At 38.0% G+C, this 72,089-nt stretch overlaps 3 protein-coding genes across 3 annotated transcripts in view; all 3 read right to left on the bottom strand.

The window, feature by feature from the left end:
• Window positions 1–4,952: 4,952 nt before the first annotated feature.
• Window positions 4,953–26,947, bottom strand: LOC148203515 (uncharacterized). Its single transcript, XM_088107629.1, has 2 exons — window positions 26,587–26,947; window positions 4,953–5,053 (listed from the first exon to the last, which is right to left on the bottom strand). The coding sequence occupies exons 1-2, from the start codon at window positions 26,945–26,947 to the stop codon at window positions 4,953–4,955; spliced, it is 462 nt and encodes a 153-aa protein (XP_087963755.1).
• An 895-nt stretch (window positions 26,948–27,842) lies between these two features.
• On the bottom strand, window positions 27,843–57,699 carry LOC124834713 (uncharacterized). Its single transcript, XM_088107630.1, has 5 exons — window positions 56,874–57,699; window positions 29,174–29,601; window positions 28,605–29,062; window positions 28,003–28,105; window positions 27,843–27,929 (listed from the first exon to the last, which is right to left on the bottom strand). Exons 1-5 carry the CDS (start codon window positions 57,697–57,699, stop codon window positions 27,843–27,845), a joined length of 1,902 nt encoding a protein of 633 aa, XP_087963756.1.
• Window positions 57,700–70,882: 13,183 nt separating this feature from the next.
• LOC148203516 (uncharacterized) overlaps window positions 70,883–72,089 on the bottom strand; it is a 1,619-nt gene continuing 412 nt past the window's right edge. The window contains exons 1-2 of the mRNA XM_088107929.1: window positions 71,966–72,089; window positions 70,883–71,422 (exon numbers count right to left, since the gene is read on the bottom strand). The exon at window positions 71,966–72,089 is cut by the window's right edge and continues 412 nt beyond it. Of these exons, the coding sequence (XP_087964055.1) occupies window positions 70,999–71,422; window positions 71,966–72,089 (548 nt within the window). The 3' untranslated portion in view covers window positions 70,883–70,998. The remainder of the gene's footprint in view (window positions 71,423–71,965) is intronic.

A 72,089-nucleotide genomic window follows, 5' to 3' on the forward strand; every position in this document is an offset into this window, starting at 1 on the left:
AAATTCCATATATGAGAGCTTCAAAAGATTACATTGATTCCCCAACAAACATACAAGGTTTAGTTCATCATATTCATGGTGAACCTAGATGAACAATAATGAAAGAATGAAAGATAAAACCCTAGAAAGGTGAAGAGGTAGCCTGAGCATCCAAGATCCTCCTTCAAAGGGGTGGAAGAGAGAGTGTTTGCTTTGTTTCTGCCAAAGATACAAAACCCTAAGACATCTAGGTCTTTAAATAGGACATAAAAATAATAGAAAACGTGTCCAAGCCCAAACAGATCATAAAATCGCAGAAAACTGGCCCAAAACTCGTATGGTTGACTTTTTCTGTATTCTGGTTGACTGGTTGACTTTTTGGTTGACTGGTTGACTTTTCTGGTTGACTGGTTGACTTTTCTGGTTTCTGGTTGACTTTTCTGATTCCATCTCTCTCCTTCTTCACTTCTTTCACTAAATTCACCTTAAAACCTACACAAAAACACTGAAATCAAGCATAAACCTGTCCAGCTCTCTTATTTCTGAAAATATGGATAAAAGCATGATTTCAAGCTAGTTTCTAAGTGTAAAGGTTGCTTTTTGTGTCAATTTTAAGCATGAAAATAACAGTTTTTCAACTGTTATCAAGCAGTTGTCTAAGTGTGGGGGTGTGATAACACTCTAGATTTACATATTTTTCTTTGTTAAAAATCATTTCTTAGATTTCTTTAGTTTTTAATTTCTTAGAATTAGGCTAGTTTTATGTTTTTTTCTTAATTCTTTAGTTTTATAAAATTCTAGTTAAAAATAGGTTTTTAGATGTAGTTTTTAGTTTTTGTTAATTAGTAGGAAAATAATTTTTGTTTAGAAAATCTTTAATAAAAATCTTTCTTTTTAATTGTTAGATTTTTTTTCTTTTCTTTAATTTGGTATTGTTTTTTTATGCAGAGTGGGCTGGTCATTTGAAATTGGGCTGCAGCCTTGGAATGATTGAAGCTGATTGGGCCTCTGAAATAGCACTGGGGCGCTTGTGAGGCTACAACATTTTGATAATTGATGTTGTGCATTTTGGAGGCTGGCAGATTTATTGAAAAGCAATTGGGCCACGATAATGCTTGGATGATTCAATTTGAAAGTGACCGCTGGTAGGATTGGGTTGAAGAGGACTAGCTGCAACTTAAGTGGAACGACGCCGTCTTGATGCGTCTTGGCAGCAGCTCAACTCGCACTCATGCTTCATTTGGAAAATGGGAAAAACAAGCTGGAGCATTTGAAGAAACAAACACCCATGAGCTAGGGCTTGGAGAGAATGCGAGAAAGAGAGAAGATGAAGTCACGACCATACTCTGCAAAGAAGCTGACCGTGGAGAAAGAAAGCTGACCGGAGCTGCCCATTATAGAGGATCGAATGGCTGGAAACACAAGCTCGAAGCAAATGAAGAGTGGCCGCTGGATCAAGAGCAGGAAGCGTCGTCAAGAAGGTTCCCTCTTATATTTTTTCTTTGCTTTTTCTTTTCGTTCTCCAACCCTATATAAAGGGGTTTTTCACCATGTAAATGGAGATATAGAGAACACTTCTTCATACACTTTAGACACTTTCAGTTTACAGTTCTAAGCTCTGTAGATTAGGGTTCTTTTCCGCTTTCTATAGAGTAGGTTTCGATTCTCTTTGCTTTTGGAATGCACAGTCGCGGTGGTGACAGCCCGTGGTGTCTTTGATTGCGAGTTTGTTCAGTACCTTTTCTTATACGCTCTTGTTAATAATACGTTCTTTCTTGATGTTCTATTTGTAAAGTGTTCTATGATTCTGTTATTTTGATTTTTGTGTGTTCTTGTGTTTCTTGTTTTACATTGAAAATGATTTGGATTCTGTCACTCTGCATTCTATAATTTCTTTTGGAATTATACGACCCCAAGGTGGGCGTAAATGAACGAGATGTCTTCTCGAGACAGAAAGGAGTTCAATCAATGAAAAAATATTTTCATTCATGTTGTTTTAGTTGTTGTTAATTAGTGTGAGTTAGGAATAGGCTCAATTGTGTTTCATTTGCTGATTTGGCTAAAAATCATTAAAATTGAATTGAATATGTTTTGTTTTGGGAAATCAATTGATTGTTATTCATTTTAAGTTCAATACTAGAACTTGAGACCCCAAGGTGGGCAATTTATGAACAGGATGTCTGTCTTTATAATAATAAGTCAATTGATATGCCAATTCAAGCAAATTTAGTTCAGTTTTGTGACTTTTATCCAACAACTTTGTCCTGATTAGTAGTTTAGGTTATGTTCTGTTCGTAATGATTAGATTTGGTTCTGATTCATGAGTTATTCACTCGATTCTTTGCTTTTAATCATTAGTTTTAGGTTTCTTATTGAATTTTCTTTACTGTAGATTTTACAATTCTATTTGCAACATTTACTTTCTTTACTATTCATATTCATTTGGCTTTTAGGATTTTTGTTTAGCTTTTAAATTTCCAATTTGAGTTGCTTGTTTACAGTTTTAGTTCTAGGTAATTTTATTTGCATGTAATTATCATAGTAGTTTAATTTCTGTTTCTGTTTAGGTAGTTTAGAGTTCCGTTTTCATTTCTTTTCCCCACCTTGCTTTAGTAGTTATTAGTAGTAAATAATTACAAGAATTAACTTTACACTCTGAAGCTTAATCATAGTTGAGTCCTTGGATTGATCCTTGGTTATCCCTTTACTACATTAGTGGGGAAACTGAGTTTGTTGGCTTTGATGCGACTAAAAGCGAGTTTAACAGTGGCCTTATTCTTTTATATTCACTTTTTCTTCCTCTTGGATCAAACTCAAATCTGCAATAAACATCAAATATATTTTCAATTAATATCAATCCAAGAAAGAACTTTTCTATAAAAACAAGGAAATAAGGACTTCTAATATTTTGTTTTGTAGTCTTTGTAAATTTTAGAAGTCGAAATTCACTTTTGTCTTGAGTTATTTCTTTCCTTAAATATAAGAATAACTCAAGATATGAATTGTCATATTTTGAAAAGGTTTGCATGGAATATGAGATGACAATTTGTTTGAAAGAGAAGTTAAAAATTGAAAAATAATCAATTATTGGAAAAGAAGTAAAGATTTGGAAACCTTCCCTTTTAGGTTCCATGGTCTTTGAAAGAATAGGATTTGTCATCAGTAACAATTTCTCCTTTTCTTTCTTCTCTCTTTCTTGCCTTTCTCTCTTTTCTTCTTCTTTTCTCTCTTCTTCTATTCTTTCATCTTCTTCTTCTTCCTTTTCTTCTTCTCTTCTTCTTCTCTCTTCTTCTCTTCTTAATTCCTCTCTTCTTCTCTCTTCTCTTTTCTCTATTTCTTCTCTCTCTCTTCTCTTCTTCTTTCTTTTCTTTTCTCTCAATCTCTCTTTCTCTTTTCTTATCCTTGATCTCTTTAAGTCTTGCCCCAAATTCTAATTCTCTACGAAGAAACTCATGATCATTTAAACGCTCAAGAAATAATTTTCCATCATCAATGCAATCCCTAATTACTTCTAGGTTTCTTTTAATGCTTGAAGGCGCAAAATTTCTTCTCATGCAAGCTTTTAAATCTTGCCAATCACGTATGGATGACTTTCTACCTTTCCTAACATGATATTGTCTTTCATTCCACCACTCTCTTGCATGCACTTCTAACTTAGAGAGATATATACTAAGAACATAATATTCACTCTCTTCATAAAACCAAGGATTTATTTTATCAATTTCTTTTTCCCAAGCTAGGTATGTTAATGCACCTATGTCTTTACCAAAGGATGGAAGATTCCTAGCTTGTTTAAACATTTCATCAACATTATCTAACCTAGAAGACCTATATGAACTATAAGAAGACATCTTTGTTTTTTTAAAAGTTTTCTTAATCTAAAGGGTTCAAAAGTTTCACTTAGACAAGTCCCAGGTAAGAGAGGTGAGCTAAAGAGCTGCTTAAATACCAAGTCTTGCCTTGCCAGAAATGTCTTAGGCTACTAACTAATTACCCCTTAAACTAAAAGCACCTTTAGAAACAAAGTACACAACTCAAACAATCACAAACAATTAAGCACAATTAAAAGACTAAACTCTCGGACTCTAATGTGAAAAGAGTTAGAGTTTAATCCCTTTTAGCCTAATCACCCCTAAACGTGAACACAAAATCAAACAAACAAAACACTTAAGAAATCAGCGGACTCTAATGACCCCTACGAGATACACAAATCAAGTCAATATTAAAGTTTATTCCTATGGTGAAGCTTGTAGCTTTGGCTAACAAGACACATTCAACTGTCTAGCTATGCTAAAAAAAATCAAAGCAATCAAGAAATGTTGCCAAGAGTTGGAAAGAGCACCAAGGACTCTTCCAAAGAACTTGAACTTTATAAAAGGCCCTTTTACAAAACAAAAGCTAAAGCTAATAGTGGGCTAACACAAGCCTATTACAAACAATTTGAACAAATCAAATACAAAAACAAACTATGCTACGATCTTGGTCCACTTCTTTCGGCTTTGGTGCTCAACTTTGGCTTCTGCTATCAATTCTCTTGGTCTCTCCTGATCAGTTTCCTACAAAGGCAAATGCACAGATCTTCAATCAAAATTTCCTTAGCTAAAATAGATTACACAAGGTGATGTGTATATATATGGCAGTAAGCACTTCCCTTTTCTTGGTCTTGTGCCCTTGATGCAGTTACAAAGAAAATGTCTTCTGCTCTCTAGGAATAAACTGCAAGAAAATCACACCCAATTCAGCAAATCACAACATCCAACAAATTGCAAGCTATAACACAAACTGTTTAAACAAACAGAAGCAATATAGCTAAGCAACTTCCCTAATTAATGTTATTTCTAGTTGTTGGTTTTAGTGAACTTTGTTGTAGGTTCTTCCTTGTGCTCAACTAATCAGCAAATTCATTCTTCACTTGTAGACATCCTACACTACATTCTTGTAACTGATGCACTAGCTATATGACACCAATTAAATCAGATTTGCACAGCTACACCAAAAACAGTAGATATACCACATGATACAATGCAGGGAAAATGAAGAATAAATTGATTCACAATTATATGACCAGTATAACCTGTATAGCAAATCAGTGAGTTAAACTGGTCAGAATCAATGGACCAAACTGGTGACAACAAGACAACCAAGGAAACAAAAACACGATGGACGAGCGTCCAAGGAAATGACGAAGGTGCGTGTCGCGAGCTCCTTCGAAGCTTCCTCCAGAGATAAACGTAGCGGAAAGTAAACGAAGCTCTAGATTGAGAGCTGACTCGAAGGAAAACTACTAAACTATGAACAGACTCAAGAAAACCCTAAGATCCAAGGATTAAACGGTGGAGATGAAGGAAAACAGAAAAGGTTGAGGAAACCCTAGCGAAAGCCATAGATTGAAGAACTGTTCGGTGAAGATGAGGTTTCATGGCCGAAAAGGATGAAGGGAGGGAGAAGACGAGGTAGAATGTGGCTTACAATCGGTGAAAATGGGGGGAAACGACAGATCTGAGGATGGAGAATGGATGAAGACGAGGAAGAGCTCTTACGGAAGAAGAATCTCTTTCTGATTCGCGAGAGAAAACGCGACTGATATGGAATGAAGGAGCTGACGCGTGCCTACTGAGGCGCGCCACACAGAGGAAGTGGATTGGTGTAGAAGCGACGTCGTGGAGGAGAGAAATATGTGGAGCACCGTGGGAATGAAGGAAAATTAAAATGGAGAGAGTGTGCAAGGAAGGTGGCTAGAGGGAGTCTTTGGACTTTCTAGCATGTGACTTTCAAGAGAGAATGATTTCTGATTTCAGAAAATTCAATTCTCATTAAGCTCAAAAGTGTAAATACAAGAGAGGAGCTGGGTATTTATAGTAATCCATGCTCCTTAAGAGCTAAGCTATAAAAGGTAAAAAGAAAAACAAAAGGAGGACTACGTCAAATAGGATTCCATCAAAGCGTTCTGTCATTTCCTTAGAATTTTTTTCGAATCAATGGTGTTCGTATTTTGATACGATAGTGTGTTGAGTCTCTACGGAGACTGAGGTTTGAGTGTCACCCTTTCCTCGTGCGCGAGGACTAGAGAGGGTTGAATGTCTCACCCAATGACTTCGGCTCGTGTGAGTATAGTGCTCGGTGGGTGCGCCTAACCGAAGCTTTTTCTCGTAATTCCTTGAGGAGTCGGGGAGATAGGTCTGAAGTTGTGATGGAAGACGACTCGAATCGCCCTGTTTTGCGAAACAGGTTTGGTACGACAAAATTCAAGGAAACAACAAAAGCTCGTGTAAATGATTGGGTCGTGAGTTTAATATTGTGATGTATTGTAATATTGTGACTTTGATAGTCTGAGTGGTGATGATCTAAGTTATGAGTTGAATATTATGTTGTATTGTAAGGTTATGACTAGGATAATCTAAGTTATGATATTTTGATATTGAAATTATATGCTATGTTAGGTTATTTGTTACTCACCCTTTTCTTTTGTGGTTGTGGTTCCACCTACGACGATCGTACTTGTACGAGAGTAGATGGCGTTGCAGATGAGGCAGAGATGAAGTAACACGACGAGAGTTATGGGAAATACTATGATGGAAGACCATCTAAGACACACATTGGACCTCTTACTAGAGCCATGGCAAAGAGGATTCAAGAGGAAGAAGGATTACCTACCATTTTGCTTTTATGGAAGGTAATTTACATTGATTCTTTTTCCCATAATTAAAAGCACATTTTTCCTTGCTTTGTAGGATTAATAAAAACAGCTGCTAACATAAAGACTTGGGGGAAAAGCTTGTTGCCCAAGCTATCAAACAAAGGTGTGTTACATGTGTGCTGCTGGCCAAAACCACCAAAATAGAATTTGGCACTTTCCAACTTGCTGCCCAAAAAGAAGATGATTCTGGAAGAGGTAGTAAATCAAGAGGTATGATAGGGTTAAATCCATAAACAACCTCAAAAGGAGAAAGATTAGTAGTTTTGTGGACTACTCTATTATAAGCAAATTCAATGTGAGGTAGATGTTCATCCCAAGATTTGTTATTTCCTCTTAATATTACCCTTAATAATGTAGATAAAGATCTATTTACTACTTCAGTTTGCCCATCAGTTTGTGGGTGACATGTAGTAGAAAATAAAAGTTTAGTTCCAAGCTTTTCCCATAAAGTTTTCCAAAAATGGCTTAGAAACTTCACATCTCTATCAGACACTATAGTTTTGGGTAAGCCATGTGATAAGTTGTCGTTGAAGCTATCAAATTAGTACTACTTTTCAAGGCAACTTCAGTATTGCCAAGTAGTATCCAAGAAAGTAGATAGGGCTAAAGTAACCCTAAGTCGTCTCCCAACGAACACGGAATTGCTTTTGAATATCTAACTCTTATGCTATGCAATGCTTATGAATAAAAATGATGTTTGGAGAATGTTTAAAGAACAAATAATAAACTTAAAAACAATTATGATTAAATAGGCTAATTCCACTGCTTTTCCAAGATAGATTCGTCATCGGTTATTCACGGATAATTGTTCAATTGATTATTGTTTAAGTTTCAAATTAATTAAAGTACATTCTCAATTAATTTGAGGGCGATCATGCATTTAACCAAAGTAAATTCTCTATCAAATGCAAAACCTTTCTAGATTATTCACAATAAATTCAATCAAAGTACATTCTCAATCAAATTCTATTGTGTTTAATCATGTCTATTCTTAAATCTCCTAACCAAGTTAAAAGTTAATCAATCAAAGTAAATTCTCAATTGATTATAGTTGAAATTATTACTACCAACCAAAGTACATTCTCAATTGATAGTAAAAACCATTTAATCATATGAAAGTTCCTAAATTAAATCAAAGTAGATTCTCAATTTAAACCTAGAAACCCTAAAACTCATATAATCAATATGCATGTAGATTCAAACATATTATGATGCAAAAATCTTTGCTTTTAACAAGATAGAGAGATGAAAGACATAGAGAGAACAACTTAAATCTATAATCAAAGTAAACAATTGCATTAACTGAACATAACCTCAGAATCCGTCTTGGAATTACAGCAGAATAGCCCTAGATGCTTAGCTCTCCATGAATGGAGTTGAATACAAGATGAAAGAAAAGTGAGAGGAGTATGAGAGAATGAATGAAGTGAAGTCCCCTTTTCTGCCTTCCTTGGGTCTCTTTATATAGGCTTGATTGGGCTTGGACTTTGAATAGTTTGTTGATAAGATATTTTTTGTTGATATATTATATCTTTCAAATATTCATTAGATTAAATTAGTTTTAAAGAATATTTGATAGATATTAACTTAATTATCTTATATCCTATATCTTCCAAATAACTAAAAGATTTAGATAATGATAAAATTATTTGGAAGATATTTTCTGTTGATATTCCAAAATTAAATTCAACAACTGAATTTTATCTTTTAGATTTTCTGACTTTTCAAAATTGCATAAATACCCTGAAATTTCCTCTATCTGCACTTTTGCCCCTTCTGAATTTTCCAAATAAAATCTGATTTTGGGACTTCAATTGCCATTTGGACCAATAAAACTTATATTCTCAGCTACACAAATAATCATTAGAACATCCAAGAATAATTTATGCACTAAAACTCACTTTTTACATCTCTTTATTTCCCAAAACCCAACAATTCCAATCATCACAAATTCACTTAAAATCAACCATTTAAGCACAATTATCCCATCAAAAATTTGAATTTTAAAGCATAAATGTGGGCATAAATATGCACTCATCACCATGCAATCTCACTATTTCTTTAAAGAAGAGTCTAGAGATATAGCTAGCATCATCTACTTTGTGGCAGGGTATAAAATGAGCCATTTTACTAAAACGATCTACTACCACAAATATAGATCATACCCCCTTTGAGTTCTTGGCAATCCTAAGACAAAGTCCATACTTATGTCCTCCCAAGGGGTATTAGCTATAGGAAGAGGTGTATAGAATCCATGAGGCATAATTTTGGACTTGGCTTGTAAAAAGGCTATACATTTAGAACAATGGCTTTGAACATCTATTATCATGTGTGGCCAATAAAATTTACTTTTCAAAATGTTTAGAGTTTTGTCAACTCCATGATGACCCATGAGTCCTCCTCCATGACTCTCTTTGATAAGAAGTTTTCTAATGGATCCTTGGGGTATACAAAGTTTTCCTTTATTAAAAAGATACCCCTTAGAAAGATAGAATCCATCAAAAGGATTCTTAAGACATGATGAATAAGTGGATGCAAATGTTTCATCATTTTCATATAACTCTTTTATGTCATCAAATCCTAATATTTGGGATCCTAGGGTTATTAATAATGCATGTCTTTTAGATAAAGCATCCGCAACAACATTAGTACTCCCCTTTTTGTGTTTGATGACATAGGGAAATTGCTCAAGGTATTCCACCTACTTTGCATGTCTTTTGTTTAGCTTTGCTTGCCCTTTAATGTACTTGAGAGATTCATGGTCAGTGTGTATTATGAATTCTCTAGTTACCAAGTAATGCTCCCAAGTTTTTAAAGCTCTAATGAGGGCATACAACTCTTTGTCATAGGTAGGATAGTTCAAGGTAGACCCCCTAAGTTTTTCACTAAAGTAAGCTACGGGATGTCCTCCTTGTATTAAAACAGCCCCTATACCTACCCCAGATGCATCACATTCTAGTTCAAAGGCTTTGGAAAAATTAGGAAAAACTAGAATAGGTGCATGAGTTAACTTGTGTTTCAAAGTCTCAAAAGACAACTCTTGCTTATCACCCCAAAGAAAAGGCATATCTTTCTTGACTAGCTCATTTAAAGGAGCAGCTATGGTGGAGAAGTCTTTCACAAATCTTCTATAAAAACTTGCTAACCCGTGAAAACTTCTCACTTCTCCTACATTTTTAGGGGTTGGCCATTCTTGTATAGCCTTGATCTTCTCTGGATCAACATGTAAAACTTCTTTTCCAACTTTGAAACCAAGGAAAATCACACTTTCTTGACAAAAAGTACATTTGCCAAAGTTGGCAAAGAGATTATGTTCTCTAACAAGAAGCAAGACTTCTTTGACATGGTTAAGGTGCTCTTGAAGACTTTGACTATAAATTAAGATGTCATCAAAATAGACCACTACAAATCTTCCTATGCATTCCCTAAGGACATGATTCATTAATCTCATGAATGTACTTGGAGCATTGGTCAAGCCAAAGGGCATGACTAACCATTCATACAAACCAAACTTGGTCTTAAAAGCAGTTTTCCATTTATCTCCTTCATGAATTCTTATTTGATGGTATCCGCTTTTGAGATCAATTTTGGTGAAAAGATTTGCTCCATGTAATTCATCCAGCATATCATCTAGCCTAGGAATGGGGTGCCTATACTTGACAGTTATGTTGTTGATGGCCCTACAATCTGTACACATTCTCCAAGTTCCATCCTTTTTAGGGACCAACAACACAGGCACAACACAAGGACTTAGACTCTTTTGGATCCATCCTTTGTTCAATAATTCATTAACTTGTTTCTCTATTTCTTTTGTTTCCATGGGGTTGGTTCTATAGGCTAGCCTATTGGGTAGGCTTGCCCCAGGCACCAAATCTATTTGATGTTCTATTCCCCTCAAAGGTGGTAATCCACTTGGTACCTCTTTGGGAAATACATCATCAAATTCCTTTAAAAGTTTTTGCAACCCCTTTGGTAGAGAACCAAGTTCATGAGTGATTGAAACAAATGCCTCTGTGCAATAGAGAAGAAAATGAGGTTGTCCAAGAAAAAGATTTTTAGAAATGTTCAAAGTTTGAGGTTGGACAACTTCTTTATTTGAGGCATGAATTATGGTCTTCTCCTTTCTTTCTTTCCTACTTTTCTTTTCTCCATCCAACTTCTTTTTAAGAGTTATTTGGTCCTCTCTTACTTGTAAAGGTGTAAGAGGACACAAAATAATTTTCTTTCCCTTATGTTGAATGGTGATTTTGTTGGTGACTCCATCATGTAGAGCTTGCTTATCATATTGCCAAGGTCTTCCAAGTAATATGTGCCCAGCTTCCATTAGTACTATATCACAAACAATTTGATCTTCATATTTGCCAATGGAAATGGGTACTCTTACTTGTTCTTTAACTACTATTCCATCATCCTCTTTGATCCATTGAAGTTTGTAAGGTTTAGGATGAGGAGTAGTGGTTAAGCCAAGCTTCTCTACCATTCTAGAACTACAACAGTTGCAACAAGAGCCATTATCCACAATCATTGAACATGTTTTTTCCAAAACTTTGCATCTTGTATGGAATAGGTTCTCTCTTTGTGACTGTTCTAATTCTACACGTTTGCTTTCCAGGAGTCTCCTTACCATAAGTAAATCACCATCACAAGGTAAAGTTTCTTCTTCTTAAGAAGTGGATGTTTCAGACTCACTATATGAAGAACCCTCACTTTCACTCTCATGCTCAAGAATGTAAGTTGACCTTCTATTGCGGCACTCAGATGCATAGTGCCCTTTTTCCCCACATCTAAAGCACTTAGTCTCCTTACTTTTATGATCTCTTGAAGGTTCTTTGACTTTTTCTTTCCCCCCCTCTCTCTCTCTCTAAATTCTTCATACCTTAGCTTGGTTAGACTACCCTCCCTCTTGTACTCTTTCTTATGGTTGGAACTATGAGGGTAATCTTTCTTTGTGGAGCTTTTCCTCTTGAGTTGTTGCTCCACCCTCACACAAAGTTGGACTAACTCATTGAGATCATTGTAGGGTATAAGTTCAACCCTATCTCTTATGTCATAGTTGAGTCCACTTTGGAACCTAGCAATTGTTATCCTTGGTTCTTCTCTTATCCCAGCTCTCAACATGAGCAACTCCATTTTTTGCCTATACTCTTCAACACTCATGTTCCTTTGTTGGAGTTTATGGAGCTTATCCATTAACTCCCTATCATAGTAGGTTGGTACATGTCTTCTTCTCAAGGCAGTTCTCAGCTCATTCCAATACCTGATGGGAGGTAAGTGTCTTAGCCTATGATCCATGACCAAGGCTGTCCACCAAATTAAGGCATAGCCTTGAAAACTTAGAGAAGCCATGGTGACTCTCTTTTCATCATCTATTTGGTGGCACTCAAACAATTGCTCAACTTTCATTTCCCATTCTAGGTATTCTTCCACATCATTCTTTCCATGAAAGGAAGGAAGATAAATTTTTGGTTCTCTTGGATGGTGCTCTCTAACTCTATGATGTCTTCTAGGAGGCATTTGGTAGAGGTCATCATTGTGATGACTACTATATTGCTCAAGCTCACTAGGAGAAGATGATGATTCTTCTCTTCTCCTATAGGAAGATCTCTCTTTCTTTTTGTCTTGATTAATCAAAAGTTGACTAATCATGTCTTTGAGCTCACTAATCTTTCTATCCCTTTGTTCAAATTTTTGCTCAAATTCCTCCCTTAAAGAACTCTCACTATGGGGTTTCAAACTTCCTTGCACACTTGATTGACTCATTCTTGTCAAAGGAAAAGGTTTTCACAAAGTTTTCAAAATATTTGACAAGTAATGAGTGAAAAGATTTTCACAAGCTTTCTTTGTTTTTGGTGAAAAATTTCTAAAGAGATTCTAGAGGCAAAAGATGTTTCTAAGTAGCTCCCAGGAAGAAGAGGTGAGTCACAAATGGACAAGCTTAGAAACCAAGTTCTTCCTTAGCCAGAGTTTCCTTAGAGTTACCTTTTACCTTAGTTTCTAAGTAGAAATTCTTCAAATTCTTTTCAAATGTTATGAAATGAACCTAAAACCAAAGAAAGATTGACTAAATGCTATGCAATCCTATATACCACGGAAACTTAAAAAAAAAAACAAAAAGATTAAGCAAGAAATTAAAGAAAGCAATAAAGAAGCAAGAATGTAAATGCTAGACGGCCCTAAGTGAAAGTGCAAGTGACACTTGGAGCCCCTTGACACACTTCCACACTAAGAAAACGAAAATTAGACTATTACAATGTTCAATTGTGAGCTTGGAATTGCTTCAAGAGCATTTTTCCAAGTCACTTGGCTCAAAAACAGCAAAGAAAAAAAATACAATTTGAACAGCAAATTCCGTGATATTTGGTGTAAATAAACTTGAAATGAGGCCTAGAAGTAATGTGAGCTTTGTCTTCTTGCTGCTGCAAAAAGCTACTCAAAATGAAGGTGTGAGTTGCGTTTTTTACAGGTTTGAAATGCTGCTGTAACAGAGTTTTTCAGCTGCTGGACAGTGGTGTTTGGGATGCTGTTGAATCTTCCTTCTTGCTCCACTTTCAATTCTTAAACCACTTCCTAGAAGGCTACCAAAGTAGGAGTAGGTCTTTGGTGCTGGATGCCCTAAACAGCTTGCACACACTCCAAAACTCATTAGAAATCACACCACAGAGATTAAAAATATGCACCAAATTTATGCACACTGCACCAGTATAGGCTGCTGTATTGAACACTTTAGATGCCAAAAATAGACACAAACAATTGGAACAACACACAAATGAAAGTAGGTACACAAGAGGAACTTACCAAAGGCACTAGAATGGATGAAGAAAGCAAGAAAAATACAAGCACAGTTCAAAAATTATTCCAAATGCAAACTGTTTGATAATTTTCAGAAGTGTTTGATAAAATGCCCCAATGAATTTCAGATTTAGTGGTTTGGATTTTTCAGGGCATGTAATCTGGATTGGTTGGTTCTAACAACTTTTTAACACTTGATACTTCTTCTTTTGATCATGTATTTTCATTTTTAAACATTGAACCAATTTTTTTCACAATCCAGCAATGAATTTTACACTAAAATTACCAAAATAGTGGCTGAAAAAACAGAAACTGCATTAGAAAAATGAACTAAAATGGTGGTTTTGGAACCCAAATTGAGTGGCAGTGATTCAGCAACTTTGATGAATGTTCAAAAAACTTTTCTTGGTGATATTAAACATGTTTAAACTCTTAAATAGCTGAAACAATGATTAATATTCAGAATCACTAATCCACTTCCATTTTTAACTCAAAAATGATGGTTTAAATATCTAATCTGCATATAAATTCAATTTTGACCAAATGAGCAGTATTAACAACTTTCAAACATCCATTTAGACTTGCTCAAGCTTTCCAAAAGCACAAAAACAGCAGGATTCAAAAATCACTCTTGCTATAGCCAAATTATGCAGCAAAAACCATCAAATAATCAACCAATTTTAGTTTTTCATGGATTCAAAAACTGAACAGCAAAGGAAATGACTCTAAGAAGTGTAAAAACACAGATCTAAGCTAGATTTAATATGCTTAGCATGACCAAACTCAGATTAGACCAATTCAAGTATATTAGCACGGTGAAAAGCTAGAAGTTCAAGCTGAAATGGTGAATGGTTAAGGATTTTGAGCAACCACACTATGCATATTGCATTTTAGTGCTTGTTTTGGTTTGCTATACCTTAAGACACATTCAACAACATCACACAATGTTGTACCAAGCTCCATAATAAAAAGAAAACCATTGAAACAGTTTGAGAAATTTAGCACCAGATTTAAATTATGTATCATAATTCACAATGGAAAACAAATCAGATTTGCATTTTGATGCTTCAGCTTGTATAACCCAGGCTAGATCAAGTCCTCATTTCTTTATTTGGTATATATACAACTTTTTTAGCACTTGATAAAACGAAATAATCCAGTAGAAAAGAAAATTGAACAGAGACAGAAATAATACTGTAACAATAAATTGCACAAGACTTAAAACAATACAGTGATGCAGAATGAAGGCAGCGAAATTCTGAAATAGATGCAGAGAATGGTATGGTTTCGGTGAAGAATGGAGTGGGTTAGAACCTCTCAGCTCAGAGGGCCTTCTACTTTGGAAGGAAGCTAGAGATAAGGAGAAAGAAAGTGAAGAATTGGGTTGACTCAAGAGTAAAGGTAAGCTGGAATTTCATTTCTGCAGCAATTAAACTAAGCTCAAAAGTGTCTACAAAAGGAAGAGGTCTCCTATTTATAGGAAGATAAGAGCCTCAAATCTGAAATGAAATTCAATCCAAAAGCAAATGAAAAAGGCTCCAATTTGCTTCAGCTTCAAACATGCCTCATTCCAACTCAGCAGCACACGTGAAACAACACCAATTCTGAATTCTTATTCCAACTCATCAGCACACGTGAAACAACACCAATTCTGAATTCTTATTCCAACTCATCAGCACACGTGAAAGTTGGGCTAGCTAGTTTATGAGCTTTTTGATAGCTTTGGCAGCAAGCTTCTCCCTCCAAGTCTCTTTTTTCATGAGCTCAAATGCTACGCTGGCAGCTGCTCCCTCCAATTTTATTAATCCTACAAAGCAAAGAAAAAAAATGTGCTTTTAATTATGGGAAGAAGGATTAATGTAAATTACCTTCCATAGAAGCAAAATGGTAGGTGATCCTTCTTCCTCTTGAATCCTCTTTGCCATGGCTCTAGTAAGAGGTCCAATGTGTGTCTTAGATGGTCTTCCATCACCAGAGCTTTTGTTGATTGAATGTTATTGCTTTGGAAGCATGATTGATTTTGCCTAAGTTTCCATGATTAAACGTCTTGCTTGTTTGTTACTGATAACAGTTGAAAAACTGTTATTTTCATGCTTAAAATTGATATTAAAAGCAACCTTTAACACTCAGAAACTAGCTTGAAATCATGCTTTTGGTTATATTTTCAGAAATAAGAGAGCTGGACAGGTTTATGCTTGATTTCAGTGTTTTATGCATGTTTTAAGGTGAATTTAGTGAAAGAAGTTAAGAAGGATAGAAATGGAATCAGAAAAGACATCAAAAAGTACAAAAGGAGAAGTCGAAATTACCGCTCAGGCAATCACGGTGGATCCGCTGAGGGGTGAAAAAGCCGCTGAGGGGAAGAAAACAACTCACGCACTTACCGCTGAGCGACACTATTTTGGGCTTGGGCCTAATTTTCTGTATATTTTAGAATAATATATAAGCTTTAGGATGTCCTAGGGTTTGTATCTTTGGGAGAGACGAAGCAAACACTCTCTTTTCCACCCTTTGAAGGAAGATCTTTGATGCTCAGGCTACCTCCTCATCTTTCTAGGGTTCTATCTTTCATTCTTTCATTATTGTTCATCTAGTTTCACCATGAATATGGTGAACTAAACCTTGTATTGTTGTTGGGGAATCAATGTAGTCTTGTGAAACTCTCATATATGGAATTTGTTTTAACATCATATTTTTAAGACTTATGCTTTCTTTCATCATTAGTTAGGGTTTTTCCTCTTTGCTTAAAGCTTGCTTTGTTTAAATCATTCATTGCCATGATTATTGATTTTGTCGATATGGGAACGTACGGGGAAATCTAGATCCGGGGAATTTCTCCCAATAGCATATTGGTTGCCGTTAAGCTTCTGCACTTAAGAATTAATTACTTGGAATGCTAGGAATTGTATGAACTCGTAATTAAGGATAGGCCTTCTTGCAAGGTGATTTAGAGAGTGGCATTAACATTGATGAAAAGAATGATGAATTCCTAAAGTATATGAGAGTGGATAAGATGAAATTGATAACCCCAACAACATACTCATCCATCTAATTCATTGAAGTGTTTGTATTATGCTTTTCCATTGATCAAATTCATGCATACATATTTAATTACTGTCTTTTGCATTTAAACCTACAATCAATTTGTTCTTAAGTCTTAAATAATCAACAAATCATATAACTAACTAGGTCGTGAGTCCTTTGGAAGAACGATACTTGGTCTTACCGAGTTTTATTACTTGATACGATTTGGTCACACTTGCCGATTGTTAAACAAGTTTGTGGCGCCGTTTTTTGGTGCTCATAAATTTGTCATCAGTTACACATGATCAAGGCCATGTTTTCTTCTCCCTTGTAAGCCATTGCCAATATGTGAACCCAACAAAGAACAATGTTTTTCTCTAACCTTTGAACCTTGAGCCTAAATTTGAAATTTGAAAAAACCCTTTTCGAAATCCTTGCCTTGAGTTGAGTAGAGTATGTTTATGTAGTAATGGAGAATGATTCAAGTTTGGGGTTGTGAGAAATCGGAAAGAACTCTGTGGAAATATTTAAAGAACATTAAGCAAAAGAAAAAGAAAAGTGAAGAAAAGAAGGAAAAGAAAAGGTTAAGCAATGCAACTAAAGTTGAGAATGAGTTCAAGATTGGTTTCTCACATAAAAAGGAGAAAAAGAGATTAATGTTGTATAATGAAGTAAATTGTTTCACTCTCTTAACTTAAGGAATTTTGTTGTCTAGAAAAACTAATTTTCTTTTTAGCCCGACCATGTTACAAGCATAGAAAAAGTCCTTGTGATGATAACTTGCTTGTGAGTATGTTTGATTTGTTTAAATGAAAGGCAAAGTTGATTCATGTGACATTGTGATGGTAGAGTGTAAGAGTGACACCTCACTACGTACCTTTGAGCTTGAGTTAAACACTATCCTGGGGTAAGGAATTGTTCCATGTACTTTATGATAACATTCTTGCTTGGTTGTCGATTATTCATGAGGTTTGTATCTCTTGTGTATGTCTTGATTATGTGAGCACCATATTTGGAGCTTGATTGGCTAAAGCATCATTATATCTTGACTAATCTTTCTATCATGAGGAGACATGAGTGATTTACTTGTCCTAGAGGAAAATGCTTTTTGATGTGCTTGACCATTCTAGTATGATTATTTTGTTTAAGCCAAGTTACATTTTGTTTAAGGACAAACAAAGTTTCTAGTTTAGGGTTGTGATAACGGTTGAATATACCGTTATCTGTGTTGCAATTTTGATACTAAATCAACCCTTTTTTACTTAAAAGTTTGCTTGAACTCATGTTTTTAATTTAGTTTTGTGAATAAGTGAGTAGAGGGTATAATTAATGATTTTATCACTAAATTCCCTTGATTTTGTTGGTTATTGGAATAATTTAAAAGAGGAATTAAAGTACCAAGGAGTTGGAATGCAGAAAAAGAGAAAAAGATGCAGTGCAAAAAAGCCACGCTGAAGTTGAGCGCCAGAAAGAGGCCTTAAGCGCCAGAAAGGGGCCCTGAGTGCCAGTTTCATGTATCGCTCAAAGTTTTGGTGCCCTTTTAGGGGCACTGAGCACCATTTTTCTTGCAAGCTCGCTTGAGCGCCCTAAGTAGCGGCGCTGAGCACTGACGACGTTGGCCCATGATCCAATTCAACTGTATATAAGGACTTGAACGTCCTAGAGGGAGTATTTTTTGACAGAAGAGACCCAAATTCAGATGTTTTTAATTCTCCGAAGGAAGAATTGGATGTGGAAGCTCTCCTTTTCAGTTTTTTGGGTTTATCTTTCATTCTCATTCCATTGTTCATCTAGTTTCTCCATGACAAGGGGGAACTAAATTTAATTTGTTGTTGGGGAAGATGTAACCTCTAAACTCTCATGTATTTGAGTTGATTCCAATTGATTTATGCTTCTTTCATTAATTGTTAAGGTTATTCTCCTTTTCTCTATGCTTGTTATGTTTAACTCAGTCATGGCATGATTATTGGTTTTCTTTGTTATGGACACATACGGAGAAACCTAGAATTGGGGAATTTCTCCCATGGGAACTATTGCCTAGACATAGGGATAGAACGCTTGGTTGTCCTAAGCTTCCGTTCGTAATGCAAAATTAATTATTAGGGAGAGAAGACATTGTAAACTTGTAATTAAGGATGGATTTTCTTCACCGAGATATCGGGTTTTAAGTACTTTAGAAAGTGACATTAACAATTAATAAAGAAGAAGAATTCATATATGCATGGGAGTGATTAGGTGAAATTTAAACCCCAAAACATCTTCATCTCATATTTTCAACATCATTCGCTTTTGCGTTTCTCTTCATTGATCAAAATTGCATTCATATTCAGTTTCTTGTTTTTGCATTTAAAACCCTAAATTGTTCTTCAAAGTCTTAATTTGTGGGGTAATCACATGACTGTCTAGTGTCGTGAGTCTATTGGGAAACGATACTTGGTCTTACCATTTATTATTACTTGATACGATTTGGTACACTTGCCGAGGTCTTAACAATATCATTGTTCAATTGATTATTGTTTAAGTTTAAAATTACTTAAATTACATTCTTAATTAATTTGAGGGCGATCATGCAGTTAACCAAAATAGATTCTCAATCAAATGCAAGACCTTTCTAGATTATTCACAATAAATTCAACCAAAGTACATTCTCAATCAAATTCTATTGTGTTTAACCATGTCTATTCTTAAATCTCCTAAGCAAATTAAAAGCTAATTAATCAAAGTAAATTCTCAATTAATTATAGTTGAAATTATTACCACCAATCAAAGTACTTCTCAATTGATAGCAAAAACTAGTTTAATCATATGAAAGTTCCTAAATTTGATCAAAGTAGATTCTCAACAAAACCTAGAAACCCTTGAACTCATACGATCAATATGCATGTAGATTCAAACACCAATGATGTAAAAATCATTGCTTTTAATATGATTGAGAGAGGAAAGACATAAAAAGAGAGCAACTCAAATCAATAATCAAAATAAACAATTGCATTAATTCAACTTAACCTCAAAATCCATAATGAAATTACAGTGGAATAGCCCTAGAAGTTAGCCCTCCATGGGTGGAGTTTGTTTTTTTTTTCCAATTGATTGAGAATGAAGAAGTGATTTGATGGGGGTAGGTAGTGTGCACGTGAATGTGACCTGCAAGCTGCTGGAAGAAAAGGGATTTGTTTTTGATTTATGAAAAGAGAAGCCAGTCATTTAAGAAGTAGTGGTGTGTTGAAACGGCATGAGAGAATGGTAGCAGCAAGGTGTCACGTTTGGTGCAGCACACGGTGCACTTTAATTGGATAAAAAATTGGTGCTGGATGTGTCAAGGGGCGTGCGCCAGCTGCCACACAAAAAGACATCTTTTATCACATTCATTTTTCCTGGGGAGAAGAGAAGCACAGTGGTGGTGATTCAATTCTCTTTCCATGTTGCTTTGAAGTGCTGCATATTTTTTTTACTTTTTGCTATTGAAAAGAGTGTTCATTCATTGTTGAAAAGAGAGCATGCTGTCACGGGGAGAAGAGACACACACGGCTGTAGTTTCATTTAATTTCCATTTGAAAAGCACATTTAATTTTCATTTTACTAGAAGCGGTGCACACACACTATTCCGTGAATTAATTGCACTTTAATGTGTCGTGCACTTTGGCATTTCGTTTATACCCAATGCATTTAAATTTGAATTGAAGTTTATTAGCTAAGTGTGTTTCTTTATTTACACTGCAATGAGCATTTTAATTATTAGCTAAACTTTGTTTCTTTTATTCCAGTGACTTTATGTTTCAATTGGTTAACATCTCTGTTTCTTTGAATTTTTATTCCAAGTTGTAATGTGCATTTCATTTTTAGTTTTAGTGTTGCATTTGAATAACACGCAAATTGTTTCTGGATATTTATCTGTCACAGTGCTCAGTTTAATATATTCATTAACTTTAATACTTTAAATAATATTCGGTTGTGTTTAATTTTCATTTTTAATGTAGTTCATTTCTAAGCACAAAAACACTTTCAAAACCCTCCCACTACGTGTTTGACCTAAGACTCGAACCACATTTGGTCCTTGAGAGACAACCTAGGAGTCACTTCCTAGCACTGTACTGCATTCTTTTATGCACAACTTTTGTGAGAGGTGCGACCCTCTCATCAATAAGCCATGAATATGAGTATTGCAAACGCGAACCATTGAAATTAATTTAAAACGTTCGTAGACATTAATAAAAACAAGACCTGTGTTGAATTAAATGAAAAGTCTAATGCAAAAGTGTCGGAACCGTAACAGCGTGTTGTTTTTCCCAAAGTAAATAAATCACTGCATGCCTTTTTAAAAGAAATGAAATGAAAATCCATCACCGCATCCTCCAAAGCTCTCATCCCTTTTCCGTGTCCTTCTTTTATCAAAAAGAATACCAACGTGGCAGCAGCAGCTTGGAGACTTTCTTCCATCCATCACCATGCTTCACTTCTTCCACTTATGAAAGCATTGTGCCACCTCCCTACCTAACGTGTTGCTGCATTTGCTCAAGCACATTCTCAATCACCGTGCCTTCTTCCAAAGCGTCACACCACTCTCCTCTCTCCCAAGATGTGACAATGCTAATTCCACAAAACAAAATGAAAAGGAAAACTTTGAAACACTCAATCACGTGCACCTTGCATTCAACGAAAAACACAAAAGCCAATGCTCATCATTCCAATCTCAATACAATAAAATAAAATCTGCTCTCCCTCTCCGCGTGCTTCCTAAACGTGACACAAGGTGCTTCTCCAAAGTTGGTCAGCGCATGTGCTTCCTGCTACCATTCTCCCAAGCCGAGACAACACACCACTTCTTCATTCCAAGCTAGCACCGTGTGCCTCCATGTGCCATGAATCAGCCCTTCATCTCTATGCTGGACGTGTTGTTCTCAACAATATTCAACCGCCCATTCGATTAGAACATCAATCAACAATGCAATAAAATAATGAAAATGCAATGAGGATTCAGCCAAAAACAAAAGTCAGCTCTTCATTCCATTCGTTCCCCATCCACAAAAGAAAGTGTTTTTCACCCCCAAACTCAAAAGACCGAGAGCGTAAGAAAATGTGTGTGGCCAGTGGCGGCTGGACAAGGGTCGTGTGTCACCTTTTTTAATAAGGGTAGGGTCCACACAAAAAATTAAAAACCCTAACCTAAAAGGCATATGTCCTACAAATGATATTTTTTTACAAAATTGCCCCTAAAAGGGTCCAAAACACCTAATTCTAATTAAGGGCTTCTAGAAAACGAAATTACAACTTTAATTAGAATCTAAATGACTAAATGTTGAGCCTTTGAGTGTGTCACTCCATATCCCAATGCTCCAGATGATGTTTCCACAACTTCCCTGCAACCAGAAATGCACTTAATCAGCTCAGAAAACCCAAATTAGCACAATTACGAATTTCCGACCAAATTAAGCAGAATTCGGAAAACGGGGAAATGACAGACAATTAAACACAATTCCCTGGTTTATTTAAGTGCAATAAACTAAATATAGTTCAAGAAATAATGACTCATCAGTCTTATACCTAGCGCTCGTAATAAGTGGCGCTCGGTCTTACACCTAGCGTCCGTACTAATTAGTGTTCGGTCTTATACCTAGCGCTCGTAATGAGTAGTGTTCGGTCATACACCGGACGCTCATACTTGTCTTTAATTATTAAGCTTGTTGAAATAGCGTTCGTCCAACTTCAGTAATATTTTCCTTTACCATGTTCGGTCATTTACTGGCATTGGATTTCCGTATGTGAACTATTCTAAATATAATTTCTTAACATCTTGATTAGTCTTTTTTTATTGGATCCGGCCTGAGCCCTCCATATTTGACTTATTCCTTAAGTATTGGTTTGAACTCAAGAGAGTTAGTTCATTCAACTGACTCACGTGGTAAATACCGTTCGTCACATATTGCACTAGTTTACTTAGTTCATTTCTTAAAACCAAAAGTAACTCTCTTAGTCTTATTCTGTTCTGAATGGGAAAATTGTCATTCTTATCATTCGTCCTCGTTCTAAAGGGGTCTGAAATTTCGGTATTTTATACTCTTAGAGCAAATGATGAATTTAAACGTATTGGAAATTAAAGAGAAAATTGAGAAAAGTGATAGTGAAAGATGGAAACGAGATTCAGTATGAATAAAATTATGTGAAGTTGAACGAGCGTTCCGAGGAGGAACGACTCATGTATTGAATATTTGAAATTTGTAAAGTATGACTGTGGGCATGCTAATGCTGGTAGTTCATCCTGATGTTCCGTGAGTACTCGTCCTCACGTAGAGGAGGGTAGGTCATGTGTGGGAACGGCAGGAGGTCCTAGTCCTTAGGGGTACTTTGAATAGGGCTAACCTCGGGTGACAACTGTTGAGGGTATCCCAGTTACTACATCACCCGGGTGCAAGAACGCCTGTAGCTACACAGATTCATACAGTCCGGACGGTCCGTCTAGTGATAGCTTTCATATAGTTATATGTGTTGAACTACTCTTTTGTTGTTGGAATGTTTAATTTTTATGTTGATGTATGAATTAAATTATATAAGCTTACCCTGTGTTTTCTTGTGTTGTCTCGTACTTGTACGTCCGTCTTGTCATTGCAATGATCATCCGTGTGGATGTGAGCAGAAGGAGAAGCATTGTTGGAAGACGTGATTGAAGAGGAGAATCTGGTGGACGTTGAAGTTAAGGCCGAACCTTAGGTCGTTCGGTAGTATTAGATGTTAGTTGTTTTGTAAGCGATCGTTCGGTATTTGGTTTTGTAAAACCGTTCGATCCTGACTCTTTCTTATTTCTGTAATATTGTAAATTAACTCTGTACTTAACGCAGTTCGGTTTTTGAATGTTGGTATTAGTGTAAGACTACACTGATTGATTATGAAATGTAATTAATTCTATTATATGGTTATTACTGTATTTTTGGGATGTTACATCAAGCATAAGAGAAGAACCAATGTATTTACATAGTAAACTAAAAGTATGTTGCTCTTCTAGAGCATACATCATTCTAAGCATGGGAAAAGCAGAAAAAAAAAATTTGACTGTACCATACTCGAGAAAACTGAACTGTGGAAGAATCGAAGAAACAAGAAGCATCCTCTAACCCATTAAAAAAAATGACATGAGTAGCGAAAGTTGGGTGAAAAATGGATAATTGAATCCCCGAGCTAATGACGAGAATAATAAAACCTGAGCCAAAGCCATATCATCTGAAGCATGCAATAAGTGAATAATGACAGAGGCGCCAGTACTCTTTGTAGGGCATGGACGTCCATGGCGTTGGTGAAGGTTGAAGGGTGCCCCGCATAGATGGTATTTGTAACATCCCAAAAATACAGTAAACACCATATAGTAGAATTAATTACATTTAATGATAAACCAAATCAGTCTTAATTAAACAAGAGCACGGTTTTGGCCGAACGGCCTTACATAGCTTCCTAACTAGAATTGAACCATAAGAGAGACTATTCAAGACCGAACGGTTTACAAAATTAACACCGAACGGTCATTAAAAAACTTAAAGACAAAAGGCGGACGAACGACCACCTAACCAAAATAAACAACTACAAGCCGAACGTCCTATTGCTCAGTCTTCACCTCGACTTCTACTAAGTTTTCTTCCTCTAAAATTTGCTCTTCCAACGCCTCTTCCAGCAGTGCGTCTCCTTCTGCTCACATCCACACGGATGATCATTGCAAAGACAAGGACGGACGTACAAACGAGACAACACAAGGAAAAACACAGGGTAAGCTTATGTAATTTAATTCAAGTAATAACAAACATTTCATTATGCAAGCACAGTCAAATACATTCCAATAAACAGTTTAATCAACACCCTGATACTAGACCGACTGTTCGGACTGTATGAATTCCGTGTAGCTACGACGTTCGTGCACCCGGGTGATGTAGTAACTGGAATTCTCATCAGCTGCCACCCGAGGTTAGTCCGTTCCGTCCAAAGTACTCCTAAGGACTAGGACCTCCTGCCGTTCCCACACATAACGTACCCCCTCTACATGAGGACGAGTACTCACGGAACATCAGGATGAATCGTCAGCCAAGCTTTGTCCACATTCATACTTTACCAATTTCAATATCAACCAAGAGTCGTTCCTCCCCGGAACGCTCGTTCAACTTCACCTCATTTCATTCCTAACATTCTCAGTTCCATCTTTCATTATCACTAGTCTCATATTCATCTCATAAACTTTTCATCCTTTATAATCTTTCACTTTAGTGTCCTTTTCATAATTATTTCTAAGAACATAAAAATACCAAACGATCCGCCCCTTCATAACGAGGACGAACGACAGGAACGAGGCAAGGAAACTCCCTCGTCTTAGAACCGAATACTATCGAAAGGGTTACTGAATTCTTTAGAAAGGAATCAAGTACACATATGCAATATGTGACGAACTTCTTCTACAACTTGAATCAGTTAAATGAACTGACTCTCGTGAACTCCAATCAAAACTCAAAGAGTATATAGAACTGGGGACTCTTGGTCCAAGACAATAAGGTGGACCTATTAGGACGTCAAAGTACTAAACTTAGAATAATTCATATACAGAAATCTCATGTCAGTAAATGACCGAACAAGGAAAGGAAGGTTCTTCTGAAATTGGACTAACGCTACTTTTCATCAAGATAGGTTATATAATGAAACGGGTACGAGCGCTTGGTGTAAGACCGAATACTACTCAGTACGAGCGCTAGGTGTAAGACCGAACACTACTTAGTACGAGCGCTAGGTGTAAGACCGAGCACTACTTAGTACGAGCGCTAGGTATAATATAGAGCACTACTTAAAATTTAGAATAAAAGATTTATAAATAAGATATCATAGGAATGGTATTTAGAAACAACTACCTATACAATTATATATATATATATATATATATATATATATATATATATATATATATATATATATAGGTACCGAATTTAGGTTTTCTACTCGATACTCAGATTCAACTACGCTTGACCGATCGTTCAAGCACAGCGTTACGATAAAGAGGCGTTCGTCCTCAACTAGAATTCTTTCCAAATAAAAGAATTCCATTTCAACTATATCCAACAGGAGAACCGAACGGTCGATGACCGTCCAGTAACGAACGTATTTTATCATAGTATAACCTCTTATACAGAATCATTTATTTCAAATCAGTTTTTCTCAACTTATACTCTCATAACTTCAGAACTTTATAAAATTTCTATCAAGATCAACATTCATACCTCATACTTCACATATCAAACAGGTTTCATATATTTCATGCATCATAACCTAACTCAGCCATATATCATTTCAGCTCATCAAGTAAACGAACGTTCAATTATTCAAACCATAATAATCATCATGCATTAACATCATCAAATCAACGAACGTCAACAGTTCTACAGCACAGTTCAAATTAAATTAAATAAGCTTCCCTTACCTCTTGAAGTGAACGAACTTGCTTCAGACTAAAACTCAATTCGCAGAAATACGATTTCTTCTACCCACAACGCTCAAAGAAACTCTTCAAACTAAACAAATTATAGAAAACCAAGATTGGTTCAAATAAGGTGACCGCGTGCAACCAAAGCTTGGCTTGCATGCTCATATGAACGAACAGCTAGAGACGAGAAACTTACCAGTTTCAGACCGCGGAAAGGATCGGTTCAAACTGAAGCTTATACCACCGGGAACACTTCTACGGTTTCTGAAATGTGATCGGAGAAAAAAATGGTAAGCTTTGGTAGAGAGAAGGGAGGGTTTTTTAGAGAGAAGAAGGAGAAATGGAAAGTCAGATTTTGGAATGGAGAAGGTGCATGCAGAAGAGTGACGCGGATTTCAGAAAATTCAGTTTTATGTGAAAAAACGAACGTCCGTTCTCCTGCTGACACCTGCATCCCACTAACTGATTTTCGGATCCTCGTTTATTGACACCTGGTGTCCGCTCGGAGGGTTTCTAGTGCGCTTTAATGAGATCCGACAAGTGGGGTTTGGGTGGGTTTTCCGAGATCTGACATAAGGGTTTTTGGGTGTTTAATTACGGGGTCTAACATTCCCCCTAACTACAAAAATTTTTGTCCACGAAAATTAAAACTTACCCGGAAATAAGTGAGGGTTCAAGTCCTTCATGGCATCCTCCACTTCCCATGTAGAGTCACCCGTCTTATCGTCCCACACCACTTTCACCAATTTGATGGCTTTCCTTTTGTAGTACTTGGTGCGGATGTCTTCAATGCGAACTGGCTTCATCTCAAGCGTTCGGTCTTGACGAAGACGTACGTCCTCCAACTCCAGTATATGAGAGGGGTCGGCTATATACTTCCGGAGTTGAGAAACGTGGAAGACTGAATGGAGGTTGGACAATTGAGGAGGCAGTGATAGCTCGTACGCCACTGGTCTGATCTTCCTTAGAATTTGGTAAGGTCCGACGAACTTGGGGGATAGTTTCTTTGGTCGCATGGCTCTGCCTACTCCCGTGGTAGGACTTCTGCCTGCTCCTCGACGTCTTCATCCTTTCTTGGATTAATTTCACCTTCTCGGTCGTCTGTTGGATGAGCTCAGGTCCGGTCAACACTTTCTCTCCTTCTTGAAACCAACACAACGGCGTGCGACACTTCCTTCCGTAGAGGGCTTCAAAGGGAGCCATTCCAATGCTGGACTGGAAATTGTTGTTGTAGGTGAACTCCACTAAAGGCAAGACTTCATCCCAAACGCCTAAGTGATCTAGGACGCACGTCCTCAGCAAGTCTTCAAGCGTCTGGATGGTTGTCTCGGATTGGTCGTCTGTCTGAGGGTGATAAGCCGAACTCATCTGCAATTTGCTACCGAGCTCGCTTTGAAGTGACTGCCAAAACCGTGAAGTGAACCTTGTGTCTCGGTCCGATATGATACTTGAGGGTACTCCATGCAGACGAACGATCTCCTTGATATACAGTTTGGCCAGGTTGGTCATTGACATCTTCAGGTTGACAGCCAAGAAATGAGCACTCTTCGTCAGTCGATCCACTATTACCCAAATGGAATCGTGATTCTTGACTGTGCGGGGTAAATGGGTCACGAAGTCCATGGAAATGTTGTCCCACTTCCATTCAGGAATTTCCAACTAATGCAGTAGACCGCCCGGCCTTTGGTGCTCCGCCTTCGCACGTTGACAAGTAAGACACGATGCCACAAAACGAGCGACATCGTTCTTCATTCCCGGCCACCAAAATGTCTTCCTGAGATCTTGATACATCTTAGTCATGCCAAGGTGCATGCTAAGATGACTTTGGTGACCTTCTTCCAGGATGATCCGCTTCAGCTCTCCATCATTTGGAATGCACGTCCGACCCTTATAGCGTAAGAAGTCGTCCGTTCAAGTGTTAAATTCTTTGGCCTGATCAGTACCGAGCGCATTCAGAATCTTCACCAGTTCTTCATCCTCAGATTGCTTCTCCTTGATCTGATCGAATAGATCACTGGATATTCTAAGGTTACAGCACTTAATAGTGTTCGGTTCCAATTCGAACTGTAACCTTAGATCTCTGAAACTCTCCACCAAACTTAATTCTCTTACCATCATGGATGAGACGTGCACCACCTTTCTGCTCAAAGCGTCCGCTACTACGTTCGCTTTCCCTGGATGGTAGAGTAACTCAAAATCATAATCTTTTAAGAACTCCAGCCAACGCCTCTGCCTCATGTTTAATTCTTTTTGATCAAAGAGATACTTAAGACTCTTGTGATCACTGAAGACTTGAAAAGTTGATCCATACAAGTAGTGCCTCCAAATCTTCAGTGCGAAAACGACCACTGCCAATTCCAGGTCATGCGTTGGGTAGTTCTTCTCATGAACTTTCAACTGCTGAGAAGCGTACGCCACCGCCCTCTTTTCTTGCATAAGTACACAACCCAAACCTTGATGTGATGCGTCACAATATACTTCGAAGGGTTTGGTCGTGTCAGGAATGACCAACACTGGGGCGCTCGTTAACTTTTTCTTCAACTCCTGAAAGCTCGCCTCACACCGATCGGTCCAGGCGAACGGGTGATCTTTTCTGGTCAGCTAAGTTAGCGGAGCCACTATCTTAGAAAATCCTTCAATGAAACGCCTATAGTAGCCCGCGAGTCCCAAAACCTTCGGACTTCAGTGACCGAACATGGACTCTCCCATTCTACAACTGCTCGCACCTTGGCCGGATCCACTGAGATTCCTCCCGCTGAAACCACGTGCCCCAAGAATTGTACCTCCTTCATCCAGAATTCACATTTGAACAACTTAGCGTACAACTCTTTCTCTCTTAAAACGCCCAGTACCAACCTCAAGTGTTCTTCATGTTCTTCATGGCTCTTGGAGTAGATAAGGATGTCGTCTATGAACACCACCACAAACTTGTCCAGATACGGCCTGAAGATACGATTCATGTAGTCCATGAATATTGCAGGGGCGTTCGTCACACCGAACGGCATCACTACATACTCGTAGTGTCCGTAGCGAGACCGAAATGCCGTCTTCTGGATGTCTTCCTCCTTCACCCGAATCTGGTGATATCCCGATCGTAAATCTATCTTGGAGAATACGATCGCACCATGTAGCTGATCCAGCAGATCGTCAATCCTAGGTAACGGATACTTGTTCTTGATGGTCAGCTTGTTTAACTGACGATAGTCAATACAGAGCCGAGAGCTGCCATCCTTCTTCTTTACCAACAGTACAGGCGCTCCCCAGGGTGAGGCGCTCGGCCTGATAAACTTCTTATCCATTAACTCTTCAATCTGCTCTTTGAGTTCCACCAACTCTGCTGGCGACATCCGATATGGTGCAACTGAGATTGGTCCTGCTGTCGACACTAAGTCGATTGTGAATTCTACCTCGCGAACAGGAGGCAATCCAGGTACTTCTTCTGGAAAGACATCAGGAAACTCATCCACGACTGATCGTCCTCCACTCAGCTTACTACTGGACGATCGTCCCCAACTGGAGTCTTCATCCGAGTGCGTCATAATCAAAAAGCAACTGGCGCCCTCCATGATATCCTCCTTCAGTTGACCGAGCGTCACTGATAACACTTCTTCTTCTTCATCAGGGAAGACCAACTTCTTCTCACCACAATCTATTAGAATGCGATTGGTGGCTGATGACAAAATTTATGATCACCAAAATATGATGTCACAAACTTGTTTTACAATCGGCAAGTATGACCGAATCGTTCAAGTAATAAACTCGGTAAGACCAAGTATCGTTCTCCCAAAGGACTCATGGCCTAGTTTAGTTGTGTGGTTCGTTGATTAGCTAAGACTTAAGAACGAAATATTTGAAGTTTAATATGCAAAACAGAAAATAAACATGTATGCATGAGGTTTTGATCAATGGCAAAAGCAAAAGACAAGCACTTTCAATGAAATATATATATGAATATGTTGTTGGGGGTCAATTTCATCTTATCCACTCTCATATATTTTAGGAATTCAACAATCAAATCATCATTGTTAATGCCACTCTCTAAATTACCTTGTCAAGAAGGCCTATCCCTAATTACGAGTTCATACGATTCCTAGCATTCCTAATAATTAGTTCTCTTAGCACAGGAGCTTAACGACAACCAATATAATATTGGGAGAGATTCCCCGGATCTAGACTTCCCCGTACGTTCCCGTATCGACAAAATCAATAATCATGCATTGAATGAGTTAAACAAAGCAAGCATTAAGCAAAGAGGAAAAACCCTAACTAATGATGAAAGAAAGCATAAATCTTAGATTAAGATGCAACCATAAATTCCATATATGAGAGCTTTAAAAGATTACATTGATTCCCCAACAAACACACAAGGTTTAGTTCACCATATTCATGGTGAACCTAGATGAACAATAATGAAAGAATGAAGGATAAAACCCTAGAAAGGTGAAGAGGTAGCCTGATCATCCAAGATCCTCCTTCAAAGGGGTGGAAGAGAGAGTGTTTGCTTCGTCTTTGCCAAAGATACAAACCCTAGGACGTCCTAAAGCTTATATACTATTCTAAAATTACAGAAAATCTAGGCCCAAGCCCATAAGTGTGCCGCTTAGCGGTAAAGTACCGCTCAGCGGTGAGTGCGTGAGTAGTTTCTTCCCGTCAGCGGCCATTTTGCCCCTCAGCGGACCTCCCGTAAGCTCCTGAGTGCCGCTCAGCGGTAAACTGCCGCTGAGCGGTGACTTCGGCTTCTCCTTTTGCACTTTTTGATGTCTTTTCTGATTCCATCTCTCTCCTTCTTCACTTCTTTCACTAAATTCACCTTAAAACCTGCACAAAAACACTGAAATCAAGCATAAACCTGTCCAGCTCTCTTATTTATGAAAATATGAATAAAAGCATGATTTCAAGCTAGTTTCTAAGTATAAAGGTTGCTTTTAGTATCAATTTTAAGCATGAAAATAACAGTTTTTCAGCTGTTATCACAACCCCAAACTTAGAACTTTGCTTGTCCTCAAGCAAACAAGATGTACCTCAATCTTTAACCAATTCATATGATAGTTCACTCATTCAAAAATCCTCTTTTTCAAGATAAGTAAAAACTTCAATCAAACTTATGACCAAGAGTTCAATCAAGATGTGCACATGCTTTAGTGTTCACAAAGTCATTTAAATTCCAACAAATGCTATTTTTCATGAATGATCACTCAATTAAGCATGGATGTTCATGTGTTTATGGAATATTTCCTCACTAGGTAAAGTGTTTCACTCACACACAAGTGTATAAGAGGTAATCACTCATTCACTCTACTATCACAATGTCACATGAATCAACTTTGCCTTTCATTTTACCACAATCAAAAACATTCACAAGCATGCATCCTCACAAGGACTTTTCAATGGCTTATAATGTGGTTGGGCTAACAAGAAAATTGGTTTTTCTGGATCACAAAATCCTTGAGTTAAGAGAATCATAACAACACAATTATTCTTATTCATTCCCAACTTGCCTTTGCATTTGCATTGAGCTTTGCTTCTTTTTCTTTTCTTTTCTTTTTCTTTTTCTTTGCATATTCTTACTTTTTAGCTCTTAGCTCAATGCTTTTCCTTTTTCATGTTTTCCCAACAACCCCAAACTTGAACATTTATCAATACCACACAATATCTTCCACTTAACTCAAGGTAAAGATTTTCAATCAAGGGTTTTCAGTGTATGTTCAAGGCTAAGGGTTCAAAGGATAGAACACAAAGTGTTCTCTTTTAGTGGGCTAATTTATGAATTTGGCCAATAAAAAGGGTTCCAACAAACGGCCTTGATCACATGATGCAAAACAAGCAATTGATTCAATCATAGAAAACCTGGGCAAAATCATTCATGTTTCCAAAGTAATAGCATTCAACAATAACAATTCTGGAGCTCAAAACCTCACATATAAGCTCATTCACATTTGACATACACATCCTGCTTAATCTCAAAACCACAATCACAATATCATGCATTTGTTCACAAAGCTTGTGAATCACCTGTATAAGCATTTTAATGTGCACATCATCTCAACATCAATCAATCAATAAGCATCATCAAGCATTACTTATCACAAAATCACAGTTAATAGCAAACCATCACACAAACCAGGTTTCCAATAGAGTACATAACCCTAATCTAAAAAAAAAACTAATAAGTTCAGAAAACTTAAACCAACAAAAGCATAAGCATATGATAGCATTCATCAGTAAATGCTATCTCAGCTCCTCATCAGTCTGAGCTGTCCTCTGTATGTTCCTCTTCCTCCTCATCTTCATCATCTTCAAATGCATCATCATCATCAGCATCATCTTCTTCCATCTCTCTATCAGAAGTCTCCTGTCCTGAACCACCCTAAAGTGCTTCTCATGTTTCCTAGAGAGGAACCTGCTAGAGTGGGGTTGCTCTGGTTCCTTTTCCTTTCTCTTGGTTGCCATGGTTTTCAATCTCTTTCCTGAAGCTAATACATGATGTTAATCATTAGTAAGCATAAAACACAACTCCTTTCGAAGCTAAACCACCGCTGAGGGCCAGAATTTCCCCTCAGCGCCACCAGTACCACATTCCAGATCACAAAAAACCAGAAAAACTCAAGTCTGGCAGAGTGCCGCTCAGCGGCAGTTTACCCCTGAGCGGTAACTCTGCATAATTTTGAAAAACCTCTTTTAAAGCTGTCCTAACTCCACCCAAATGCAATTTTCAGTTTTCCAGTTCATAATCATGCAGTTTAATCGGTTCAAACAACAATTATATCATCAAATCATGCATAGAAATCAAAACCCCTAAATCTTCATGCTTTGACAATCACATTCAAATTCAAGAACCCTAGAATGAACAAAATGCATTTTACTTACTTGGGTGGAGATACTAGATGCAATGAGAATGCTTCCAAGCTAAGATGCTCTCTTCCAACCCCAAACTTTGATGGCACACTAGTGAAAAATTGAGTGGAAGAGGAGTTTTCTTAAGAGGGAAGAGTGAAAAGATGTGGAAAACCTTGGAGAAGGTATGTGGGAGTGTTTGTGCAGAGAAGGGTCTGAAAGTATGAGCAAATGCGCAGCTTAGGGTATAAAAATACCTTAATGGGCTCGGGTCCCGCTAAGGGGAACTAAAGCCCATCTGCGAGAGTACCGCTCAGCGGTAAGTTACCGCTCAGCGGCACTTTTGTGATGTGCTCTTCTCCTTCTTTTCTTAACCTACGTGCCTCCTAGACATGCCCCTCACTAGTTCCCTGTAATTCAATGCTTAAAATACTTATGCAAGCCCTAACTAAAATGAAACAAGCAAAAACAATCAATCAACTGGGTTGCCTCCCAGGTAGCGCTTGTTTAACGTCACGAGCCTGACCCAAAATCCACCAACACCCATCAGTAGGTGTTTAAAATCTCACCAACACCCATCAGTAGGTGTTACCACTTAGCATCCTTCAATAGATGCTATGCTCAGCAATATAATGTTCAACAGATTTAAAGATTACAAACCAAAGTAAAGTTTAAAAGTTCTAAAATCACTAGGTTGCCTCCCAGCAAGCGCTCTTTTAACGTCATTAGCTTGACCCAGTAAGCTCAAGTTCCTGCTTTATAGTTGATGTTGTCATCCCACCAACTCCTCAGCTGTTTCCTGTGAACTGTTTTGGTCCTTCTAGAATGTGGAGACTCTATCTCTATCATCTCCTTCTCTTTAAAGCCCTTCACAACCCACAACTTGTTCTTGATTCTTACAGGTGTGCCAAGTTGGGGTCTTCTTTTCTCCCAGTCATCAGGAATTTCTCCTCCTCTTCCAATATTTTCTTCCTTGTATACCTGAAACAACAAACAATGGTTACCTGCAACCTTGGGCTTTTCATCTTTATGGCTAGTCATGTGTGCATCTTGAAATGCAGGTTTATAACTAGCTTCTTCCTCCTATGCTTGCGTCTCATCCTTGAAGACGTCTACAACCACTCTCTCCTCTCGATCCTGGAGCACCACTATACCTTCATTTACATCAATGATAGCTCTGGCCGTTTTCATAAACAGTCTTCCAAGTATGATAGGTATCTTCTCTGTCTCCATCTTCATCACCACAAAGTCTGCCAAGAACTGAAGTTTGCCAACACAAACTATAATGTCCTCTGCAATCTCACATGGCTCCTTTGAAGATCCATCGGCCATTACTAGATTAACCTTTACAGGTTTCACTTTAACATTGCCGATTTGCTCCAGTAAAGAGTAAGGTATCAAGTTAACACTTGAACCTAAATCAAGGAGAGCTTTCTTCACCCTTTTCTTCCCTATGGTACAAGGGATAGAAAAACTGCCTGGGTCTGTTGCTTTAGGAGGGAATGGCTCTTTTTTAACAGTTATACATTCCTTTGCCTCATCATCTCTACGTCTCTTGTTTGTAGAGATTTCTTCATTAGATTTAGTGTAAACCGTAATCTGTTGCAGAATCTGTTCCCAAGGTGCATCATTATCCACCATGTTGAATAACTCTGTGAAGTCCATTTGTTTCCCTTGATGGATTGGAAAAGAAAAAGTACTATTGCTCTCTATTTCTCTTCTCTCTTCTGTTTCTAACTCAACTTTCTCATCATCAACACTCTCTACCACCTTGCACTCTTCTCTGGGGTTAACCTCAGTATTAGCCCCAAAATTTCTATTTGGCCTTTCTTCCACCTGTTTGGTGATCTGCCCCATCTGAGTTTCCAGATTTTTTATAGCAGCTTCAGTGCTCTTCTGTGTAGACTCAGTCTTCTGTATGAAATTGTTGAGAGTTTCCTCCATCCTCATGGACCTTTCATTAAGCATAGATAACTGTTGCCATAAGGTGGGTTGCTGCTGCTGCTTATTATATTGACTAGCTTGCCCAGTTTGCCCTTGACCAATACTTGGGTATGGTTTCCACACCTGATTGTAGCTTCCTTGACGGTACTGATTGGTCATGTAGTTTACATCCTCTACGGCTTCAACTGGAAAGGCACATTGACCATTGATATGGTCGCCTCCACACAATTCGCACAACTGGGTTTGTACTTGTGCAGCAGTTTTCAACTCTTTGGGTAATTGTGCAAGAGTTTTAGTCAGAGTCTCCAGCTATTGAGTGAGAATTTTGTTTTGAGCTAGCAGGGCATCATGTGTCTGTAATTGGAGAACTCCTCTTTGCATAGGAGCTCCTCTCTCATTGTGTAGCTCATTATCACTAGTAGCCATGTTTTCTATAATCTCTGTTGCTTCCTCTGGAGTTTTCCATTTAATATTGCCTCCTGCTGAGGCGTCCAACATCATCTTGGTTTGTGAACCAAGCCCTCCAAGGAAAGTTAAGACTACTTCCTGATCTTCAAAACCATGTGTGGGTGTTTTTCTTAGCAAGCTTTTATACCTGTCCCATGCATGCCCTAGTGATTCTTCCATGCCCTGTTTAAATGAAGAAATCTCTTGCTTGCTGATGAGAGGGTCGCACCTCCCAACAAAAGTTGATTTGCATTAAAGAATGCAGTATAGTGCTAGGACATGACTCCTAGGTCGTCTCTCAAGGACCAAATTTGGTTCAAGTCTCAGGTCAAACACGCAGTGGGGGGGGGGTTGTGAAAAGTTTGTGAATGCGGATGAACTAAATTAAAACTTGAAAATCGAACACAACCGAATATAATTGACGGTATTCAAGCGCATAAAAACACTAAACTGAACACAGCAACAGATAAGTATCCCAACACAATTCCATGTTATTCAATGCAACACTTAAACTAGAACATTAAATGCACAATGTTGTAAGCTAAACATCAAAAATAATTCATCACAGAAATGACAAAAAAAAAAACTGGTTGAAGAGTTAGTTTAAATAAATGAGTAAGTTGTTGTAAAATGAAATTGATTCTAAACCACTTTCCATCCGAGGCCGTGATGGACAAATTTATGAACACCAAATTATGATGTCACAAACTTGTTTCACAATCGGCAAGTATGACCGAATCGTTCAAGTAATAAAACTTGGTAAGACCAAGTATCGTTCTTCCCAAAGGACTCACGGCCTAGTTTAGTTATGTGGTTTCTTGATTAACTAAGACTTACAAACGAAATATTTGGGTTTAAAATGCAAGACAGAAAATAAACATGTATGCATGAATTTTGATCAATGGCAAAGACAAAAGATAAACACTTTCAATGGAATATATGAATGAATATGTTGTTGGGGGTCAATTTCATCTCATCCACTCTCATACATTTTAGGAATTCAACATTCAAATCATCATTGTTAATGCCACTCTCTAAAGTACCATTCTAGATGGCTTCTCCCTAATCAAATAGTTCATACAATTCCTAGCATTCCTAATGATTAGTTTATTTTGCGCAGGAGCTTAAGGCAACCAATATACTATTGGGAGAAATTCCCCAGATCTAGACTTCCCCGTACGTGCCCGTATCGACAAAACCAATGATCATGCATTGAATGAGTTAAACAATGCAAGCATTAATCAAAGAGGAAAAACCCTAACTAATGATGAAAGAAAGCATATGTCTTAATTGAAAGATGTAAACAACAGATTCCATATATGAGAGTTTCAAAAGATTACATTGACTCCCCAACAAACATACAAGATTTAGTTCACCATAGTCATGGTGAATCTAGATGAATAACAATGAAAGAATGAAAGAATAAACCCTAAACAGGTGAAGAGGAAGCCTCAGCATCCAAGATCCTCCTTCAAAGGGGTGGAAGAGAGAGTGTTTGCCTCGTTTCTGCCAAAGATGCCTAACCCTAGGAAATCCTAAAGCTTATATATCATTCGTAAATTACAAAAAGTCAAGTCCAAGCCCATTAAAGTGCCGCTCAGCGGTAAAATACCGCTCAGCGGTGAGTGCGTGACTGGTTTTCTCCCCTCAGCGGCCATTTTGCCCCTCAGCGGACCTCCCGCAAGCACCTGAGTGCCGCTCAGCGGTAAACTGCCGCTGAGCGGTGACTTCGGCTTCTCCTTTTTGCACTTTTTGTTGTCTTTTCTGATTTCACTTCTCTCCTTCTTCACTTCTTTCACCAAATTCACCTTAAAACCTGCACAAAAACACTGAAATCAAGCATAAACCTGTCCAGCTCTCTTATTTCTGAAAATCTCAATAAAAGGCATGATTTCAAGCTAGTTTTTAAGTGTAAAGGTTGCTTTTAGTATGAATTTTAAGCATGAAAATAACAGTTTTTCAACTGTTATCACAACCCCAAACTTAGAACTTTGCTTGTCCTCAAGCAAACAAGATGTAACTCCATCTTCAACCAATTCATATGATGGTTCACTCATTCAAAAATCCTCTTTTTCAAGATAAGTAACAACTTCACTCAAACTTATGACCAAGAGTTCAATCAAGAAGTGCACATGCTTTAGTGTTCACAAAGTCATTTAAATTCCAACAAATGCTATTTTTCATGAATGATCAATCAATTAAGCATGGATGTTCATGTGTTAATGGAATATCTCCTCACTAGGTAAAGTGTTTCACTCACACACAAGTGTATAAGAGGTAATCACTCATTCACTCTACTATTACAATGTCACATGAATTAACTTTGCCTTTCATTTTACCACAATCAAAAACATTCACAAGCATGCATCATCTCAAGGACTTTTCTATGGCTTATAATGTGGCTGGGCTAACAAGAAAATTGGTTTTTCTGGATCACAAAATCCTTGAGTTAAGAGAATCATAACAACACAATCATCTTATTCTTTCCCAACTTTCTTTTGCCTTTGCATTGAGCTTTGCTTCTTTTTCTTTTCTTTTCTTTTTCTTTGCACATTCTTACTTTTTAGCTCTTAGCTCAATGCTTTTCATGTTTTCCCAACAACCCCAAACTTGAACATTTAACAATACTACACAAGATCTTCTACTTAACTCAAGGTAAGATTTTCAATCAAGGGTTTCAGTGTATGTTCAAGGCTAAGGGTTCAAAGGATAGAACACAAAGTGTTCTCTTTTAGTGGGCTAATTTTACAAATTTGGCCAATAATAAGGTTTCCAACAAACGGCCTTGATCATATGATGCAAAACAAGCAATTGATTCAATCATAGAAAACCTGGGCAAAATCATTCATGCTTTCAAAGTAATAGCATTTAACAATAACAACTCTGGAGCTCAAAATCTCACATATAAGCTCATTCACATTTGACATACACATCCTGCTTAATTTCACAATCACAATCATGATATCATGCATTTGTTCACAAAGCTTGTGAATCACCTATATAAGCATTTTAATGTGCACATCATCTCAACATCAATTAATCATAAGCATCATTCAGCATTACTTATCACACAATCACAGTTAATAGCAAACCATCACAAGAAACCAGGTTTCAAATAGAGTACATCAAACCCTAATCTAAAAACAAAAACAAATAAGTTCAGAAAACTTAAACCACAAAAGCATAATCATATGATAGCATTCATCAGTAAATGCTATCTCAGCTCCTCATCAGTCTGAGCTGTCCTCTGTATCTTCCTCTTCTTCCTCATCATCATCATCATCATCAAACGCATCCTCCTCCTCAGCTTCATCTTCTTCCATATCTCTAGCTGAAGCTTCAGCTACTCCAGCTCCTCCTCCATGTACTGGTTCTTCTGGCCAAGCTACTACATTATGGAATTCATCCATAGTCCACCTGTGGGCTGGAGGTGTATCATACATCCCCACTATCATCTCAGCAGTGGCCACCTGCCCTCTGTGAATGGACTGCAACTGAGCCCCTATAAGAGACATATACATGTCCCTCATCTGGAATGGCTCTGCTTCATGTGTCTCAGCAGATGTCTGGCTCTGTGCTGGCCCTCTCTCTCTACGAGCACGGCGTGGTGGAACTGGCTGAGCTGCATCCTCACCTCCACAGTACTATCTATAATAAGCCTCATCAATAGCTTTTCTTGGCCTCTCAAATGGTGGAACAGAAGTATCTACCCCAGCTAGCTTGCAAAGGTGAGTAATCAAGGAGGGATGTCCTAATGGTGCTTTGTTGTTTGAGGTGTTGGCGCACATACTAATTTCATCAGCTATCACCTGCCCAATATTAACATTTAAGCTTCTGATAGCACAGTAGATGAATAGTGCCCTGCTGAGAGTAATATCTGACACATGTGAACATGGCTGAATGTTGGCATGAGAAAACGCCATCCAATACTTTGCAAGAGGAGTCAAATCTGTCCTCCTAATGTTAACCACTGAGCCAGATCTATTCCTTTGGAAGTGTCCTCCAGGTATACACAATACTCTCTCCACATCCTCATAATCAGCACCTTCCTCCATGCTAAGAGCAAACTGACATTGCTCACCAGCCCACACAGTATCCAGGAAATTGTTGATAGAATCAGGATCATACCTGATAGCATGGCCTCTGACATAGCCCAAATAATTCTCAGCTGGATAATCACCAATCTTCTTTGCATTGGTGTAGAATTCCTTCACCACAGCTATGTTGGCAGGTGCAGGATAGGTGGCTAACTTTCCCCAGTCATTCCCTAACACTTGCTCTCCAAATTGAGGAGCAAAGTTAGGTATCATTCCAACCTTTCTCTCCATCAGAAGTCTCCTGTCCTGAACCACCCTAAAGTGCTTCTCATGTTTCCTAGAGAGGAACCTGCTAGAGTGGGGTTGCTCTGGTTCCTTTTCCTTTCTCTTGGTTGCCATGGTTTTCAATCTTTTTCCTGATGCGGATGCCATTCCTACATTCAAAACACAAGCAAAACCACAGAACATGATGTTAATCATTAGTAAAACATAGAACATAACTCCTGTCGAAGCTAAACCACCGCTGAGGGCCAGAATTTCCCCTCAGTGCCACCAGCGCCACATTCCAACACGCAAAAATCAGAAAAAACCAAATCTGGCAGAGTGCCGCTCAGCGGTAATTTACCCCTCAGCGGTAACTCTGCAGAGTTTTGAAAAATCAGTTTTAAAGCTTCCCTAACTCCACCCAAATGCAATTTTCAGTTTTCCAGTTCATAATCATGCAGTTTAATCGGTTCAATCATCAAATATATCATCAAATCATGCATAGAAATCAAAACCCCTAAATATTCATGCTTTGACAATCACATTCAAATTCAAGAACCCTAGAATGAACAAAATGCATTTTACTTACTTGGGTGGAGATACTAGATGCAATGAGAATGCCTTCAAACTAGAATGCTCTCTTCCAACCCCAAACTTTGATGGCACACTAGTGAAAAAGTGAATAGAAGAGAGATTTTCTTAAGAGGGAAGAGTGAAAAGATGTGGAAAACCTAGGAGAAGGTGTGTGGAAGTGTTTGTGCAGAGAGAAGTCTGGAAATAAACCCTAAAACGTAGCTTGAGGTATAAAAATACCCTAATGGGCTCGGGTCCCGCTAAGGGGAACTAAAGCCCAGTCTGCGAGAGTACCGCTCAGCGGTAAAATACCGCTCAGCGGCACTTTCGTGATGTGCTCCTCTCCTTCTTTTCTTGACCTACGTGCCTTCCCTACATGTCCCTCATAGGTTCCCTGCAATTCAATGTTAAAAATGCTTATGCAAACCCTAACTAAAATAAACAAACAAAAACAATCAATCAACTGGGTTGCCTCCCAGGTAGCGCTTGTTTAACGTCACGAGCCTGACCCAAATTCCACCAGCACCCATCAGTAGATGCAAAATTTTCTTACCAACACCCATCAGCAGGTGTTACAAACCTAGCATCCTTCAGTAGATGCTTAACCACCTAGCATCCTTCAGTAGATGCTGGATCCAACAAAACTAATTACAGAATAATATCCACAATTTAAAAGTTACAAAACCAAATCAAAAGTTTTTAAATCCACTGGGTTGCCTCCCAGCAAGCGCTCTTTTAACGTCATTAGCTTGACCCAGTAAAGTTCAAGTTCCATCTTCTGTATAGTTAATGATGTCTTTCCACCAACTTCTCAACTGCTTCCTTTGGACTGTTTTGGTTCTTCTAGAATAAGGAGACTCTATCTCTATCATCTCCTTCTCTTTAAAGCCCTTCACAACCCACAACTTGTTCTTTAGTCTCACATGTGTGCCAAGTTGGGGTCCTCTTTTCTTCCAGCCTCTAGGACTTGCTTCTCCTCTTCCAATATCTTCTTCCTTGGGTACCTGAAACAACAAACAATGGTTACCTGAAACCTCAAGATTCTCTTCTTTACGGCTAGTCATGGGTGCATCTCGAAATGCAGCTTTATAACTAGCTTCTTCCTCCTTTGCTTGCGTCTCATCTTTGAAGACATCTACCACCACTCTCTCCTCTCTGTCCTGGAGCACCACTATACCTTCATTTACATCTATAATAGCCCTGGCCGTTTTCATAAACGGTCTTCCAAGTATGATAGGTATCTTCTCGGTCTCCATCTTCATCACCACAAAGTCTGCCAAGAACTGAAGTTTGCCAACACAAACTATAATGTCCTCTACAATTCCACTTGACTCCTTTGAAGATCCATCGGCCATTACTATTCTAACCTTTGCAGGTTTCATTTTAACCTTGCCGATTTGCTCCAGTAAAGAATAAGGCATCAAGTTAACACTTGAACCTAAATCAAGGAGAGCTTTCTTTACCTTTTTCTTTCCTATAGTACAAGGGATAGAAAAGTTGCCTGGATCAGATGCTTTAGGAGGGAATAGCTCTTTTTTAACAGCTATACACTTCTTTGCTTCCTCATCTCTACGTCTTTTCTTTGTAGAGATGTTCTCATCAGATTTTTTGTAAACTGTGATTTTCTGTAGAATCTGCTCCCAAGGTGCTTCATTATCCAACATATTAAATAATTCTGTGAAATCCATTTGTTTCTCTTGATTTATTGGAAAAGGAAAATTATTTTCACTTTCTATTTCTCTTCTTTCTTCTGTTTCTTCTTCTTCTAACTCAATTATCTCCTCATTCACACTCTTTACCACTTTGCACTCTTCTCTGGGGTTAACCTCAGTATTAGCCCCAAAACTTTTGTTTGGTCTTTCTTCCAATTGCTTGGTAATCTGACCCATCTGAATCTCAAAATTCTTTATAGCAGCTTCAGTGCTCTTTTGAGAAGATTCAGTTTTCTGTATGAATTGCTGAAGAGTTTCTTCCAACCTTGCTTGTCTTTCATTAAGCATAGATAATTGTTGCCACAAGGTTGGTTGCTGCTGCTGCTTATTATATTGATTTGCTTGCCCAGTTTGTCCTTGACCAATACTTGGGTGTGGTTTCCACCCTTGATTATAATTCCCTTGACGATATGGAAATTGATTAGCCATGAAATTAACATCCTCCACGGCTTCCACTGGAAAAGCACATTGACCATTGATATGGTCACCTCCACATAATTCGCACAACTGGGTTTGTACCTGTGCAGCAGTTTTCAACTCTTTAGGTAATTGTGCAAGAGTTTTAGTCAGAGTCTCCAACTGTTGAGTTAGAATTTTATTTTGAGCTAGCAAGGCATCATGCGTTTGTAATTGAAGAACCCCTTTTTGTTGCATAGGAGCTCCTCTCTCACTGTGAAGCTCATTATCACTAGTAGCCATGTTTTCTATAATTTCCGTGGCTTCCTCTGGAGTTTTCCATTTAATATTGCCTCCTGCTGAAGCATCAAGCATCATCTTGGTTTGTGAACCAAGCCCTCCAAGGAAAGTTAAGACTACTTCTTGTTCTTCAAAGCCATGCGTGGGTGTTTTTCTTAGCAGACTTTTGTATCTATCCCATGCATGTCCCAGCGATTCTTCCATGCCCTGCTTAAATGAAGATATCTCTTGCTTGCCTTTTGTCACCTTTGATTGTGGAAAGTACTTGTTCAAAAACTTTGTTACCACTGCTTCCCACTCTGTGAAACTTCCTTCTGGAAAAGAGTTCAACCAAAGCTTAGCATTGCCTCCCAATGAGAAAGAAAACAAACTAAGTTTGATTGCTTCGTCTGGCACCCCATTGATTTTCACTGTGTTGCAAATTTCATTAAATGTAGTAAGGTGCTCATATGGGCTTTCATGAGATAACCCATTAAATTGATTACTCTTCACCAGTTGGATCAGTGCTGGTTTGACCTCCATATTGGCTGCATTGACTCTAGGTCTAGCTATGCTGTTAAAGTGTTGAGGTCCAGCTATATTGGTGTAATCAGCAAGAGTTCTTCTGATATTATTATTCTCCATATTTTCTGTGCTATTGTCAGAACCTTGTGGTGATGGTTGCAACAGAGTTTCCGGAGGAGGGAAAAGTTCTCTAGATGTTCTGATTCTTCTCCTCCGTCTACTGTCTTCTAATCCTTCAAGCAGAGGTTCTGTTGTTTTCTTGCTCCTAGTTCGAATTGCCTCCTGCATACACAAGAACACAAAACCCTAGAAAAGATTTGGTTAGCACAAAAAGATATAAGAGAAGATATAAGATCCAGAAAAATAAAAAAACAGAAAAATAGAATAAAATAAAATAAAAACAAAAATAAAACAGAATATAAAATAAAATAAAATAAAAACAAAAATAAAACAGAAAAATATAAACAAAAAAAAAATCGAAATTTGAAAATAAAATAAAAATAAAAACAGAAAACAGAAAACAGAAAACAGAAAAAATAATAAAATAAAAAAAAAATTCGAAATTAAAAAATAAAATAAAAAATAAGTCAAAGATAATCAATAATCACACAAATTAACCAGTTAAACCACGAGTCCCCGGCAACGGCGCCAAAAACTTGATGGACAAATTTATGAACACCAAATTATGATGTCACAAACTTGTTTCACAATCGGCAAGTATGACCGAATCGTTCAAGTAATAAAACTTGGTAAGACCAAGTATCGTTCTTCCCAAAGGACTCACGGCCTAGTTTAGTTATGTGGTTTCTTGATTAACTAAGACTTACAAACGAAATATTTGGGTTTAAAATGCAAGACAGAAAATAAACATGTATGCATGAATTTTGATCAATGGCAAAGACAAAAGATAAACACTTTCAATGGAATATATGAATGAATATGTTGTTGGGGGTCAATTTCATCTCATCCACTCTCATACATTTTAGGAATTCAACATTCAAATCATCATTGTTAATGCCACTCTCTAAAGTACCATTCTAGATGGCTTCTCCCTAATCAAATAGTTCATACAATTCCTAGCATTCCTAATGATTAGTTTATTTTGCGCAGGAGCTTAAGGCAACCAATATACTATTGGGAGAAATTCCCCAGATCTAGACTTCCCCGTACGTGCCCGTATCGACAAAACCAATGATCATGCATTGAATGAGTTAAACAATGCAAGCATTAATCAAAGAGGAAAAACCCTAACTAATGATGAAAGAAAGCATATGTCTTAATTGAAAGATGTAAACAACAGATTCCATATATGAGAGTTTCAAAAGATTACATTGACTCCCCAACAAACATACAAGATTTAGTTCACCATAGTCATGGTGAATCTAGATGAATAACAATGAAAGAATGAAAGAATAAACCCTAAACAGGTGAAGAGGAAGCCTCAGCATCCAAGATCCTCCTTCAAAGGGGTGGAAGAGAGAGTGTTTGCCTCGTTTCTGCCAAAGATGCCTAACCCTAGGAAATCCTAAAGCTTATATATCATTCGTAAATTACAAAAAGTCAAGTCCAAGCCCATTAAAGTGCCGCTCAGCGGTAAAATACCGCTCAGCGGTGAGTGCGTGACTGGTTTTCTCCCCTCAGCGGCCATTTTGCCCCTCAGCGGACCTCCCGCAAGCACCTGAGTGCCGCTCAGCGGTAAACTGCCGCTGAGCGGTGACTTCGGCTTCTCCTTTTTGCACTTTTTGTTGTCTTTTCTGATTTCACTTCTCTCCTTCTTCACTTCTTTCACCAAATTCACCTTAAAACCTGCACAAAAACACTGAAATCAAGCATAAACCTGTCCAGCTCTCTTATTTCTGAAAATCTCAATAAAAGGCATGATTTCAAGCTAGTTTTTAAGTGTAAAGGTTGCTTTTAGTATGAATTTTAAGCATGAAAATAACAGTTTTTCAACTGTTATCACAACCCCAAACTTAGAACTTTGCTTGTCCTCAAGCAAACAAGATGTAACTCCATCTTCAACCAATTCATATGATGGTTCACTCATTCAAAAATCCTCTTTTTCAAGATAAGTAACAACTTCACTCAAACTTATGACCAAGAGTTCAATCAAGAAGTGCACATGCTTTAGTGTTCACAAAGTCATTTAAATTCCAACAAATGCTATTTTTCATGAATGATCAATCAATTAAGCATGGATGTTCATGTGTTAATGGAATATCTCCTCACTAGGTAAAGTGTTTCACTCACACACAAGTGTATAAGAGGTAATCACTCATTCACTCTACTATTACAATGTCACATGAATTAACTTTGCCTTTCATTTTACCACAATCAAAAACATTCACAAGCATGCATCATCTCAAGGACTTTTCTATGGCTTATAATGTGGCTGGGCTAACAAGAAAATTGGTTTTTCTGGATCACAAAATCCTTGAGTTAAGAGAATCATAACAACACAATCATCTTATTCTTTCCCAACTTTCTTTTGCCTTTGCATTGAGCTTTGCTTCTTTTTCTTTTCTTTTCTTTTTCTTTGCACATTCTTACTTTTTAGCTCTTAGCTCAATGCTTTTCATGTTTTCCCAACAACCCCAAACTTGAACATTTAACAATACTACACAAGATCTTCTACTTAACTCAAGGTAAGATTTTCAATCAAGGGTTTCAGTGTATGTTCAAGGCTAAGGGTTCAAAGGATAGAACACAAAGTGTTCTCTTTTAGTGGGCTAATTTTACAAATTTGGCCAATAATAAGGTTTCCAACAAACGGCCTTGATCATATGATGCAAAACAAGCAATTGATTCAATCATAGAAAACCTGGGCAAAATCATTCATGCTTTCAAAGTAATAGCATTTAACAATAACAACTCTGGAGCTCAAAATCTCACATATAAGCTCATTCACATTTGACATACACATCCTGCTTAATTTCACAATCACAATCATGATATCATGCATTTGTTCACAAAGCTTGTGAATCACCTATATAAGCATTTTAATGTGCACATCATCTCAACATCAATTAATCATAAGCATCATTCAGCATTACTTATCACACAATCACAGTTAATAGCAAACCATCACAAGAAACCAGGTTTCAAATAGAGTACATCAAACCCTAATCTAAAAACAAAAACAAATAAGTTCAGAAAACTTAAACCACAAAAGCATAATCATATGATAGCATTCATCAGTAAATGCTATCTCAGCTCCTCATCAGTCTGAGCTGTCCTCTGTATCTTCCTCTTCTTCCTCATCATCATCATCATCAAACGCATCCTCCTCCTCAGCTTCATCTTCTTCCATATCTCTAGCTGAAGCTTCAGCTACTCCAGCTCCTCCTCCATGTACTGGTTCTTCTGGCCAAGCTACTACATTATGGAATTCATCCATAGTCCACCTGTGGGCTGGAGGTGTATCATACATCCCCACTATCATCTCAGCAGTGGCCACCTGCCCTCTGTGAATGGACTGCAACTGAGCCCCTATAAGAGACATATACATGTCCCTCATCTGGAATGGCTCTGCTTCATGTGTCTCAGCAGATGTCTGGCTCTGTGCTGGCCCTCTCTCTCTACGAGCACGGCGTGGTGGAACTGGCTGAGCTGCATCCTCACCTCCACAGTACTGTCTATAATAAGCCTCATCAATAGCTTTTCTTGGCCTCTCAAATGGTGGAACAGAAGTATCTACCCCAGCTAGCTTGCAAAGGTGAGTAATCAAGGAGGGATGTCCTAATGGTGCTTTGTTGTTTGAGGTGTTGGCGCACATACTAATTTCATCAGCTATCACCTGCCCAATATTAACATTTAAGCTTCTGATAGCACAGTAGATGAATAGTGCCCTGCTGAGAGTAATATCTGACACATGTGAACATGGCTGAATGTTGGCATGAGAAAACGCCATCCAATACTTTGCAAGAGGAGTCAAATCTGTCCTCCTAATGTTAACCACTGAGCCAGATCTATTCCTTTGGAAGTGTCCTCCAGGTATACACAATACTCTCTCCACATCCTCATAATCAGCACCTTCCTCCATGCTAAGAGCAAACTGACATTGCTCACCAGCCCACACAGTATCCAGGAAATTGTTGATAGAATCAGGATCATACCTGATAGCATGGCCTCTGACATAGCCCAAATAATTCTCAGCTGGATAATCACCAATCTTCTTTGCATTGGTGTAGAATTCCTTCACCACAGCTATGTTGGCAGGTGCAGGATAGGTGGCTAACTTTCCCCAGTCATTCCCTAACACTTGCTCTCCAAATTGAGGAGCAAAGTTAGGTATCATTCCAACCTTTCTCTCCATCAGAAGTCTCCTGTCCTGAACCACCCTAAAGTGCTTCTCATGTTTCCTAGAGAGGAACCTGCTAGAGTGGGGTTGCTCTGGTTCCTTTTCCTTTCTCTTGGTTGCCATGGTTTTCAATCTTTTTCCTGATGCGGATGCCATTCCTACATTCAAAACACAAGCAAAACCACAGAACATGATGTTAATCATTAGTAAAACATAGAACATAACTCCTGTCGAAGCTAAACCACCGCTGAGGGCCAGAATTTCCCCTCAGCGCCACCAGCGCCACATTCCAACACGCAAAAATCAGAAAAAACCAAATCTGGCAGAGTGCCGCTCAGCGGTAATTTACCCCTCAGCGGTAACTCTGCAGAGTTTTGAAAAATCAGTTTTAAAGCTTCCCTAACTCCACCCAAATGCAATTTTCAGATTTCCAGTTCATAATCATGCAGTTTAATCGGTTCAATCATCAAATATATCATCAAATCATGCATAGAAATCAAAACCCCTAAATATTCATGCTTTGACAATCACATTCAAATTCAAGAACCCTAGAATGAACAAAATGCATTTTACTTACTTGGGTGGAGATACTAGATGCAATGAGAATGCCTTCAAACTAGAATGCTCTCTTCCAACCCCAAACTTTGATGGCACACTAGTGAAAAAGTGAATAGAAGAGAGATTTTCTTAAGAGGGAAGAGTGAAAAGATGTGGAAAACCTAGGAGAAGGTGTGTGGAAGTGTTTGTGCAGAGAGAAGTCTGGAAATAAACCCTAAAACGTAGCTTGAGGTATAAAAATACCCTAATGGGCTCGGGTCCCGCTAAGGGGAACTAAAGCCCAGTCTGCGAGAGTACCGCTCAGCGGTAAAATACCGCTCAGCGGCACTTTCGTGATGTGCTCCTCTCCTTCTTTTCTTGACCTACGTGCCTTCCCTACATGTCCCTCATAGGTTCCCTGCAATTCAATGTTAAAAATGCTTATGCAAACCCTAACTAAAATAAACAAACAAAAACAATCAATCAACTGGGTTGCCTCCCAGGTAGCGCTTGTTTAACGTCACGAGCCTGACCCAAATTCCACCAGCACCCATCAGTAGATGCAAAATTTTCTTACCAACACCCATCAGCAGGTGTTACAAACCTAGCATCCTTCAGTAGATGCTTAACCACCTAGCATCCTTCAGTAGATGCTGGATCCAACAAAACTAATTACAGAATAATATCCACAATTTAAAAGTTACAAAACCAAATCAAAAGTTTTTAAATCCACTGGGTTGCCTCCCAGCAAGCGCTCTTTTAACGTCATTAGCTTGACCCAGTAAAGTTCAAGTTCCATCTTCTGTATAGTTAATGATGTCTTTCCACCAACTTCTCAACTGCTTCCTTTGGACTGTTTTGGTTCTTCTAGAATAAGGAGACTCTATCTCTATCATCTCCTTCTCTTTAAAGCCCTTCACAACCCACAACTTGTTCTTTAGTCTCACATGTGTGCCAAGTTGGGGTCCTCTTTTCTTCCAGCCTCTAGGACTTGCTTCTCCTCTTCCAATATCTTCTTCCTTGGGTACCTGAAACAACAAACAATGGTTACCTGAAACCTCAAGATTCTCTTCTTTACGGCTAGTCATGGGTGCATCTCGAAATGCAGCTTTATAACTAGCTTCTTCCTCCTTTGCTTGCGTCTCATCTTTGAAGACATCTACCACCACTCTCTCCTCTCTGTCCTGGAGCACCACTATACCTTCATTTACATCTATAATAGCCCTGGCCGTTTTCATAAACGGTCTTCCAAGTATGATAGGTATCTTCTCGGTCTCCATCTTCATCACCACAAAGTCTGCCAAGAACTGAAGTTTGCCAACACAAACTATAATGTCCTCTACAATTCCACTTGACTCCTTTGAAGATCCATCGGCCATTACTATTCTAACCTTTGCAGGTTTCATTTTAACCTTGCCGATTTGCTCCAGTAAAGAATAAGGCATCAAGTTAACACTTGAACCTAAATCAAGGAGAGCTTTCTTTACCTTTTTCTTTCCTATAGTACAAGGGATAGAAAAGTTGCCTGGATCAGATGCTTTAGGAGGGAATAGCTCTTTTTTAACAGCTATACACTTCTTTGCTTCCTCATCTCTACGTCTTTTCTTTGTAGAGATGTTCTCATCAGATTTTTTGTAAACTGTGATTTTCTGTAGAATCTGCTCCCAAGGTGCTTCATTATCCAACATATTAAATAATTCTGTGAAATCCATTTGTTTCTCTTGATTTATTGGAAAAGGAAAATTATTTTCACTTTCTATTTCTCTTCTTTCTTCTGTTTCTTCTTCTTCTAACTCAATTATCTCCTCATTCACACTCTTTACCACTTTGCACTCTTCTCTGGGGTTAACCTCAGTATTAGCCCCAAAACTTTTGTTTGGTCTTTCTTCCAATTGCTTGGTAATCTGACCCATCTGAATCTCAAAATTCTTTATAGCAGCTTCAGTGCTCTTTTGAGAAGATTCAGTTTTCTGTATGAATTGCTGAAGAGTTTCTTCCAACCTTGCTTGTCTTTCATTAAGCATAGATAATTGTTGCCACAAGGTTGGTTGCTGCTGCTGCTTATTATATTGATTTGCTTGCCCAGTTTGTCCTTGACCAATACTTGGGTGTGGTTTCCACCCTTGATTATAATTCCCTTGACGATATGGAAATTGATTAGCCATGAAATTAACATCCTCCACGGCTTCCACTGGAAAAGCACATTGACCATTGATATGGTCACCTCCACATAATTCGCACAACTGGGTTTGTACCTGTGCAGCAGTTTTCAACTCTTTAGGTAATTGTGCAAGAGTTTTAGTCAGAGTCTCCAACTGTTGAGTTAGAATTTTATTTTGAGCTAGCAAGGCATCATGCGTTTGTAATTGAAGAACCCCTTTTTGTTGCATAGGAGCTCCTCTCTCACTGTGAAGCTCATTATCACTAGTAGCCATGTTTTCTATAATTTCCGTGGCTTCCTCTGGAGTTTTCCATTTAATATTGCCTCCTGCTGAAGCATCAAGCATCATCTTGGTTTGTGAACCAAGCCCTCCAAGGAAAGTTAAGACTACTTCTTGTTCTTCAAAGCCATGCGTGGGTGTTTTTCTTAGCAGACTTTTGTATCTATCCCATGCATGTCCCAGCGATTCTTCCATGCCCTGCTTAAATGAAGATATCTCTTGCTTGCCTTTTGTCACCTTTGATTGTGGAAAGTACTTGTTCAAAAACTTTGTTACCACTGCTTCCCACTCTGTGAAACTTCCTTCTGGAAAAGAGTTCAACCAAAGCTTAGCATTGCCTCCCAATGAGAAAGAAAACAAACTAAGTTTGATTGCTTCGTCTGGCACCCCATTGATTTTCACTGTGTTGCAAATTTCATTAAATGTAGTAAGGTGCTCATATGGGCTTTCATGAGATAACCCATTAAATTGATTACTCTTCACCAGTTGGATCAGTGCTGGTTTGACCTCCATATTGGCTGCATTGACTCTAGGTCTAGCTATGCTGTTAAAGTGTTGAGGTCCAGCTATATTGGTGTAATCAGCAAGAGTTCTTCTGATATTATTATTCTCCATATTTTCTGTGCTATTGTCAGAACCTTGTGGTGATGGTTGCAACAGAGTTTCCGGAGGAGGGAAAAGTTCTCTAGATGTTCTGATTCTTCTCCTCCGTCTACTGTCTTCTTAGCAAGCTTTTATACCTGTCCCATGCATGCCCTAGTGATTCTTCCATGCCCTGTTTAAATGAAGAAATCTCTTGCTTGCTGATGAGAGGGTCGCACCTCCCAACAAAAGTTGATTTGCATTAAAGAATGCAGTATAGTGCTAGGACATGACTCCTAGGTCGTCTCTCAAGGACCAAATTTGGTTCAAGTCTCAGGTCAAACACGCAGTGGGGGGGGGGTTGTGAAAAGTTTGTGAATGCGGATGAACTAAATTAAAACTTGAAAATCGAACACAACCGAATATAATTGACGGTATTCAAGCGCATAAAAACACTAAACTGAACACAGCAACAGATAAGTATCCCAACTGAATTCCATGTTATTCAATGCAACACTTAAACTAGAACATTAAATGCACAATGTTGTAAGCTAAACATCAAAAATAATTCATCACAGAAATGACAAAAAAAAAAACTGGTTGAAGAGTTAGTTTAAATAAATGAGTAAGTTGTTGTAAAATGAAATTGATTCTAAACCACTTTCCATCCGAGGCCGTGATGGACAAATTTATGAACACCAAATTATGATGTCACAAACTTGTTTCACAATCGGCAAGTATGACCGAATCGTTCAAGTAATAAAACTTGGTAAGACCAAGTATCGTTCTTCCCAAAGGACTCACGGCCTAGTTTAGTTATGTGGTTTCTTGATTAACTAAGACTTACAAACGAAATATTTGGGTTTAAAATGCAAGACAGAAAATAAACATGTATGCATGAATTTTGATCAATGGCAAAGACAAAAGATAAACACTTTCAATGGAATATATGAATGAATATGTTGTTGGGGGTCAATTTCATCTCATCCACTCTCATACATTTTAGGAATTCAACATTCAAATCATCATTGTTAATGCCACTCTCTAAAGTACCATTCTAGATGGCTTCTCCCTAATCAAATAGTTCATACAATTCCTAGCATTCCTAATGATTAGTTTATTTTGCGCAGGAGCTTAAGGCAACCAATATACTATTGGGAGAAATTCCCCAGATCTAGACTTCCCCGTACGTGCCCGTATCGACAAAACCAATGATCATGCATTGAATGAGTTAAACAATGCAAGCATTAATCAAAGAGGAAAAACCCTAACTAATGATGAAAGAAAGCATATGTCTTAATTGAAAGATGTAAACAACAGATTCCATATATGAGAGTTTCAAAAGATTACATTGACTCCCCAACAAACATACAAGATTTAGTTCACCATAGTCATGGTGAATCTAGATGAATAACAATGAAAGAATGAAAGAATAAACCCTAAACAGGTGAAGAGGAAGCCTCAGCATCCAAGATCCTCCTTCAAAGGGGTGGAAGAGAGAGTGTTTGCCTCGTTTCTGCCAAAGATGCCTAACCCTAGGAAATCCTAAAGCTTATATATCATTCGTAAATTACAAAAAGTCAAGTCCAAGCCCATTAAAGTGCCGCTCAGCGGTAAAATACCGCTCAGCGGTGAGTGCGTGACTGGTTTTCTCCCCTCAGCGGCCATTTTGCCCCTCAGCGGACCTCCCGCAAGCACCTGAGTGCCGCTCAGCGGTAAACTGCCGCTGAGCGGTGACTTCGGCTTCTCCTTTTTGCACTTTTTGTTGTCTTTTCTGATTTCACTTCTCTCCTTCTTCACTTCTTTCACCAAATTCACCTTAAAACCTGCACAAAAACACTGAAATCAAGCATAAACCTGTCCAGCTCTCTTATTTCTGAAAATCTCAATAAAAGGCATGATTTCAAGCTAGTTTTTAAGTGTAAAGGTTGCTTTTAGTATGAATTTTAAGCATGAAAATAACAGTTTTTCAACTGTTATCAGGCCGTGACAACTACCTTCTACTTTGCTTGACCGTGCCACCTTCACGTTAAAATCACCGTGTTGCTTCCACTTAATCACCACTTCTTCTTTTTCGTTTAACACTTGTTCATTGCTAGCATCACAGCCACCTACCGTGTTGGGACAATGTTTCCTTTCCAAATGAAATAGAAGTGAAAACTTTGCTCTGCATCAAGGCCGTAATGTTGTGCACTTCTTCTACAATAAAGGATGAATTAATCTTCCTCAAGGAAAAGTCATTCAGCAATTACTCCACGTGACTTCCCATCAACTCTCACCTAATCACTCTTCATTTCTCAAAGAGAACAAGGAATTAATTCTTACCCATCCAGCTGCCCATTCCTTTAGCACGTCCCATCTCCTAGATTCCTAACTAATTTACTTCTCATTGCATAAAAACAAAAGAAATAAACTACTTCCATTCCAGCAACCGTAATATCCCATAAAACAAATCAACCTTTCTCCTCTTTGCTTCCAACACGATGGCTGCCCTTCCTCCACGTGCTGGACCGAAATTTTCACTCCAAAATTAAATCACCATCCTCCTCTAGAACTCTGTCACAGTGCTGCACATTCAAATTAACTTTCTCCTCCGTGAATCATCTTGTGCCTTTTTTTTCTTTCCAGCCGTCACCGTGCAGCTACTTCAAATGGCCTCAACACTTCATCAACCACCACTTCCTACTACATTCTCCTACTGGACCCAGCCGAGCCTTAACAACAGCTCTCCAATAATGAAATATCTTTTCCAGCAAAATCAATCCCGTGAGCTGTTCAAAATAAAAAAAAAAGAAAACGAAATCTCCCAAAACCAAAACACTTAACTGAGCAGTTGTATGCTCCTTCAAAAATCAATCAAGTTTCCTCTTCTTTCCAGGATGTTCCGTGTGCATCTCACGTCCCAGCAAAGATCCAGCAGTTTGCAGGTTCATTCACGTGCACCCCATTCCAACCATCACCGTTCTTTTCTTTCCCAATCCTACTGCACCGCTTCTACCAAGCTAAATGTGACTTCTCCCTGCCGTGACAGCATCAAGCACAGTGCATAAAAACCGAAAAATGAGAAGGCAAAGAGAGTTTAGCCACCGGAACAAAACATTTTCCTCATTCCTCCATTGAAAACCGTGTTCCAAAAACAACAAAAGCAGAATGAGAAAAAAAACCTCGTCACTGGTTGGCGGCTGCCCTAAGGGCCGTGGGTCAACTTTAATAAGGGTGGGGTCCACGCAAAAACCCTAAGGTGCCAAGTCATTTTCCTTCACATTTTGGGTCTAGTCTACTTTACCAAAAATTGTCCCAAAATGTAAAAGTTGATACAGAAATTCTAAACTACTGAATTACAATTTAATTAATTCTAAAATGTCTGTGTGGAGAGTCTTGAATTTATTTGGCATTCTTCCTGATGTCCCAAAATGTATTTCCGAAATTTTCCTGCACTTCAAAAATGCACTTAATCAGCTCAGAAAATCCAAATTAGCACAATTACAAATTTCTGACCAAATTAAGCAGAGTTCGGAAAATGGGGAAATAACAAACAATTAAACACAATTCCCTGGTTTATTTAAGTGCAATAAACTAAATATAATTCAAAAAATAACGACTCATCACTTGCCTTTTGTAACCTTAGATTGTGGGAAGTACTTGTTTAAAAATTTTGTGACCACTGCTTCCCACTCTGTGAAACTTTCTTCTGGGAAAGAATTCAACCAAAGCTTAGCATTGCCTCCCAATGAGAAAGGAAACAAGCTAAGTTTGATAGCTTCGTCTGGCACCCCATTAATCTTTACTGTGTTGCAAATCTCATTGAAGGTAGTGAGGTGCTCATATGGGCTTTCATGAGATAACCCATTAAATTGGTTGCTTTTCACCAGTTGAATCAGTGCTGGTTTGACCTCCATATTAGCTGCATTGACTCTAGGTCTAGCTATACTGTTAAAGTGCTGAGGTCCAGCTATATTGGTGTAGTCAGCAAGAGTTCTTCTAACATTGTTGTTCTCCATATTTTCTGTGCTATGAACAGAACCTTGTGGTGATGATTGTAAGAGAGTTTCTGGAGAAGGGAAAAGTTCTCTAGATGTTCGAATTCTTCTCCTTCGTCTACTCTCGTCTAGACCTTCAAGAAGAGGTTCTGTTGTTTTCTTGCTCCTTGTTCTAATTGCTTCCTGCATGCACAAGAAAACAAAACCCTAGAAAATATTTGTTAGCACAAAGAGATATAGGAGAAGATAAAGATTCAGAAGATAAAAGATTCAGAGGATAAAATAAAATAAGATAGAATAAAATAAAATAAAATAAAATCTAATCTAATCAAATAAAATAAAATCAAATCAAATCAAATCAAATAAGATAAAATAAAAACCGAAAAAATAAAAACAGAAAAATAAAAACAGAAATTCAAAAGTAAAGTCAAAGATAATCAATAATCACACAAATTAACCAGTTAAACCACGAGTCCCCAGCAACGGCGCCAAAAACTTGATGGCCAAATTTATGATCACCAAAATATGATGTCACAAACTTGTTTTACAATCGGCAAGTATGACCGAATCGTTCAAGTAATAAACTTGGTAAGACCAAGTATCGTTCTCCCAAAGGACTCACGGCCTAGTTTAGTTGTGTGGTTCGTTGATTAGCTAAGACTTAAGAACGAAATATTTGAAGTTTAATATGCAAAACAGAAAATAAACATGTATGCATGAGGTTTTGATCAATGGCAAAAGCAAAAGACAAGCACTTTTAATGAAATATATATATGAATATGTTGTTGGGGGTCAATTTCATCTTATCCACTCTCATATATTTTAGGAATTCAACAATCAAATCATCATTGTTAATGCCACTCTCTAAATTACCTTGTCAAGAAGGCGTATCCCTAATTACGAGTTCATACGATTCCTAGCATTCCTAATAATTAGTTCTCTTAGCACAGGAGCTTAACGACAACCAATATAATATTGGGAGAGATTCCCCGGATCTAGACTTCCCCGTACGTTCCCGTATCGACAAAATCAATAATCATGCATTGAATGAGTTAAACAAAGCAAGCATTAAGCAAAGAGGAAAAACCCTAACTAATGATGAAAGAAAGCATAAATCTTAGATTAAGATGCAAGCATAAATTCCATATATGAGAGCTTCAAAAGATTACATTGATTCCCCAATAAACATACAAGGTTTAGTTCACCATATTGATGGTGAACCTAGATGAACAATAATGAAAGAATGAAGGATAAAACCCTAGAAAGGTGAAGAGGTAGCCTGAGCATCCAAGATCCTCCTTCAAAGGGGTGGAAGAGAGAATGTTTGCTTCGTCTTTGCCAAAGATACAAACCCTAGGACGTCCTAAAGCTTATATACTATTCTAAAATTACAGAAAATCTAGGCCCAAGCCCATAAGTGTGCCGCTCAGCGGTAAAGTACCGCTCAGCGGTGAGTGTGTGAGTAGTTTCTTCCCCTAAGCGGCCATTTTGCCCCTCAGCGGACCTCCCGTAAGCTCCTGAGTGCCGCTCAGCGGTAAACTGCCGCTGAGCGGTGACTTCGGCTTCTCCTTTTGCACTTTTTGATGTCTTTTCTGATTCCATCTCTCTCCTTCTTCACTTCTTTCACTAAATTCACCTTAAAACCTGCACAAAAACACTGAAATCAAGCATAAACCTGTCCAGCTCTCTTATTTATGAAAATATGAATAAAAGCATGATTTCAAGCTAGTTTCTAAGTATAAAGGTTGCTTTTAGTATCAATTTTAAGCATGAAAATAACAGTTTTTCAACTGTTATCAATGGCTAACCAATCCATTCCTAAAATAACTTCCAACTCTTTCAGAGGTAAACAGATTAAGTTGACCTTATAACTACGCCCCTCGACCTCTATAGGACATCTAATACATACGGTAGACGTCCTAACCTCACTAGCCGTTGGGGTTGACACCACCAAGTCGAACTGCATCTCGCTCTTAGTCAATCCCAGTTTCTCAACGCACGCCTTCGAGATGAAGGAATATGTTGCCCCCGAATCAAATAACACACAGCAAGATTGTCCATATAGTAAGCATGTACTGATGATAAGGGTACCTGAACTTGCTGCTTCAACGCTCGTTATTGCATACACTCGTCTCCCTGCCTGCGCTCGACCACCCCTTCCTTGTTGAACTCTTCCAGCATTTGGTGGTCGCATGACTGCTCGTCCTCCCATATTACACTCGCTGTCCAAATGTCCGTTCCTTCTGCAGCGAGTGCAATATTTTCCTCCAACCAACTGAGGGCATGACGACTTGTAATGAGGTCCCCCACACCGAAAACATCTGACCGCTCCATGCTGCCCAGACTGTCCGGCCACAACCATAGCTTGTGATCCACTTGAATTCAATGGCTGTGCTACACGAGCGTACGACGTCCTATTCCGATTTAGTTTATTCCTTGCCAGATTCAGTCCCCGTGCTGCTTGTTGCTTCTTCTGTTGCTCCACTTCAGCCACATTCTTCTCCAACACTTTGGCTCTCTCAACCATTGAGGGAAAAGACTTAATAAAAAGGCTGGATATCAGCACTTTCAGATCACTCCTTAACCCATTCTCGAATTTCCGATACTGCCACTCTTCACTGGTGGCCATAGTATTGAACCTCAATAAATGCTTGAACGTGTTGGTATACTCCGATACAGACTTCCCACCTTGTACCAGTTGAAGGAACTCCACTTCCTTGGCGTAACGAACGTTGTCTGGGAAGTATTCTTCATAGAATTTACTTCTGAAAACTGCCCAAGAGATGGGACTGTGAGCGTCCGCCAAAATAGCCTTCATGCTCGTCCACCAGTGGCTGGCCTCACCAGTCAGTAAATATTCAGTGAATGCCAAGCGATTTTCATCTGGGCACCTCTTGGCATCATAAATTCTCTCCATGTCTCTCAACCACTGATCAGCCTCGTCCGGTAAACCTTTCCCGTTGAACTTGGCTGGGTGGTGCTACAGAAAACTCTCCAAGCTCCACTCCGACCGGTGAGTAGCGTTTGAAGAGGACGCTCCCGGTGTATTCCTAGTGGTCGCTAGGATCTCCATTAGTTGTCTCTGGGTCGTTTCAGAGTTTGCGCGAGCGGCTTCCAAACTCTGTAAAGCGATCGAGTTCTGCTGCATCAAGGCAGCGTTCTGCTGCTATAGCCTTTCGATCACCGATTCCAACAACCTGGTGTTGTCGGACACATCACGTTCGGTGGGTTGTGGTGGAGGAGGAGGTCTGGGTGCCATTAGTTCTCTGAGAAGCAGAGAAAACGATCGTTAGTCATGTTCAAAGAGTTTAAAATAACTCATTAAACACACATTAAGCACACAGCAAAAACATAGTGCACTCATAACCTACAGTGTCCTTAAGAGAACAAAATTGCTCTGATACCACTAATGTAACATCCCAAAAATACAGTAAACACCATATAGTAGAATTAATTACATTTAATGATAAACCAAATCAGACTTAATTAAACAAGAGCACGGTTTTGGCCGAACGGCCTTACATAGCTTCCTAACTAGAATTGAACCATAAGAGAGACAATTCAAGACCGAACGGTTTACAAAATTAACACCGAACGATCATTTAAAAACTTAAAGACAAAAGGCGGACGAACGGCCACCTAACCAAAATAAACAACTACAAGCCGAACGTCTGATGGACAAATTTGTAAGCACCAAAATATGATGTCACAAACTTGTTTCACAATCGGCAAGTATGACCGAATCGTTCAAGTAATAAAACTTGGTAAGACCAAGTATCGTTCTTCCCAAAGGACTCACGGCCTAGTTTAGTTATGTGATTTCTTGATTAGCTAAGACTTAAGAAAACAATAATTGAAATTTTAATATGCAAGACGAAAATAAACATGTATGCATGAATTGATCAATGGCAAAGACATAAGATAAACACTTTCAATGGATTAAATGAATGAATATGTTGTTGGGGGTCAATTTCATCTCATCCACTCTCATATATTTTAGGAATTCCTCTTTCAAATCATCATTGTTAATGCCACTCTCTAATGTACCATTCTAGATGGCTTCTCCCTAATCAAATAGTTCATACAATTCCTAGCATTCCTAATGATTAGTTCATGAGTGCAGGAGCTTAAGGCAACCAATATAATGTTGTCAGTAAAATATTGGGAGAAATTCCCCGGATCTAGATTTCCCCGTACGTGTCCGTATCAACAAAACCAATAATCATGCATTAGAATGAGTTAAACAATGCAAGCATTGAGCAAAGAGGAAAAACCCTAACTAATGATGAAAAGAAAGCATATGTCTTAATTCAAAGATGTACTCAACAGATTCCATATATGAGAGCTTCAAGAGATTACATTGATTCCCCAACAAACATACAAGGTTTAGTTCACCATATTCATGGTGAACCTAGATGAATAACAATGAAAGTATGATAGAATAAACCCAATAAAGGTGAAGAGGTAGCCTGAGCATCCAAGATCCTCCTTCAAAGGGGTGAAAGAGAGAGTGTTTGCCTCGTTTCTGCCAAAGATACCTAACTAAAGGACGTGCAAGCCCTTAAATACTAATCTAGAGTTACAAAAGATTATAAAAGTCCAAGCCCAAAAAGTGCCGCTCAGCGCCATTTACCGCTCAGCGGTGGTTACGCGTCTTCTTTCTTCCCCTCAGCGGCCATTTTGCCCCTCAGCGGTTCCAACGTCACCTCTTGAGTGCCGCTCAGCGGTAGTTTGCCGCTGAGCGGTGCCTTCGACTTCTCCTTTTTGCACTCTTTCTTGTCTTTTCTAATGTCCTCTCTCTCATTCTTCACTTCTTTCACCAAATTCACCTCAAAACCTGCACAAAAACACTCAAATCAAGCATAAACCTGTCCAGCTCTCTTATTTCTGAAAATATAAACAAAATGCATGATTTCAAGCTAGTTTCTAAATCTAAAGGTTGCTTTTAGTATCACTTTTAAGCATGAAAATAACAGTTTTTCAACTGTTATCACAACCCCAAACTTAGAACTTTGCTTGTCCTCAAGCAAACAAAATGTAACTCCATTTCCAACCAATTTATATGATGGTTCACTCATTCAAAATCCTCTTTTCAAGATAAGTAATAACTTCACTCAAACTTATGACCAAGAGTTAATTCAAGATGTGCACATGCTTTAGTGTTCACAAAGTCATTTAAATTCCAACAAATGCTATTTTTCATGAATGATCAATCAATTAAGCATGGATGTTCATGTGCTTATGGAATATTTCCTCACTAGGTAAAGTGTTTCACTCAACACACAAGTGTATAAGAGGTAAAGTGTTTCACTCATTCTCTCCACTATCACAATGTCACATGAATCAACTTTGCCTTTCATTTAACCACAATCAAATACATTCACAAGCATGCATCATCACAAGGACTTTTCAATGGCTTATAATGTGGCTGGGCTAACAAGAAAATTGGTTTTTCTGGATCACAAAATCCTTGAGTTAAGAGAATCATAACACACAATCTTCTTATTCATTCCCAACTCTCTTTTGCCTTTGCTTTTGCATTTGCATTGAGCTTTGCTTCTTTTTCTTTTCTTTTCTTTGCATATTCTTACTTTTTAGGTCTTAGCTCAATGCTTTTTCCTTTTTCATGTTTCCCCAATAACCCCAAACTTGAACATTTAACAATACCACACAAGATCTTCTACTTAACTCAAGGTAAAGATTTTCAATCAAGGGTGTTCAGTGTATATTTAAGGCTAAGGGTTCAAAGGATAGAACACAACGTGTTCTCTTTTAGAAGGCTAACTTTATGAATTTGGCCAATAAAAAGGGTTTCAAAAACACGGCCTTTGATCATATGATGCAAAACAAGCAATTGATTCAATCATAGAAAACCTGGGCAAAGTCATTCATGCTTTCAAAGTAATAGCATTCAACAATAACAACTCTGGAGCTCAAAACCTCACATATAAGCTCATTCACATTTGACATGCACATCCTGCTTAATTTCACAATCACAATCATGATATTATGCATTTGTTCACAAAGCTTGTGAATCACCTGTATAAGCATTTTAATATGCACATCATCTCAACATCAATCAATCATAAGCATCATTCAGCATTACTTATCACACAATCACAGTTAATAGCAAACCATCATAACAAACCAGGTGTTCAATAGAGTACATCAAACCCTAATCTAAAAACAAAAACAAAAACAACTTACAAACTACTGGGTTGCCTCCCAGTAAGCGCTTGTTTAACGTCCCGAGCCTGACCCAAACTTTCAAGGATCCACCAACAACATCATGGTGGACAATTGTTGCACCTCTCCCCCTAGATAGGGCTTGAGACGTTGACCATTTACCACCCAACTTCTCTGCGGATCATCAGATGGATTAAAGATTTCAATTGCTCCATGCGGATGCACTTCTTTTATCACAAATGGTCCTGTCCATTTTGACTTCAGCTTCCCAGGAAATATCTTCAATCTTGAATTGAACAATAATACCTGTTGTCCTGGATTGAAAACTCTATTCACCAACTTCCTGTCATGATAAAATTTCATTTTGTCTTTGTAAGCCTTGGATGAATCATATGCATGTAAGCGCATTTCTTCAAGCTCCAAAATCTGCCGTCTGCGGGTGCATTGAGTGTCATAAGGATCAAAATTCAAGAATTTCAAAGCCCATAATGCTCTATGCTCCAGTTCAACTGGCAAATGGCATGCTTTCCCATAGACTAGTTGAAATGGTGATAATCCCATAGACGTCTTCATTGCTGTCCTATAAGCCCAAAGAGCATCATCCAATTTGAGAGACCAATCCTTTCTGGATGAAGTCACAGTCTTTTCCAGGATTCTTTTTATCTCCCTGTTAGACACCTCAGCTTGGCCATTGGTTTGTGGATGATAAGGTGCAGCTACCTTATGCTTTACTCCATAGTGTTTGAGTACTTTCTCTAGCTGATAATTGCAAAAATGAGATCCTCCATCACTGATCAACACTCTTGGAGTGCCAAAACGTGAGAATATCTGCCTCTTCAGGAATTTAATTACCGTGCTAGCATCATTTTTAGGACAAGCCAATGCTTCCACCCATTTACTCACATAATCCACTGCTACCAGAATATATTCATTGTTGAAAGATGGAGGGAAGGGTCCAACAAAGTCAATACCCCAACAATCAAAGACCTCAACCTCTAAAATACCTTGTAAAGGCATCTCATGACGTTTAGTGATTGTCCCTGCTCTTTGACATTTGTCACAATTCCTAGCATGATTATGAGCATCCTTAAATAAAGTTGGCCAATAGAATCCTGATTGAAGGACTTTTGCTGCTGTTCTTTCTCCATTAAAATGTCCTCCATAAGGTGAATCATGACAATGCCAGAGAATTCCTTCTGCTTCTTCATTTGTAACACATCTCCTTAGAAGATTATCCGCTCCAATTTTGAACAAATACGGATCATCCCATACAAACTGCTTGGCATCATGTAGAAATTTCTTTCTCTGTTGCCAAGTTAAATCTTCTGGCATGACTCTTGCAGCTTTGAAATTGGCCATATCAGCAAACCAGGGCCTCTGCTGAATATACATGAGTGATTCATCTGAAAAAGATTCCCAGATTGCAGACTCCTTGCTAGTGACCTCATTGTTGACTAACCGTGACAAATGATCAGCAATTAAGTTCTCACTTCCTTTCTTATCACGGATTTCTACATCAAATTCTTGTAATAGTAGTACCCATCTAATCAGACGTGGCTTAGAATCTGGTTTTGTCAACAAATATTTGATAGCTGCATGATCTGTATAGACAATCACCTTAGACCCAATAAGATAGGGTCTAAATTTCTCTAGAGTGTATACAATGGCAAGAAACTCTTTCTCTGTAGTAGCATAATTCAATTGAGCATCATTCAGCACCTTGCTAGCATAATAGATTGGATGAAACTTTTGTTCCTTCCTTTGGCCGAGAACAACTCCCAATGCATAATCACTTGCATCACACATTAATTCAAAATTTTGATTCCAATCTGGTGCTACAATTACTGGAGCTGACACTAACTTCTTCTTCAATATATCAAAAGCTTTCAGACAATCTTCGTTCATCACAAAAGGCGCATCCTTCATCAAAAGATTACTCAATGGTTTAGCAATTTTTGAGAAATCTTTGATGAATCTTCTATAGAACCCAGCATGACCAAGAAAACTCCTAATCCCCCTTACATCTGTTGGGGGAGGCAGTTTCTCAATGACTTCTACTTTGGCTTTATCCACCTCAATTCCTTTAGCAGAAATTTTATGCCCCAGTACAATCCCTTCAGTTACCATGAAATGACATTTCTCCCAATTCAGAACCAGATTTGTCTGAACACATCTTTTGAGGACAGTGTTCAAATTAGCTAAACATCTTTGGAAAGAATTTCCAAAAACTGAGAAGTCATCCATGAATACTTCAATGCATTTTTCTAAAAGATCAGAAAAGATTGCCTGCATACACCTCTGAAACGTAGCTGGAGCATTACATAATCCAAAAGGCATCTTTCTATATGCAAAGATACCAAAAGGACAAGTAAAAGCCGTCTTCTCCTGGTCTTTTGGATCTACCACAATTTGATTATATCCAGAATATCCATCCAGAAAACAATAGAAAGCCTGCCCTGATAACCTTTCTAACATCTGATCCATGAAGGGAAGAGGAAAATGATCCTTCCTGGTAGCTTTATTCAGTTTCCTGTAATCAATGCACATGCGCCAGCCAGTAACTGTCCGAGTAGGAATAAGTTCATTCTTATCATTATAAATTACTGTCATCCCTCCTTTCTTTGGAACCACCTGTACTGGACTCACCCATTCACTGTCAGAGATTGGATAGATGATACCAGCTTCTAGCAGTTTCAACACTTCTTTTCTGACCACCTCCTTCATGACAGGATTTAACCTTCTCTGCGGTTGAGCACTTGGTTTATAGTCCTCTTCCATAAAAATCCTGTGCATACAATAAGTTGGGCTAATACCTTTGAGATCTGATATTGACCACCCAATTGCTTCTTTGTTGGCTTTCAGAATTTCTATCAACTGCTCTTCTTCTTGTAAAGATAAAGAGTTGTTGATGATGACTGGCTTTGCTCCATCCTCTTCTAGAAACACATATTTCAAATGTGATGGCAATCTTTTCAATTCTGGCGACTGTGCTTTGATTGTTTCTTCCTTATCAATTGTTTCAAATATTGGATCTTCCTCTGGACCCTTTTTCAATGTTTCCAAGTCCATCAGACATTCATCAATCAATTTCTCTTCTTCTTCATCCAAATCTTCACATGCATCAATGAGCGTTTTTTCCAATGGTGAAATATTACGCACCATTCTTTCTTGAACCATACAAACTTCATCAAGTTCATCAAATTGAAAGCATGCTTTGTCATCATTTGGATACGTCATGGCCTTGGATACATCAAAAGTAACTTCCTCATCATCAACTCTCAGTTTAAGCTTACCATTCTCCACATCAATCAAAACTCTAGCAGTCTTCATAAAAGGTCTCCCCAGAATAAGAGGAACATCACTAGCTCCTTCCATCTCCATCACAATGAAATCTACTGGGAATACAAATTTGTCAACCTTCACTAGAACATCTTCAACCACTCCATATGGGTATTTAAGAGACCTGTCTGCCAATTGAAGAGCCATTCTGGTTGGTTTAATTTCCAACCCCTGAATTGTTCTGCACATGGATAGCGGCATTAGATTAATGCTAGCTCCCAAATCAATCAATGCTCTTCCAACTTTCACATCTCCTATGGTACATGGAATGGTGAAGCTTCCTGGGTCTTTAAGTTTAGGAGGTAGTTTCTGTATGATTGCACTGCAATTGCCCTGTATATTGATAGTTTCCTTCTCAATGTACTTGTGTTTCTTTGTGAGAAGTTCCTTCAAAAATTTTGCATATGCTGGCATCTGTTGCAATGCTTCAGAGAATGGTATAGTGATCTCCAACTTCTTAAAGAGTTCCATGAATCTTTCCAACTGCTTTTCTTTCTCCTTCCTTGAATAACTCTTTGGATAAGGAAGTGGCTTTTCATACTCTTTTTCTTTCTGTCTCTCTTCTCTCTCATTTTTTTCTCTCCTCTCTTCTTCTTCTTTTCTCTTTTTCTCTCTCTCACATGTTTCTTTTTCACTCTCACTCTCATTTTCTTTCTCCTTTCTCTCTTTTTGTCTCTCCTCTAACACTCTACCACTTCTAGTCACAACAGTTTTGCACTCCTTTCCAAGATTATCTTGTTTAATTTCGTCAACTATTCTCTCAACATGAACCTCCATTTTTTTAAATGCAACATCCACATTATGACAATAGGACGCATTTGTCTTCAAGAATCTCTGGAAAGTCTCTTCAAGCTTTGTTGCTTTCTCAACTGGAGTAACTTGCATCTGCCATTTTTGTCGTTCTTGAACCATTGAGACCTGTTGTATTCCCTGTGGTATTCGAGAAAGTTTCATGGTTACTTCCTCAAGCTGTTGAAAGAGAGTTTTATTTTGTTCTAGCAGAGCATCATGTAATGGTAACAACTCCCTCTGATGAAAGTCTCCTTTTTCAATATTGAGTTCGTTGTCACTAGTAGCCATATTTTCAATAATTTCAGTTGCTTCCTCTGGAGTCTTCCATTTGATATTGCCTCCAGCTGAAGCATTCAGTATCATCTTGGTTTGTGAACCAAGCCCTCCAAGGAAAGTTAGGACTACTTCTTCTTCTCTGAAACCATGCATAGGAGTTTTACGTAACAATCCTTTGTATCTGTCCCATGCATGTCCAAGTGATTCTTCCATGCCCTGCTTGAATGAAGATATCTCTTGCTTGCCCTTAGTCACCTTAGATTGTGGGAAGTATTTGTTTAAAAACTTTGTAACCACTGCTTCCCACTCCGTGAAACTTTCTTCTGGAAAAGAGTTCAACCAAAGCTTAGCATTGCCTCCCAATGAGAAAGGAAACAAGCTAAGTTTGATAGCTTCGTCTGGCACCCCATTGATCTTGACCGTATTGCAGATCTCATTAAATGTTGTAAGGTGCTCATATGGGCTTTCATGTGATAACCCAGTAAATTGATTACTCTTTACCAGTTGAATTAATGTTGGTTTGACCTCCATGTTGGCTGCATTGACTCTAGGTCGAGCTATGCTGTTAAAGTGTTGAGGTCCAGCAAGATTAGTATAATCTGCAAGAGTTCTTCTAGCATTATTGTTCTCCATACTCCTTGTGCTATTGAACTAGTACTGGTTTGACCTTCCTGCATACACAAGAAAACAAAACCCTAGAAAAGATTTGTTAGCGCAAAAAGATATAGGAAAAAATAGAGATTCAAAAGATAAAAAGATTTAGAAGATAGAAGATTTAGAAGATAAAATATAATAAAACCTAATCTAAAAAATAAAATCTAACCTAACCTAAAAGATAGAATAAGAATAAAATAAAATCAAATCTAAAAAAAAAAAAATCTAATCTAACCTAAAAAGATAAAAATAAAATCTAATAAAATCTAACCTAAAAATAAAAAACAGAAAACAGAAAAACAGAAAACAGAAAAATAAAATAAAAATTCGAAAATAAAATAAAATCTAATCTAAAAAGATAAAAATCAAATCTAAAAAAAAAATAAAAATAAAATCTAATAAAAACAGAAAAAATAAAAACAGAAATTCAAAATTAAAGTCAAAGGTAATCAATAATCACACAAATTAACCAGTTAAACCACGAATCCCCGGCAACGGCGCCAAAAACTTGATGGACAAATTTGTAAGCACCAAAATATGATGTCACAAACTTGTTTCACAATCGGCAAGTATGACCGAATCGTTCAAGTAATAAAACTTGGTAAGACCAAGTATCGTTCTTCCCAAAGGACTCACGGCCTAGTTTAGTTATGTGATTTCTTGATTAGCTAAGACTTAAGAAAACAATAATTGAAATTTTAATATGCAAGACGAAAATAAACATGTATGCATGAATTGATCAATGGCAAAGACATAAGATAAACACTTTCAATGGATTAAATGAATGAATATGTTGTTGGGGGTCAATTTCATCTCATCCACTCTCATATATTTTAGGAATTCCTCTTTCAAATCATCATTGTTAATGCTACTCTCTAATGTACCATTCTAGATGGCTTCTCCCTAATCAAATAGTTCATACAATTCCTAGCATTCCTAATGATTAGTTCATGAGTGCAGGAGCTTAAGGCAACCAATATAATGTTGTCAGTAAAATATTGGGAGAAATTCCCCGGATCTAGATTTCCCCGTACGTGTCCGTATCAACAAAACCAATAATCATGCATTAGAATGAGTTAAACAATGCAAGCATTGAGCAAAGAGGAAAAACCCTAACTAATGATGAAAAGAAAGCATATGTCTTAATTCAAAGATGTACTCAACAGATTCCATATATGAGAGCTTCAAGAGATTACATTGATTCCCCAACAAACATACAAGGTTTAGTTCACCATATTCATGGTGAACCTAGATGAATAACAATGAAAGTATGATAGAATAAACCCAATAAAGGTGAAGAGGTAGCCTGAGCATCCAAGATCCTCCTTCAAAGGGGTGAAAGAGAGAGTGTTTGCCTCGTTTCTGCCAAAGATACCTAACTAAAGGACGTGCAAGCCCTTAAATACTAATCTAGAGTTACAAAAGATTATAAAAGTCCAAGCCCAAAAAGTGCCGCTCAGCGCCATTTACCGCTCAGCGGTGGTTACGCGTCTTCTTTCTTCCCCTCAGCGGCCATTTTGCCCCTCAGCGGTTCCAACGTCACCTCTTGAGTGCCGCTCAGCGGTAGTTTGCCGCTGAGCGGTGCCTTCGACTTCTCCTTTTTGCACTCTTTCTTGTCTTTTCTAATGTCCTCTCTCTCATTCTTCACTTCTTTCACCAAATTCACCTCAAAACCTGCACAAAAACACTCAAATCAAGCATAAACCTGTCCAGCTCTCTTATTTCTGAAAATATAAACAAAATGCATGATTTCAAGCTAGTTTCTAAATCTAAAGGTTGCTTTTAGTATCACTTTTAAGCATGAAAATAACAGTTTTTCAACTGTTATCAACGTCCTATTGCTCAGTCTTCACCTCGACTTCTACTAAGTTTTCTTCCTCTAAAATTTGGTCTTCCAACGCCTCTTCCAGCAGTGCGTCTCCTTCTGCTCACATCCACACGGATGATCATTGCAAAGACAAGGACGGACATACAAACGAGACAACACAAGGAAAAACACAGGGTAAGCTTATGTAATTTAATTCAAGTAATAACAAACATTTCATTATGCAAGCACAGTCAAATACATTCCAATAAACAGTTTAATCAACACCCTGATACTAGACCGTGTCCGAACTGTATGAATTCTGTGTAGCTACGACGTTCGTGCACCCGGGTGATGTAGTAACTGGAATTCTCATCAGCTGCCACCCGAGGTTAGTCCGTTCCGTCCAAAGTACTCCTAAGGACTAGGATCTCCTGCCGTTCCCACACATGACGTACCCCCTCTACATGAGGACGAGTACTCACGGAACATCAGGATGAATCGTCAGCCAAGCTTTGTCCACATTCATACTTTACCAATTTCAATATCAACCAAGAGTCGTTCCTCCCCGGAACGCTCGTTCAACTTCACCTCATTTCATTCCTAACATTCTCAATTCCATCTTTCATTATCAATAGTCTCATATTCATCTCATAAACTTTTCATCCTTTATAATCTTTCACTTTAGTGTCCTTTTCATAATTATTTCTGAGAACATAAAAATACCGAACGATCTGCCCCCTTCATAACGAGGACAAACGACAGGAACGAGGCAAGGAAACTCCCTCGTCTTAGAACCGAATACTACCGAAAGGGTTACTGAATTCTTTAGAAAGGAATCAAGTACACATATGCAATATGTGACGAACTTCTTCTACAACCTGAATCAGTTAAATGAACTGACTCTCGTGAACTTCAATCAAAACTCAAAGAATATATAGAACTGGGAACTCTTGGTCCAAGACAATAAGGTGGACCTATTAGGACGTCAAAGTACTAAACTTAGAACAATTCATATACAAAAATCTCATGTCAGTAAATGACCGAACAAGGAAAGGAAGGTTCTTCTGAAATTGGACGAACGGTACTTTTCATCAAGATAGGTTATATAATGAAACGGGTACGAGCGCTTGGTGTAAGACCGAACACTACTCAGTACGAGCACTAGGTGTAAGACTGAACACTACTCAGTACGAGCGCTAGGTGTAAGACTGAGCACTACTTAGTACGAGCGCTAGGTATAATACCGAGCACTACTTAAAATTTAGAATAAAAGATTTATAAATAAGATATCATAGGAATGGTATTTAGAAACAACTACCTATACAATTATATATATATAGGTACCGAATTTAGGTTTTCTACTCGATACTCAGATGCAACTACGCTTGACCGATCGTTCAAGCACAACATTACGATAAAGAGGCGTTTGTCCTCAACTAGAATTCTTTCCAAATAAAAGAATTCCATTTCAACTATATCCAACAGGAGAACCGAACGGTCGATGACCGTCCAGTAACGAACGTATTTTATCATAGTATAACCTCTTATACAGAATCATTTATTTCAAATAAGTTTTTCTCAACTTATACTCTCAGAACTTGAAAACTTTATAAAATTTCTATCAAGATCAACATTCATACCTCATACTTCACATATCAAACGGGTTTCATATATTTCATGCATCATAACCTAACTCAGCCATATGTCATTTCAACTCATCAAGTAAACGAACGTTCAATTATTCAAACCATAATAATCATCATGCATTAACATCATCAAATCAACGATCGTCAACAGTTCTACAACACAGTTGAAATTAAATTAAATAAGCTTCCCTTACCTCTTGAAGTGAACGAACTTGCTTCAGACTAAAACTCACTTCGCAGGAATACGATTTCTTCGCTTAGACAAACTCTTCAAACTAAACAAATTACAGAAAACCATGATTGGTTCAGATAAGGTGACCGCGTGCAACCAAAGCTTGGCTTGCATGCTCATATGAACGAACAGCTAGAGACGAGAAACTTATCAGTTTCAGACCGCGGAAAGGATCAGTTCAAACTGAAGCTTATACCGCTGGGAACACTTCTACGGTTTCTGAAATGTGAACGGAGAAAAAAATGGTAAGCTTTGGTAGAGAGAAGGGAGGGTTTTCTAGAGAGAAGAAGGAGAAATGGAAAGTCAGATTTTGGAACGGAGAAGGTGCATGCAGAAGAGTGACGCGGATTTCAAAAAATTCAGTTTTGTTTAAAACAACGAACGTCCGTTCTCCTACTGACACCTGCATCCCACTAACTGATTTTCGGATCCTCGTTTATTGACACCTGGTGTCCGCTCAGAGGGTTTCTAGTGCGCTTTAATGAAATCCGACAGGTGGGGTTTGGGTGGGTTTTCCGAGATCTGACATAAGGGTTTTTGGGTGTTTAATTACGGGGTCTGACAGTATTCTGGTCAATGAGAGAGGAAAAAGAAGAAATACAAAAAAAGAAATAAGAAAAAAAAAGTATTATTAAATAAACCTAAAAAAAAATCAGAGAAACAGGATCGTGAAATCAATAAAACCATCAGAGAACTTGGCACCAGGATATCACACCTTTGCCCAATAAGGATTCCATAAGCCACTGTGGAGATGGATGACCCAGAAACTCCCAAAAATACAGTTTTGTAGTGAGGCAAGATAACTTTACCTGAAATTTAATCAATTCAAGTACATAATGTTAGTCCATGCAAAAGTATGCATATAATACAAATTGTCGCCACTCCCAGGTCACAACTATCAAAATCACGAAGAACAGTCTGATGCAAAGGTGAAATATCAATCAAGTTTTTAAATATATTCCTTAAAAATGTTTTAAAATGTCAGGATCCATGATGTGTTGTTTTATTCTTGATATGCAACAAGGAAGTAGCGAAATTACGATAACAAAACAAAAGACATTGCTGCCAGATTTACACATCACAGATAGTTCACAATATATATCTAAATTCTTCAAGTAAAGGCCCCAGAAAATAATAAAGAAAGTTTACACTTTTTTTAATTAAAAAAAAAACGCTACAGTACACATTGACCGCATGATATCACATATTCAATTTCCCTATTGATCAACATAAATACATATCTTGACAACCGAATAGAAGCATCAGTCCGAACCCACAATAGCTTCAGGCCTCACCTATGCTCAAGTAGTTGCTGTGGAGAACTGAAACTAGAATACTAGATTTTTCTCTATTGAAATCCTTGGGTAAGGTCATTTCATCCGTAAAATCAATACTTGGTGCAAAAACGGTACTATTACTCTGACAACCGATAATTTCAAGCCATATTCCAGAAGGGAATCTTCCTCGCCTCACCAACCAAAGAAATATCTTAGTATAAGGGGTAGTATGAATAATCGAAATAGATACTTCAATCAGTAGACAGATAAGGTTAATGGTTGTGTCCACGATATTAAAGAATATATAGAAAACGGAAGTAGTTGGTAAAAGAAGTAAAAGTGGCGTAAATAATAGAGATCCAACAATATGTTGCTTCACTGTATAATCAAAGCTATCCAACCTCCGCCTCAGAGGATTCCATTTTCGACCCCTACAAATGTAGCAACCAACTTCATGAAAATATGGAAGGAAGAGGAAGTATGTATGCAAAAGAATTGTGTATCTATAACAGTTATTCTTCAAAACGGATAATGAATCAGAGTTATAGAGATGTGGAGCAAATATTATGGCTTAGTAAGTACTAGGAACTCTTATGATCTCAACTTTTCTGATGTCGGAAGTCATCTACAAATTTAGTAAACTTTCATTGCCCATGCTTTCAGATATACACGTAATAGCAAACATAAGACAGATAGTCTACGTATAATACTATAATTCTCCACAAGAAAAAGGAAACTTTTCACTAATAATATCACTTCACTAGTCTCTATTTATTGAGTATATGCCTCCTGAAATCGTTTCAAAATATTATCAATTGCAAACAAAGACCCCTTCTGCTAATATCTTAATGAATTGTTAAAACTAACTACTTAGTTAAATTTATAAAACAAATAGCAAATTACGATATTCAATACTCATTAAAATCACTTCCTTACTCGTGGCAATAATAAAAAAATATACCCGAAATTGTTACCTGAAAAGCCGCCACAAGGCTGCCAATGCCTGTATCTGTGATGAATATATAAGTGAAATGAACCAATGTAGAGTTGAAACATGAAGAGTTGCAAGAGCAATCATGTCTATGATCAAAGCGGCAG

This window comes from Vigna umbellata, chromosome 2 (assembly GCF_029865625.1).
Source record: "Vigna umbellata cultivar VRB3 chromosome 2, Vumbellata_1.0, whole genome shotgun sequence".
In the NCBI taxonomy this organism is placed as follows: domain Eukaryota; kingdom Viridiplantae; phylum Streptophyta; class Magnoliopsida; order Fabales; family Fabaceae; genus Vigna; species Vigna umbellata.

Excerpts from the sequence above, each read along its gene's own strand:
- LOC148203515 (XM_088107629.1), bottom strand. The coding sequence starts at position 26,947 with ATGCGACCAAAGAAACTATCCCCCAAGTTCGTCGGACCTTACCAAATT. Across the intron at positions 5,054-26,586 it reads GAACCCTCACTTATTTCCGG|GTTATACTGGTCATATAATT; the intron begins GTAAGTTTTAAT and ends TTTGCTATACAG.
- LOC124834713 (XM_088107630.1), bottom strand. The coding sequence starts at position 57,699 with ATGGAGAGAATTTATGATGCCAAGAGGTGCCCAGATGAAAATCGCTTG. Across the intron at positions 29,063-29,173 it reads GGGGAGCGCCTGTACTGTTG|CTACATGGTGCGATCGTATT; the intron begins GTAAAGAAGAAG and ends CTGCTGGATCAG. Across the intron at positions 28,106-28,604 it reads TCGGTCACTGAAGTCCGAAG|GGAAAGCGAACGTAGTAGCG; the intron begins GTTTTGGGACTC and ends TCTACCATCCAG.